The following is a 72,089-nucleotide window of genomic DNA, read 5'->3' on the forward strand; positions in this document are numbered from 1 at the left end:
ACAGAAGTGGAGCTTCAACTTGAGCATCTGCTTTGTGTATATCTGTAAGTGCTGCCTGTTGAGGTTTAATTACTGTGAAATGAGCATCGTGCCAGACCGAATCCTGTCATGCCATTTATCCAAGAGACCACCATTTCCTGCAAAATGTCTACTCAACTGGGATACTTTCTATTAGCTAATTAGTAAGTCCTACCTTGTCGAGTAAATGTATAGTGCATCTCCTACATTATAGCTACATAAGGCACACCAAGGAAATATCTTCAGTGACCTTGTGTTTGCCAATGTGGTTCTTCCCCTATTATGTTTTTCTTTGTTGCCCTGGGGAGGTGGTGGTCCCTGGGGCCTGGGGTGTGGGGGGTCTTCAGGATCCTCCCTATTAGATTTTGATGTTACTCTGGTGTTACTCTGGTGAGGTGGTGGTCCCTGGGACGCCGGGGGTGGTGCGTATGTTCCCCTAACATACTTTATTAGCATAGCCCGGGAGAGGTGGTGGTTCCTGGGGCATGGAGTGGCATGTGGTCCCCTGCATATTTTTTTAGCATATTGCCCTGGGGAAGTGGTGGTCCCTGGGGTTTCTCTAAGCCCTAGGAGGGGGGGTCCCCCTGTGTCCCCTTCCTATTTTGTCCGCAATGCCCCCCAGACATGGCCCACCCGTGACACAAATAAAAGTAAGTGCAGAAGACCGCGCTTGCTTTTTTTTTCTTCCTCAAATCACAGCAAAATTTGCAATTTTTGTCATGATTTTTGAAAAAAATACTTTTTAGCTCTGGAAGGGGTGGGGTCCTTGGGGGACCCCCTGGACCAGGGTTAGGGTAAAGGTACCCTGCCCACTTTTTTTCATTTTTTTTTTTTTAAAGACTGCTGAAGCTAAGTCTCAAAATGGCTGCCAAAACTTCCTGGTTGAAGTGGTGGTAGCCAATCAGATCACTGCATGAAATCGCCAGTATTCATGAATTCATCGTGACCCTAGATATACAAATTTGGATTTCATTTAATTTCTCCTAAGCTATCGAACGGATTTACACCAAATGAAAAAAGCTCGCCTGCGGACCAAAAGCTACCTTTCTGCCACATTTGATGAAATTCTGTCCAGCTATTTGGGCTGCAGGTGTGTCTAAAGAGTCTATGGGAATTAACATTGGAAATAATCTTTTCTTGGCCCCCGCCTTTTCTCAGCTCCCGCTTGCAGATCAACCCGAAACTTTCCATGCACAACAAATTTCTAGAGAGCACTTTTTGGGGGGAAAATTTCATGAAGATTCGTCAAACCATGCTAAAGATACAGGCAAGTCAAAAAACGCTTTTCTGTGAAAACTAGGTCCTAACTATAACTACCTACTGGCAACCGCTAGTAGTAGTGTGCATATGTGTAATATATGTATATATATATATATATATACATAAATATATATATTCATTCGTAACCACTCTTTATATACACATATATATATATATTCATTCATAACTACTCTTTATAACTTACCTTAACCCCCCAAAAAAACAATACCACACCTAAACCCTAAAATTACCCAAACCGCCCTTTACCTCTACCACTACACCCTAAAATTACCCATACCACCTCATAACCCTAAAATTAACCTTATCATCCTTTACCACTACCCACCGGTAAACCCTAAAATTACCATACCGCTACTCCTGAACCCTAAAATTATCCTTACCACCCTTTACTACTACCCACCCCAAACCCTAATATTACCCTTACCATCGCTAAATGCTAAAATTAACCTTGCCACCCTTTACCACTACCCACCGCTAAACAATAAAATTATCCTTGCCACCATTTACCAGTAGCCACCCCTAAACCCTAAAATTACCCTAATTGCCCATAAACCGTAAAATTACCCTTACCACCCTTTGCCACTACCCACCCCTAAATCCTAAAAATATGCTTACTGCCTCTAAACCCTAAATGTACCTTTACCGCCTTTTACCACTACCCATCCTAATCCCTAAAACCCTTACCACCTCAAACCCTAAAATATTTCTCTTACCACCCTTTACCACTACCCACCACGGAACCCTAAAAATACCCTTATACCCTAAATCCTAAATGTACCTTTTCAACCCTTTACCACAACCCACCTCAACTCCTAAAATTGACCTTACCACCACCCACCCCCAAGTCTTAAAATTACCATTACCACCCTTTACCACTAGCCACCCTCAAATTACCTTTATCGCCTCTAAACCCTAAAATTACCCTTACTACCCTTTACAATTACCCACTCCTAAGCCCTAAATTTACACTTGCCACCCTTTACGTCCTGCCATTGAAACTAAATAACCTTATTAAGGACACACAATTACATATGCTTTTTTATTATAGAAACATGGTTCTCCAATGATGCCTTGTCTATCTTAGGAATCCTAGTACTACTGTAATACAAAAGCTACCCTAATAAATGAAATAGGGACATGGCGCTAATCTACCACAAAGACCGTCAAATAAGCAGGATGCAGTGCACCTGGTTTATGGATCAGAGATAATTTTCTCATTATTGGTAATAGCAAACCTCCACAAGGCTGAACGCTTCCTGACCGTACCCCAAAACTACTGTTTCCATATTTTCACTTGCTAGAAGAGTTATCCATATGCATTCCGTAATCTCAGAGAATTTTGGTGCAAGTGAATTTTAATTGTTGGGATGTGCTCTAACATGCCGCTTCCAGTGTTAAGGCTCTTGACATTTTTAGTATTTCAGTCTCTCCCAGTTGGTGAAGATGCCCTCTCATAAAGCAGCTCATACTCTATACTTGATTTTAACGAACCCTGGTACAATTAATGTAATTAACAACTTAGAACTCCTCTAGAATGATCATTTCTTTATTACCATTTCAATTAATTGCATAAAAAAGAGCCAGCAGGCCCGACCATTCAAATCTCCCAAGGAGATTGGAGAAGAAGTACTCCTGCGATCTTTAAAAATCACTTTGGGACCACTCACTGCTACTGTTTTGCCCCTGTTCAGGTAAATGAAATGATGCAGCTCCTTCTAGAATGAAATAATTCTTTAGCTCTGGCCATAGGCCCCATTGCACTTACTGAAGCCCAATTGCTCAAATCTAAATTTGTATCATTCCCTTTCTTTACTTCAGCACTATTGATGGGGGGGGAGAAACTGAGACACCTGGCGAAAATAAGGTGCATGATCTGTAGTAGCCATAGTGCAATAATGCAGAAGAACCCCTAAACAGATGTAAATTTACGTTAATTTGATAAGAAAATCTAAAAGGTCAGTCTGCGCCCAAGAAATATGTATGCTAAAAATTTGTCAAGTCATTTTTAAAAGTATTGAAAAACTGTGTAATAACTCATCCTTAAATCACAGCTTTGTGTTACCCAAAAAATGGCAGCTTGGCTATCTGATTTCTTTCAGGACAAAGTTAAGAAGACCATGTAACACCTTGAACTCCACAGTTCTGCTAGCAACTCTTCCTTTTGCCTAGCCGCCGCACCTCCTAAACCAGCCTCCAGCATCTCTCATTTCTGAAATGTAATGTCTTGAGCTATTGGCCAATAGCAAACTGTCCAGCTCCCTCCTGCCCAGCGTGAATTTTAATAGATATGTGACATACCACACCTGCTTTCACTCAGATTATAAATTCTTTGCTTAGTTTGGGCGAGGTGCTTCCAGCCTTAAGAAAGCCATAATACAACTATTCTGAACACCACTGACCCATCTAATTTTTGCTCTCTCTTCCCCCTGCCAGTTTTAGCGAAATCCTTGAGAAGGTTGTAACTATATAGCATTCAAGCTTCAAGATCATCTATCCTATTTAAAAAACTATTCTCAATTAGGCTGAAAATTAAATTTTACTTTTATTTTAATACCTGGCGTTCCCACTTGTCTTGTAAAGACTGATTCTGACAAATTATCTGTATCTGTCTCCTTACTCCCTTGATAATATTCAAAAAGGCTCTAATGACATAGCTATTTGCCTAACCATTTTTGAGACCCTGCCTTTCTTTTCAAGATACCTCCTCTCAGATTTTGCACTTGCAGCGCCAAGAGATTTCACATAGAGTGTAAGTTGTGCTTTATCTAAGTATTATCTGAATAAATACAAGCATTAGCAAAGACATGTTGTACACCAGTGTTGCTGCTGTTCAGCAAGGCTAAAGGTTAGTGGAGAGTTGCAGTCGTAGAATGGATTAGGGTGGAGCGGATTGGATTGTAGTGGAGTGGATTAAAGTGGTTTGGAGTGGATTACACTGTAGTGGATTGGAGTGTAGTGGATTCGAGTGCAGTGGATTAGAGTGGACTGGAGTGGATTTGATTGGAGCAGGTTGGAGTGGACTAGAATGGATTAGAGGAGTGGATTAGAATGAAGTTGATTGGATTGGAGTGGAGTGAACTGGAGTTGGTTAGAGTGAAAAGGATTGGAGTGAATTAGAGTGGCGTGGATTAGAATGGAGTGCATTGAGGTGGATTGGAGTGGATTAGAGTGAAGTATTAATTGGAAAAAAGATTGCTAGTTATTTCAAAAATGACTTTCCGAATGGACTGAAATATATTGTATATCGATTTTTCTAAAAAACATAGCTTGTTGGCCCTGACGAAGCAACATGAGAACTGTAAAAATTGTGACACATGCTGGTGCTTTCTTCCTCTGTAATCATTCAGTAAGAGGCCCTTTTTTCTTTATTTCGTGAATTTGGCCTTTACTGCTGTCTAATTGAAAAAGAATAATATCATGAATCTTTAGAAATAGAACTAGCCCTACCAGTGGCGTAACGAAACTGGAAGGGCCCCCCCGCACAGAACATGGAGGGGGCTCCCCTCCGGACTCACTGAGGCCAGGTGCTGTGCTGAGGGGGCCCCCGAAAGCCTAGCACCGGATGGGCTGCGGTGGCCTTTGTTATGCCCCTAAGCCCTATGTTGTTTCAAACATTGCATTTAATTATTTACTCTAAGAGAAAACTCTTGAAGAAGCTACCATCATCATAATCAGTACTTTACCTCTGGACCTCAAATATTGTCCATTTATGTTTTGAGCAAGTTAGTTCGATGGTTATTTCTGGAAGAAACTGTTGCAATAGCATGGCAAAAGAATAAGAAATAAAAAGTACAAATGCTACTGCCTACGTGAGGCAGCCATATCCTTGCAAGAAAACATTCAATTAAACCAAAAAAAGCTGTTATAATACATGAAATTCTGTACTTGTGATGCATCAAGTCACCAATTGTAAAGAAGAAACCTCAGAACTCGACTATTATAAAGTTATTGTAGATGAGTTCTAACGTCACAATGCGTGCTGCCAGGTGAAAGGCAGGTCAGGTCGCGGTGCATAATTGAAGTAGCTGTTTAAAGCAACAAATGGAACATTGCTTCTCTTTCTTTCGCTCTATTTCAATACCTTACAATGAGCAGCAGAGAGAATGTTTATTTTTTGCACTCCCTAGATAGGGAAAAGCTTGCATCTCTCTGCATGTTTCTACACGTTCTGGGATACGGCAGATATTTTTTTTATAAACAGGCTCATATTGAACTGTTCCAATTTTTTTTTCACAAAATACCTAACATGTTTTTGATGCGTTTCATTTTGAACTAGGGGTTTTATTTGTTTCCTTCGTGTTTATAAATGTGCTCGCTCTTTCATATGAAAGAGCTACACACTAAGGTGTTAACTGGTTTGTAGGAAAGGTGTTATATGGGATAAAGTACCCCTTTGCGTACATGATAAGGATGTTGCCAGTTACCTCAGAGTTCCATAACCTTATAAAAGAACTAAGCCTTCAGCCTTGTTCCACTGTATAGTTATGGAACTCCCTGGTGACTTCCAATATCCTTATAATGTACAGCAGGGGGGTACTTTATACCTTATTTCACAATAACAAAATGTTCCCATTTAGACATCACTGTGTAACGTGTCTGCCTTAGAGCTGCAGCTTTGCAATACTTTTCCAAAAATGTCACTGCGTGATATCTCTGTCTTGAAAATATATCTTCTTGATATTTTAATGCTGCAAGCTTAATAGTTTTCCCATAAATGGCTAAGGTCTGGTATTTCTGCAGAGGAATGTCATTGTTTCACATGCCTTGACAGTGACGTCGCTTAAGCCCTACAAAACACGGTGTAATATTTGTCCTTCGAAAATGTCATACTTTGATATTTTTATTCTGTCATTTATGGCTATTTATGCCCTGAAAAGTCACTGGATGGAATTGTTGCACGTCACATCTTGATATTTCCGCACTGCAAAGGTCATAGTTTGACCTTTTTGCTTTGTAGACTTCACAGCTTTGAAATTTCAGCATTACAAGCGTCACAGCTTAATCTTTATACATTGCAAACATCATAGCATGATAGTTCTGCAGTGTAGAGGGCATAGCGTGAGATTTATGTATTGCAAAGGTAATGGCTTGATATGTCTGCATTGCAAAAGCCATAGCTTGCTATCTCTGCAGTGCAGATGGCACATTTGATATTTATGCCTTTTAGGGGCCATAGTGTGATATTTCTGCATTGAAAAGGTCACAGTTTCACATTTCTGCATTACAAACGTCAGTGGGTGCTATCTCTTCATTGCAAAGTTCATAGCTATTTCTGCATTGCCACTCCATATACTGGTATTTTTGCATTGCAAATGCCATAGCTTGATATTCCTGCACTGCAAACGACGCCCATTGCTATTTATGTATTACAAACCTAGAAATTTGACATTGCTCCATTGCAAATGTCATAGATCAGTGGTTTTTAACCTTTTAACTTCTGTGGACCCAGTGGACCCTTCACTTAATCATTACTGGAACCCAGGGACCCCACTGAATCATTATTTAAATGCAGGCACCCCTCAATGAATCATCACTAGAAGCCGGGGATTCCAGCCTAAGCATTTTCAATGATTTGAACCACAAAACAGTACACAAAAATACAGAAAGACGCATTCATCAAACGAATACACAAATGCTGAAATATTTTCTTTAATTCACAAACGAATGTAACAAAAATCTAAATTGTAATTTTAATGGGAAGGATGTAGCAGTTCTAAATTCAATTTAGGCCTCCCGTCCTCCAAACTACATTTTGTTTGATGCCTTTGTACTGCTGTCATAAATCAATCTGAGGATACTAACTTACGTTTTAGCCTTCAATATCACTACTCAAGAGTTGGCTCTTTCCTACATAACCACCATACTCAAACAGCAATGGACTGCATATCCCGGTGTATGTAAGCATGTTATAATTTGATTGTGTATATATATCTAGATATGCTTATTTCTTTGTACAAATACGTATAATAACTATTTTATCTTATAATATATACATCCTCTTTAGGCCTGTTTAGCAAATGTATATTTTACTTCAATTAAATGTATATATGTATGTATAGTTGTGGTAGGTGTATGTATATATATTATGGATATGCGTATTTTTTTATATATATATTCTAGACTTGACGTGTTCATAGGTCATTGTATAGTTTCTATAGAATTTGCTTGGTTAGATGCATATGAGTCTCTGTTTTCCTTTTATTGGTCACAATAGGTAAATATTATCTTAACTACTTATCTACAAGCATTTCCCTATTGAAATATTGGAAGATAAATTACTGTACACAAATAAATTAACTTCAAATACTGTAACTCTTGAAAGCCTGTGTTTATACAATACAACTTTAAATCTCAATATAAAGTATTCCTTACACATTTATTCCTTTGATTATGTAATCATGTATCTATAAATTTACTACTCTAATCTTACTGTACAGGAGACAAAAAATGTTACTCTCTCGAACGCTTTACTCTGCCTGACCATCACCTTATACCTCTATCAATCTATTCTGTACCTCCACTCTCGGACTCATCCCAAACCCATTCTACTACTGTGATCTCCAAAATAATCCTTCCCAAACTCTTCCTTCCTCTACCCCTCCTGGCTCACCCCAAACCTCAGTTTGCGACTATGATCTCCCAAACAACCCTACTAAATTCTCCTTCGTTTATCTCTCCTTTACTCATCTCAAACCTCATCTTACTACTATGATCTCCCATTTAACACTTCTAGACTCTTTCTCTCCATTATTCTATTCAATCAACAGCCTCACCTGTCCTCTGCTCAAATTAACTCAGAACTTCCCTATACTAATACTGTACTCATATTTCCCTATACTAATCCACCACTAATCCTTTTGGGTTCTGGAGTAGCGTGCTGTCGCCAAAAAGCACTTCAACCCATCGTCAGGGGGTAGTAAGAGCTATATAAATACAATTACAATCACATTCCTCAACATTTACAGAGTGCTTTAAAATTTTCAATTTTGCTTCTTTATTTATATACACGTATTAAGGCATTAATATTATTTAATTTCTTAGGCATTTGTGAACGTTCTGAGTAGGCTTGTGGCCCCCAGGAGTCAACGATCCACAGGTCAAGAACCTCTGTCATAGATTATTATTTCTGCATCAACATTGATATTTCGGCTTTGCATAGTTGATGAATTGACATTCCTGCATTGAGAAAAAAAATAACAGTTTGAAGCATTGTCAAGTTCATATATTGATATTTCTGCATTACAAAAGACATACACTTGATATTCCTGCATTGCGAACACCGCATTTTGATACTTATGCTTTACAAACAGCTAAGCTTGACATTTCTCCATTGCAAAGTTCATAGAGTAATATTTCTAGATTGTAAATGTCAACACTGATAATTCTAAATTGTAAAGTTCATAGATTCAAATGTCTGCATTGAAAACTTCACAGTTTGACAGTTCTGCATTGTCAAGTTCATATAATATTTCTGCATTGTACAGAAGCCAATAGCTTGAAATGCCTGCATTACAAAGACCACCGTTTTGCAGTTACGCATTGTAGGGTCTACGGTTTGATGTTTCTGTAGTGCAAATGTCAAAGCATAATATTTCTGCTTTGCTAAGTTCCTAGATTGATATTCCTACATTCTAGAGATCACAGCCTGATAAATCTCTACATTACATAACAGTTCGATATTTCTGCACTGCTATACGTATCTCAGCTTTGTAAAGGCAGCGGCTTCTTTTTTCCTGCATTACAAACGTCATAGCTTAGCATATGTTTGTATTGCGAAAGCCACAGCATGCTATTTCTGACGTATTGCCAAATTCAAAGCTTAATAGTTATCTACTGGCAATAAAACTTATCCCAATGTGTTGCCGTTTGATCGTTCTGCCATAAATGCCTAACTGTGATGTTTCAGCCTTGACGAATCACCACTTGACATTTCTGCACAGAAAATATCACTCTGTGGTATTTCTGCACAGAAAATGTCTCAGCTTGATTCTTTGGAAATGTTGCTGCCTGGTATATTTGGATTTAAAAAGTAGCTGCCCTATATTTAGGTTCTGAAAACATCACAGCTTGATGTGCCGTCTCTCAAACTGTTACTGGGTAAGTGTGAAGTGCAATGGTGGATAATGAAGCTATTTGATAGTTCTTCCCTGACCATGTTAGAACCTGAGACTTCTGAGAAAAAGTAGTGTTACTATATTCGGTTACTGCTCTGAAAATTAAACAACTAAACAGTTTGATATTTCTACACTGAAAATGGATCATTGTGTTGTTTATGCACTCAGAGTGTCACTGTTTGATATTTCTGCTTTGAATATCTCTGATTGATAGTGTGCGCTGCCCGACGGTGTTAGGGAATAGTAACACTGCCTAATATCTCTGCCCTGAAAATGTCAACTACCGCTGTTTCTTTCCTCAACATGTCACTTGGGGGATATTTCTGCCCTTTGAAGTTCACCAACGAAAGGGCTGTAACCTGTGAGGGGAGGTTGGAGTAAGACACTCAGAAGGTTGTATGGTTCTAGGAGGAGGCTGGAGTAATACCCTCAGAGGATTAGTTGGTGTTAAGATGAGGCTGGAGTAAGACCCTGAGCTATGTAGAGGTATGAGTAGTTTGGAGCAAGACACTCATGGGGATAGGATGGAGGCTGGATTAAGACCTTCAGAACTTTCAGTGGTGTGAAGAGGCTGGATTAAAACCCACAGATGGTTGAGCGAAGGCATGATAAGGTTGGAATAAGATCCTCAGGGGTTTGAGGGAGGCAGCAGAGGATGGAATTGAAGCCAGAGCGTTGTGTGGTAAAATAAGATCTGTGGGGGAGGGGAATAGCAGGAGCAGATTAGAGTCAGCCTCTCAGGAGGATGAGGGTAAGCCGCTCGTGGGGCTGAGTAGAGACTGGAGGAGGTTGGAGTAAGGCCCTCAGAGGGTTGGCCGGTGGCATGAGGAGGCTGGAGTAAGTGGGTTGGATGCAGGTATTATAAGGTTGGCATAAGATGGATTGGTTGGTGGCAGTAAGTAAGGGTGCTGGAGGAAATTCCACAAAGGTTTGGATATTCCTGGGTTATATGAAATTAAAGACAAAGATAGGCAAGCCTATAGAGGTTCAGTGGTGGGAGATTGTGAAGAGTGCTGATTTTAATGTTTGACAGATCCAGCTTCCAAACCGTGGTCAGGAAATCCAACAGTAGGTACACCTTATGGATGGAGTTTTTAGAATTGGAGCCTAGCCCGCTTTGTAGGGCCCAGGTCATAAAGATGGATGAGGAGTTGTTGCTCAGGATCAAAGTAGACAGGTTCTGTAGTCCTTTCAAGGTGCAGGAGTTCAGATTCTCCAGACAGTTGGTGGAAAGGTTAAAAAACGTGAAGTTCCCCAACCCAAGGAAGGTACTTTACTCCACCTGTTCAATATGATTCACTGACAAGCTCAGCCAGGCCAGGCTTCTCAGTTGGCCAGCTCATCTCGCAGTAGTGCTCTGTTCTTGTTCTTTGTCATTTCCAGAGATAGAATATCATTGGTCACGGCCCTTACAGCGTCAGGCAGCTGGTGTATGGCTGTGTTCTGGTTGCAGATGGTGGTCTCCTGTGGAAAGTGTCAGTAGCAGTTCTTGCAGTTATAGGCTTGTGTTACTGCGGACATCAGGAGTAGTAGGGCGAGATTCGTCACCCCAGGATCCAAGGATGTAGTCCTATGGAGATTAAAATAAATGGCACACAGTGCCATGTGTGGGTTGCCCTGGATGATAAACCTTAGAAGAATACAGCAGTAGATTCCTAAACTCAGAAATGCAGTGGTGACGACTAAGGAAGAGGTGGTAGACTCTGGAACATAATGTCCATATATTCCTAAAGTCTAGAAAAGAATGGCTATAGACTCCTAGCCTCTAATACTGAATGGTGGTAGACACAAGCCTTTGTGACGCAGTGACACCAGAACGCAGACCTTGGAAGATAACTTCCAGCAAAATTCTTGCGGCCTTGGACTTTCCACACACTTACCAATGTGCTGGCGACTAAGTGGAATTGTGACCATGAACTCAGTTCATTGCTCAATTCTTCTGTTTCCTCAGGAGACTGATGGCCTGCTAATGTTCTCCGTACCAGGGGGTAAAGGAAAGCAAGAGTAACTGTGCCGGCAGGACTGGTTATGCTAGGTTGTGTGAGGAGAATTGCAAAAGTCTGCAGGGTAAGTTGAGTTGGCCTAATTGGACTCCAGCACTAAATTTAGCAAGGCTGAAACCAAAGAGCATAAGCCCCACCAAATACTAGATAGGCTACAAGGTAATTTGAAGAAGGATGGAATTGAAGGGTACTAGAGCAGGGAAATGACTTTCATAATGGAATCAGATTCCCCAGGGGACAAAGAAGAGCTTTGCCAGGGGAATGAAGAGGGATAGTGAGTGGATAGAAGGCCTAACAGAGTGGTATCCAGCATCACGTGGAAAGGATTTAATCACTGGCCAATCAACACATTAGTCATCCAGGCGTGAACCCCGGGTGCTAACCATTATCAAACAGCAGATCTAAACTAGATCTTCTCACCAGAGCAAAGAGCACCAAGCAGCTCTCATGCTCCGTGTCCATAGTGCGACCATTGGGTTGAAAAACCACAAGTTCTGGATGAAGCCTGTGCAGCAGCAGGCACTGCTCTGAAATGGATCCAGTCACTCTTACATAAGAGAAGGAAATAAATGCAATCATATCCTCCAAGCGCATGTGGAAACAGGCCTGGATTTAGAAAAGACATGGGAAACAGAAAATCCGGATCCAGTTTTTTATACTGCATCCCGGGTTCAAAAGCTTGTAAGCACTGGTAATTGGGTTAGAGATACTCTTCAGAATAAGTATCTCTGGGCCAGGTATCTCCATCCCCGTTTGGCACTTGCCTCAAAATGGTGATTTAAGTCTGACTGCAGATGTACATACATGGTGCTCTTATCAAGGCTGCAGAGGGAAAAAGCACAACCTCCTGTGGTTCAGTTACAGGTAGTGGGTCCTGCATAATACAGATGAGCCGACCTGTGCTTTCTCTTGCCTCTTTTTCTCGCTCTCATTTGTGCCCTCATTTTCTTTCTATCCTGTTATCTATTTTTTTTCTTTCTGTTCACTACTTCTTACTCTCATTGTGTCTCCATGCCCTTTTCTCTCTCCATTATGCATCTCCTCCTTTCCCTCCTGTCCTCCCTCAAACTCTTTCATTGTGTCTCCCTCCCCCTCTATCACAATTGCGGATGCTACAGAGCGGCCATTTGCCCTGAAGTGGGGGACGGGCCAGGGATACCCACTGTCACCCCTCTTGTTTGCCTTATCATTTGAGGCCCGAGCCCTCTGGACGGACCCACGCCTAATGGAGTTCCAATGGTCTGACACTTGCGAGGACTGGGTGTCACTATATGCAGATGACCTATTGATCTACCTTGGGAATTCACATCTCTCTGGACTGAAAGTCATGGACACCCTGGACTCTGAGTCAATTGGAGGGGACATCAAAACTGTACGTCACTTGATCTTCAGAGCACGCAGACTGGGGATAGGATGGCAGGGCTGATGGTCATGAACACAAGTTTTCGATACTTAGGATCCAAATTAGGGCTACGAGGGCTCGGACAAAAGCAGATAACCTCACATCCCTACAGACAGGCACAAGACCTTACGAGGTGGCCCGTGCCACCCCTCTCCCTTATGTGCCGCGTAGCGCTAGTCCAAATGACTCTTTAAACTACTATATTTGATGAAAAATGTTTACTGCCTCAAAGTAACCATTACTCTCTTTCAAGTGGCCCTTAACTCATTCATATGGGGGAGGACCTCAACGGATAGCATTTAGTATGTGCTGCAAGTCCATCTCAAATGGCAGACTCACAATAGTTGACGTGCTTTCCTATTACAGGGCTTCATACCTCCTTTTAGAGAATTCTTGGATTTACGGTATGAGATATTACCTAGCCTACCACATTGCTCATCGAAATATGGGCACCCAATCCCCGCCTGCACTACATACATAGGACCGCCTGCTTCTGCAGGACCACCCGCTGACAAAAGGAACTATAAAGGTTTAGGAGGCAGGGAAAAAAGACATGTGGTGGGAGAGGAGACTGACATGGGAAATGCCCCTGTGGCAATGCACACTCCTACTTGAGTATACGTTCTTAAAGGGGTTTTGAGAGTGAGACACCCTAGGCATTACCAATTTGGGATATGTTATGCAAGGAACAGATATCAAACCTTAGACACATCTCCAAGATACATTTGGTTTTGGAAGCACACAATTCTATCAGTATTTGCAAGTCTGGCACACACTTAGGCCGTACCTTGTTACACTCCTTGAACTACCAGAATTCAACCTGTTGGAGGCGAAGTTGACAAATGGACCCCTTTACCCTAGGAATCGAATATCCATACTCTAAATCGTATGTACTACACACAAACCTGACTCCTTCCTGCCACTGCGAGAACACTGGAAAAATTACTCGGGCACTTTGGATGACACGGAATGTGCAATAGCCCTGATGGGACCAAGGGAGGTGGAACTTACGGCATGCTTTCGCCTCATACAATTCATATACCTGACACCTCAGCGCTTGTGGTGTATCCCTAGGACCCCTGACCCACATTGCCTCTCCTGTAGCAAGGCCACAGGAGACTTTCTCCATATGGTGTGGGACTGCACAGTTGTTCAACCCTTCTGCGATGCAGTGTGGGGACACGCTGGAAGCCATTTTGGGTGCCCTCTTACTCTCACGCCTAAAATAGCTCTTCTTCAACTGGTGGACAAGGGCTACATGCATGCAGAGACGACATTGTTGAAACTGGCTCAAGTGATCGCAGAAAGGGATATTGCACATCTGTGGCAACAGGCGAGTCAGACTTTGAGCATATGAAGGGCAGAAATAAACTTACGTTGTGTAAAGAGAAACTGGTATATGACTCCTGTGGGCTCGCAGCCCCATACTGAGGGATGGGTGGAAACAGTTGCTGTGTAGGGCGTGACGTTTTTCCGAGGTAACTGTCAATCAAATGTAAAATGGCTGTAATTTATGATACTAGTGATGGTGTTGCTTTAACAACACAAGCATTGGCAAAACCAATAGGTAGCACTGATGCACCAATGGTTTGAGACGCACTGTACATCAGCGTGGCTGCTGTTCAGCATGGCTAAAAGTTAGTAGCGTAGATGGCAGTGGCATGGAGTGTTGTAGAGTGAAGTGGTGAAGAGAGGAGCATAGTTTTGTAGATTGGAGTGACAGAGTCATGTATTAGAATGCGTAGAGTGGCATACACTGGAGTGGCATAGAGTACAATGGCTTGGTGTAGAGTGTTGCAGAGTATAGTGGTGTAGAGTGCAGCGTAGTAAAATACAGTGGCATAGATTAGAGATAGATTAGAGGGGTGCATAGTAGAGTAGAGTGGCAAAGAGTGGAGTAGAGTGGCATAGAGTTGAGTGATGCAGAGGGCAGTAGCACAGAGTAGAGTGGCATAGAGTGCAGTGGTGTAGAGTGCGAGTACAGTCGAATGGTGGAGTGCAGTGGTGTAGAGTTGCATAGAGTAGCATAGGGTGGTGCATTAGCGTAAAGTGGACTTGTGCAGAGCAGAGTGGTGTAGAGAGTGCAGTGTTGCAGAGTAGAGTGTCAGAGTGCAGTTATGTAAAGTGAAATAGTGACGTAGGGTACAGTGATGCAGAGTAGAGTGCAGTGGCATGGAGTGGAGTAGTGCAGATTGGAGTAGAGTGGCACTGAGTGCAGTGACAGAGTAGATTGTTTCAGAGAAGAGTAAAGTGGGGTAGAGTCGAGTGGTGCAGGGTAGAGTGCAGTTGCATATAGTGGCATGGAGTGTAATGGCAGAAAACAGTGTTGAGTTTAGTGGCATAGAGTGCATTGGTGCAGAGAAGACTAGAGTGCCGTATAGTGGATTGGCATAGAGTAAGGAGGCATAAAGTTGAGTGTTACAGAGTAAAATGCATTGGTGTAGAGTGTACTGGCATAGATTGCAGTGTTGCACAGTGGCATAGAGTGGAGCTGTGCAGAGTAGATTGGTGTGGCATAGACTAGAGTAGTGTAGAGTGCAGTGACGAAGAGTGAAGCGGTGTACAGTAGAGTGGCGAAGATTGCATTGGCTTGCAGTAGAGTGGTACATGGTAATATAGATTGGTCTTGAGTGCAGTGGCATGGAGTGGTGTAAAGTGGCATGGTGCAGAGTAGAGTGCAGTTGTGTGGAGTGGTGCAGAGTAGAGTGGAGTATTTATGATGTGGTAGTGCACTGCCATTACAGACAACACATTTTCAGATGAAATGACGATTACATTTGCACAGACACAGTTTTAGTAATACGATTATACAGTGCACAGATGAAAATATGTGGAAATTGCATCTCTTACTGTAATGATTTGTTTTAATCATATTAAAGTATTTGTTTCCAACACACTTCAGAAATAAAAAATTGCTTTGTTTGTGCTTTCCCTTATTCTGATATATCCTGAAATACTTACAAAGTCCATTTAAATGTTGAGGTGTGCTAGAAAAAAAACTCTTTCCTACCCACAGTGCATAGCAAGATTGTCTCATAAATCCTCTCACTTTAAAGTCAGAGAAAGAAAAGTAAACAAGCGCCCTCGGAAGACAGCACCTGACATATGACCTCAATCTTTGAATGCACACCAAATGTGATGAGATAAGAAAAAGATTTACAGGCCTGTTTTCAGAAAGGGAGCACTCGGAAGGATACTGTAAGTAAGGTTTGAGCAAGAGAAGGTTCAAACAGAAGCTGGACAGCCTTAAACAAATAAAGGCAGCAGTTGGAAAGCAAGAAAATGTGATTTACAAACCACAAAGCCAATGGCATGCAAACAGCAGAATGCATTCCCAGGTCAGCTTTCTGAATGTCCCCAGGATGTCTTTAGCAAACGACTAAAAGAAGCCTACAACCTAAAAACTCAATAAAAAAAGATTACCTAAAAAAAAAGAACATGTAGTGGTGAAATGGTACATTCTCATAGGGTGGGTGAAACCTACTAATCAACAGGCACAGAAATGTCTTGGTAGGAACGCTTTCACCTGATTTCTGGTTTACACATTAACATTCATTTGTACAAATGTGATCATATATACATTGTACACTATGTGTCATATAGAAAACATTTATTGTTTTCCCTTATTTCTTCATTTTCCATGGTGACAACAGCTTAGCACAGAAAGGTTATACAGCCAACATGTGTTTTGGCCTTTCTCAGCGTGCAGGCCTGAGGCTTCCTCAAGACTGTATCTTATTGGGGTTCCCATGGTCAGAAATTATTGAACTGTGTTTCCCTGTTACATCCATCTGCCATATTACATCTGAAATTAGTTGTGACTGCTTTTGAGGAGGAGGGGATACAGGCTTCCCTTAGTTAGCTTAGATTGAAATTTGAGAGTGATCAATGAAAGTCCTAGTGCTGTATGTGGAAGAGGAAGCTTCCAACATTGGCTTGTCTCATGATCTTACCACTTATATAGAGTTGTGTCTGTTTTAGGGTCGAGTCCACCGGAACATATGCTAATGCATTTGTCTCACTTATGAGAAAAAGGGCTTGGAGCCCACCCATTGCTTACCCTTTGTGTACTTCAGCGTCACTTTTCTTTGCAGCGTCCCTAATGGCTAGTCCAACCAAAAGGTCACTTCCAATGTTTGCTTTGAAGCACGGACCAAGCACACATTGGTACAGCGTAATCAGTGCCCATCTGATACTTCCGAAGTGACTGAGTTACTATTTCTTACCCCGCCCTCTCACCGCTGCCTGCTGTTCCCTCTATATTGTTTTTTTTCTGTTTACATTAGCTCACTCTCTGCAACTCCACAAGAGGGTGCGGGGATTGCTAATATACTGATATCATATGGCTTGCACTTCTCTTCCACACGTCTCTTATGACAAACAAACATGTATAAATTATTCTTCTGACCATGAAATAATGTGTTAGCTTGCTTGTTTCTGAGAAATTTCCTGTACGATGGTTGTGCAACTCACTCCGTTTAGCTGGGCAGTGTGTGTGCTTATAATGCAAACACGATGGACATGAAAACAGTGCCTGTCATCACAGCGCAAGTGAGGATGGCTTCTGACAGGGAGGCCAATCACCTCAAGTAAATAATTCCCTTCCTCGCACAGACAGGATGAGAGATAAGAGGCTGTGTTTGTATCTGTGGCATAAAGCAATATCTACATGTGATTGTATGTTTACTGTTTTGAAATAGTGTGAAGTGTACTTTTTTTATTTACATATAGTGCTAATTTTAGGAGAAGAGCTGCCGGTTTCCAAGCACTACGTTTGAAGTGCCGCGGTCGGACTGCCAGCACCGTCACTTTTCAGTACTGTCTGAAACAGTACTGGCGGTCCTAATCCGCCAGGCCACCGCTGCAAGCAGTGCGGCCCTGAGGATTACAACTCCCTTCTCTGCCAGTGAGCTGGCAGAGACGGGGTGCAGGGTGCCCCAGGATGGCCCCTGTACTGCCCATGCACTTGGCATAGACAGTGCTGTGGTCCCCTTGGCCAGCCCCGTCGCAATGTTCACTGTCTGCTGCACCAATGCAGTACAGCATTGCTGCTGGCTCTATTATGGATCGGAGACAATGCTGTAGGCCGGTTCTGGCTGACCCAGCAGGAAAATCATAATGGGCCCAGCGGGAACGCTGCTGCACTGGCGGTAACTTACCCATCTGGACTTCTGCGGATGGGATTTCCATCCGCCAAAGTCGTAATTAGCCCCTATGTGTTTATGAGTTTTATACTTATACCTATTCTCAGGGGCACCTTTGAGGTGAAAGTTGAGGACAATATGTAAGAAAGCAGGTGATATTTTGATACCAAATATGCGTAAACTGTACCAATATTACTTTTCTCCACTAAAAGATATCATATAATTAGCCGAGTCTTATATTGAGAAGTTAGTATTTTAGAACTATTTGTCAACATCTTTTGGGGTCATGGGTATCCTGCTCTGATGAAAGCAGAGTCACTGACAGTTCGCTTTTTACACCAGGACTAGGGTATTCTCTTAATAAACTGAAGTGCCGTGCTAGCATGGATCCATTCTTCTCTCTTTGTGCAGTTGGTGGGGTCCTCTCCAACAAACAATGGACACAATGCCTGAAGAAAATCGATTCACTTCCCTCTTTTGAGTAATGCCTCTGAATAAACCTTTTGCTACCCAGACCATGTCACTTCACCACCATCCTTTGCAGGCATCAACAAATCATCAAAGTGTTACCAGACCTGTAGGTCTAGTGACATAAATAATCTACTCGACCTAGCTGTAATGGCTTGACCCATAAGATGGTTTAAATTGTGTGATGCTAGGCAAATATATTATTCCTGCAATTTTCCTTTTTCTTCACAATCACAAATGGAAGCACCTCAAAATATGTGAGTTCTTTTTGTCTGTTGTACAAAAAACTATTTTGTTTGATTCAATAGACTAAACTTTTGCTTCATGTATGATAAGAGCCTAGCCAACATATAAGGTACACTTGACCCCTGACTTGCCTGTTAGTTTACTCTTAGTTTACTAGTAGCATTGTCATTAGGGTGGGGGTGGGAATATTTCCCAGTTCACGTTTAAAAACACTCACTTTTAATAAATATATTACTAAAGCATGATGTGGTGGTGCACTGACATTACAGATATCATACCTTTCATTGAAATGGCTGCAAATGTTCCCACTGATGTAATTTTACTGATAAACCTTTATAGCGTATAAAGATATGTGGAAAGCGGATTTCACCAGTATTTATAATTTGCACATGTCAGAGTAAAGTGTTCAGATTTGTTTTGATCCTATTAAAATGTATTTCAATCACACTACAGCAGGGTTTTGTGGTCCACCACCGCAAAACACATATTCTGGAATTTGTATATGTGCAGATTCATGTTTCTGTCGACATTTTGTGTACAAAAGCTAAGGTATACCCCTAACCCACTCTATGAGATTTCAATCCTATCTACCTTACGTTCTAAAAACAGTCAAAGGCTGAACTTTTTAATAGTGTGTTTGACAAATCTGTGGAGTAGACCATAGTGCATGTGTAAAGCTGTTGCATGAACACTTAATACAATCTGTGCCCTCCATCTTCTTTTTCCTTACCTCGCTGCTTACCTTTCCACCGCTCTACCATGTTTCCTTACACAGAAATTGGACCGTTCGGCAATATGATTTTCTTAAATGACCCAGTCTTATCATCAAACCTCTGTGAATATGAACCAGAGTTCTGGCTGTATGCTTCCGAAGTCCTTTGTGCATTATAAAATCGAGGTCTAATACATCGACAAGTACATACATCTACTCACAATACTGACTGCCAATGAATTGTCAAGGTAAGCACTATATGGAAGTGCAGATTTACTATTCGAAACTCCATAACTAATTACTTTGACAATATGTGGTAGGCAATGTTATGCAGCTCAATAAGTCTTCAGTATTGAGGTAAAACATCCAGCCCCCAAAACAAACATTGCATATCCACGATCTACCCACAATCTCCTCAACGCATTTGCGTTTTGTGTCACCAAGCGTTCTGAAGTGACAGGTAGGTGGCGTTAAAAGAAAACAGCTAAACAAACTGTTCATATGTATCAATAATAATATTAATTAGCAATTTCACATGTGCCACATACTCCCCAAGGGCTGCTTCTAGGTGCCAAGAGATGGAAGGTAAGTGGGATCAGAGAGGGAGAGAGCATGGGGAGCAGGTACTAGAGTTGTTATAGTGTTTTTTGCAGTTCCATGCTCAGATGTAAGTGGAGAAGTCTTGCCAGAAGAATGCTGCCTTTAGTTCTTCTTTCTCTATCCCTTAGAGGAAGAATCTGAGAGTCACAAAGATTGGGTTTGAGATGGTTCCAGGCCTCTGAGCCTAGAACATAGTTGTGACATCATAATGCCTCGCGGCAGAATCAGCAGGGAAGGGTAAACCAGACACAGAGCTTAATTTCAGCTACAGTTTTAACTGTATGAAAACTAAAATTGGCTTTTCATTCGTAGTGCTTGTTTTCTCTAAAACACACAGTGATAAGCACAAAGGAGATATTTATGGCAGCTTGTTTATTTCTTTCACACTAAACGTCAGGAAAAAATATAGGCCCACATTTCAACTTTGGCGGTATGTGCCGCCTACCGCTGCAGCGACTGCTGCCAAAAGATCAACGCCGCGGCTAACATCCATCCGCCATAATATGACCACAGCAGGATTTCCATCACAAGAAGGGTGGAAATCCGGCTTTGGCCATGCTGGCGGACAGTGTTAAGGGGGCGCTGCTACCACCAGCAGCTCCACGCCAGTAGACCGCCGCCAGCCTTATTATGAAAAATAATACAGCCTGGCGGTGTTCTGCTGGGGGGCGCTGCTGGCGGTAGCAACGCCCCGTCCTATCCCCTGCCGGAAGACCCCCTGTCTTCAGGTAAGTCGGGTTTCCGACAGGGGAGGGGAGTGGGGGTGCTGTGTGTGTGGGGGGGGTGTATGCATGACTGTGTGAGTGTGTGCGTGCATGACTATGTGAGTGTGTGCGTGCATGCGCATGAGTGTAGAGTGTTGCATGCATGTGTGAGAATGCGTGAATGAATGGAAAAGTGAATGCGTGTCTGCGTGTACGTTTGGATGTGTGTACGGATGTGTGCGTGAATGAATGAATGGATGCATACTTGTATGAATGCGTGTTTACCTCTGTGAGTGAGTGTGTGAATGCATGGTGTGTGCCTGTGTGTGTGTGTGTATGGGGGGTTGGATTGGAATGGGGGGAGGTGTGGATGGAGGAGGCGTTGGGGTTGTATGGGGAGTGTTGGGGGGTGGGGGTTGTATGGTAACTGTTGGGGGGTGGGCCTCCTACCAGTGACTGGGAAGGAATTCCTTGTCACTTGTAGGGCCTACCGCCATGTTTTTCGTGGTGTTACGAACGCCACGAAAACCATGGAGGTAGGCAGGGTCATAATGTAGCCGGTGGTACAGTAGCGCCCGCTGGGTTGGAGATTGTTATCTCCAGCCCGACAGCTGCTACCACCATGGCGATTGGTGTGGTACAATTGGCAGGTTGGCTTCAGCCAACCCGCCAATGTCATAATGTGGCAGTATGTACCGCCAGCCTGTTGGCAGCACCACCGCCACATTTCCACAACCGCCGGGGTCATAATGACTCCCATAGTCTGCGCCTTTTTCCACACTTTCTGACTCTCATTGCTTTTTTACAGTGTCTTACATTTAACTGATTTTAATATGTTTTTGCAGCAAATTAGTGATGTTTTGATGTACTGAATTTCACACTGGAGTCCACTTTGAGTCTTCATGTCTGCATCCATACTATCTCTTTCATATGACTGAGCAAGACATTAAGGAGTTAAGTGATTTGCAAAAAGGGTGATAGTTTTTCATAAATTATAAGGAATAAAGCAACCCCTGTCCTCCATTTTAAGGAAATTGCAAGTCACCTTGGAGTGCCATGACCTTAGAAAGGCCTCGTTCCTCTGTACAGTTGCAGAACTCCTTGGTAACTTGTAATACCTTTATAATGTACAGCATGGACACTCTATTCCAAATATAGGTGGTCATTACAACCCTGGCGGACGGTGTTAAAGAGGCGGTAAGACCGCCAACAGGCCGGCGGTAAAATAATTGGAATTACGACCGTGACGGAAACCGCCAACAAAGACAGCCACTTTAACACTCCGACCGCCACGGCGGTACAAACAAACAGTGCGGCGCTCACCGCCAACAGACAGGCGGAGGACAATGTACCGCCCACAGTATCACAACCTACCAATCCGCCACCTTTTCCGGGGCGGATTCACCGCGGACAAAAACACAGCGGAAACAGGACTTCGAAGGGAAAACGCTCACCTCTACACACCCCACGAGGAATCCGGACGCCATGGAACCAGAACTGCAGATCCTGCCAGCCCTTATCTTCTTGCTCCTCTACCAGGAGCCCGAACGCCGGCAGCAAAGACCACGGTGAGTACTGCACCTACGACACAGGGGAGGTGGGAGGGAAAAAACAGGGACACACACATGCAACACCCCCACCCCCACCCTCACCCACCACAACACACACACTAATACAGCATGATACATTACAGTTACACCCCCCCAACCCCCCGGAAGAATGCAAACACCAAAGAAAATGAGTGTAACCATTGTAATATATAAAAATCCAGTACGCAAAAATATACATATATACACTATAAACAAAATATACACCAAGAATAGTAGTCCAGGTAGTGCTCCATTGAAGTCCGTGGAACACTGGGCCCACACGTTATCGGCGAGGCCCACTCAAGATCCCCGACCATGACGGAGAGAACACTGCAGGGGCATCAGATGGCAATAAAACAGGCACCTCAGGGGGAGGGAAAGGGGGGGCACCTCAGCCAGTTGAGTGCACAACACCAAATCCACGAGGGGGCCACATGCCCACTGTTCCATCCTGGGGAGTGCAAAGCCACAGTCTCTCAAGTCTCTACAGTGGGTGGGTTGCCCACTGTTCCATCCTGGGGAGTGCAAAGCCACAGTCTCTCAAGTCTCTACAGTGGAGGGTTGCCCACTGTTCCATCCTGGGGAGTGCAAAGCCACAGTCTCTCAAGTCTCTACAGTGGGTGGGTTGCCCACTGTTCCATCTTGGGGAGTTCAAAGCCACAGTCTCTGAAGTGGATAACAGTCTCCACTGGTTCTGGAGGGGTCTTTGTGCCCAGAGTGCTTCATCCTGCCAAGGACTGAGGTTTTGGATGTCTTTCTCTACTGGTTCTGGAGGGGGCTTTGTGCCCAGAGTGCTTCATCCTGCCAAGGACTGAGGTAGTGGATGTCTTTCTCCACTGGTTCTGAAGGGGGCTTGGTACACAGAGTGCTTCATCCTGCCAAGGACTGAGGTAGTGGATGTCTTTCTCCACTGGTTCTGGAGGGGGCTTGGTGCCCAGAGTGCTTCATCCTGCCAAGGACTGAGGTAGTGGATGTCTTTCTCCACTGGTTCTGGAGGGGGCCTTGTGCCCAGAGTGCTTCATCCTGCTCGTGGTGGCCTCAGTAGCATCAGAGCTTTTAGAGCTCATGGGCCTGCGGTGCTTGTTGCGGCGGTGTCCTTTGCAGCGGTGCTTGTTGCAGCAGTGTCCTTGGCAGCGGTGCTTGTGGCGGCGATGCCCTGTTCAGCGGTGCTTGTGACGGTGGTGTCTTTGGCAGCGGTGCTTGTAGCGGTGGTGCCCTGTTCAGCGGTGCCCAGTTCAGCGGTGCTTGTGGCAGCGGCGGTGCCCTCAGTGGGGCTTGTGGCGGCAGTGCCCTGTTCAGCGGTGCTTGTGGCGGCGGTGACCTGTTCAGCGGTGCTTGTGGCGGCGATGCCCTGTTCAGCGGTGCTTGTGGCGGCGATGCCCTGTTCAGCGGTGCTTGTGGCGGCGATGCCCTGTTCAGTGGTGCTTGTGGCGGCGGTGCCCTGTTCAGCGGTGCTTGTGGCGGTGGGGTCCTTTGCAGTGACTCAGATGCTGGCGATCCTTCATGGCCCAGTGGGGCTGGTGCTGGCGGTCCTCTCTGGCCCAGCAAGGCTGGTGCTGGCGGTCCTCTCTGGCCCAGCGGGGCTGGTGGCGGTGGCCTCTTGGGCAGCAGGGCAGGTGCTGGCGGTGGCCTCTTAGGCAGTGGGGATGATGGCGGTGGCCTCCTGGGCAGCGGGGATGATGGCGGTGGCCTCCTGGGCAACGGGGATGATGGCGGTCTTCTCCGCCGTGCTGCTCTTCCCAGACCTGCTGACTTTCTTGTGGCCCTTCCCCACCTTGGAAGGTGTCGCAGCTGACTCCACACTCCCACCTGGACCCATGGGAGTGGCTTTGGTGGCTGGAGTCTTCCCCCTCTCCCGCCAGGCACTGGCCAACTTTTGATGCTTCACAAGTGGGGGACTGTCCGTGCTGTGGCTCCGTGCCACACTGGCTGCCCTGGTGGCCGGTGCACTCCAGATTCCGGTGACTACAGGCACCACTGGTCCTGGAGATGTTGTGGCTGAGGTGCTAGGTTGGGACCTGGAGAGTCGGGCCCTAGGAGACGGACAGGGTGGGGGAGGTGTGGGAAAGAGATCAAGGTTGGACAGGAAAAGTTTTTGGGAGACACTGGGACGGGTAGCTGGAGGGGGTTTAGGAGTGGAGGAAGAGGTTGTGGTTGTAGGAGGTGTTCGTTTAGTGACTTTGGGTGAAGGTGCATGCGCTGGAGGCTGTCGTGAGGTGGATGGCTGTTGGGTGGGTGTGTGCCTGAGTTTGTGTATCTTGGGAGGGGGCGTCACAGACACACTCGGAGAGGACACAGGGGATGTGTGAATGGTAGTGGGGGTGGTGACTGGACGTGAGCGGGGTGTGGTGGTGTGTGTGCTGGTGATGGAAGTAGTGGCTGTAGGTGTAGTGCATGCAGGTGTGAGTGGAGACGAGACTGGGAGGGAGGAGGGAGCGAGGAGGAGGGGGACACAGTGGAGGCATTGGATGTTGGTGTGTCTGCAGGTGTGTGATGCTTGCGTGAGTGCCTGTGGGATGTGTGGTGCTTATGTTTGCCTGAGCTTCCCTTGTGTGTTGACGTGTGTGCATGCTGGTCTGAAGGGGTGCTTGGAATAGGCTGAGGTAAAGGGGATTGGGTCTTGGTGGAGGAAGTTGGAGGGGGGAGGCTAGAGACAGGGACAATGGCTGCCATCAGTGCTGAGGCCAGAGTCTGAAAAGCTCGCTGAAGGGCCGCCTGACCAGAATGAATGCCCTCCAGGAATGCATTTGTTTGTTGCAACTGCCTTTCTACACCCTGGATGGCATTCAAAATGGTAGACTGCCCAACAGTGAGGGACCTGAGGAGGTCAATGGTCACTGAGGGCAGCAGGGGTGACTGGGGCAGGGCCTGAGGTGCCTGGGGCGAAGGTGATGCCCACCCTCCTGTGTGAGTGGGCACGGGGCAAAGGCTGAGGGGCTGCTGGGAGGGCGGTGTTGGTATGGGGGGTGGCGGCTGTACCTGTAGATGCGGGGGCCACAGATGTTGCCACCACCACAAGGGAGCTCCCATCAGAGGACGAGTCCGTGTCACTGGTGTCAGCTCCTGTCCCCGCCGTGGAGCTCCCCTCGCCCTCCGTCCTACTGGTGAACTCCGAGTCCGTAGTCTCACCCTCGAGGGTCATGTGGGATGCAGCTCCCTCCTGCTCCGGTGCCACTGCTCCTCCGCCTGATGATGCTAATGCACACAAGAACAGGGAGACCACAAAAAGGGGGGGGACGACAGAAGGAAAACATGTTGAGTGCATGCATTACCGCTACCATTGGTGGACACGACAGACACACAAGCCCCCTGCACTACGCCGCGCACTTGGCCTCCACCATTCAATCCCTGGGACATGGCCTACAAGGCTATGGACGACATCTGCACACATGGATGACACAGGAGCATGACCAGGTGTACTTGGCACTGTACACAGGTTGGGTGGGGTGCCACATGGCCTGCCTTACGGAGGGACCTTGCCTACTAAACTCGCCCTGGCCTAGCGAAACCCACAGCCCACCTCCCCCACCCAGACACCTCCACTGAGCGCAAAATCAGCAGGATGAGAGTGTACTCACTGCCTTGTGGCTGCTGTGCTACCCTCAAGCGCCCATCCAACTCCGGGTACGCCACCGCCAAGATCCTGAACATCAGGGGGGGTCATGGTGTGACGGGCACCCCTCCCACTTTGGGAGGCCATCCCGAGCTAGGCCTCCGCCATCTTCTTGCTCCAGTGGCGAATGTCCTCCCATCTCTTATGGCAGTGGGTGCTCCGTCTGTGGTAGACCCCCAGGGTCCGGACGTCCTTGGCGATGGCATGCCAAATATATTTTTTCTGATGGGCGCTGACCTACAGGATTTGTACAGGGGGAAAATAAAAGTTATTACCAAATGCACCGTCACAGTCATTGGCCCCCCCATCCCTACCCTTGCCATGTGGCACATGCACTCACCGTCGTTTCATGCACACCTCAATCTCCCCCCCGCCCCCATTTTTCATCCACCCCACTCCACACAGGTATAGGCCATACAACATGCTCCCGGTGTACTAACCTGTTTGTCTGGAGGACCGTAGAGTAGCTTGTACTGGGGGAGGACCCCATCCATGAGTTTCTCCAACTCCTCCGTGCTGATGGCAGGGGCCCTTTCCCCAGACACATGAGCCATTGTCTCTTCCAGACTGAGGTCACAGCAGCACTTGCAGTGTAGGTCCTCTCCTGTCGAAGATCAGGTATTGAGTGATTGAACAGATAGAAAATGGCGGTCACGTCCACTACAGTGCGTACCGTCACCGCCTACCGCGACGGTGTACAACGCCAGCGCAGTTACCTCACATCCCATTGTCCCACTTTACAGGTCAGGCAGCCGCCATTTCAGGGGCCCACATGGCTTAATTTTTAACTGCGTCACACATACCTAGGCCTAGCCTCAACACACATACAGGCCACTTTTTCGATTATGATTCGTGTTCTGTGTAAGCTGTGGGTACGTACCTCTGAGTTGGTTGACTCTGTGCTCGCTGTTGTCCTTCATAGGCACTGTCCGCTGGGACATGTGAGGAGATGGCGCCATCCTTCGGTGTACAGATCGCTGGTGGACCTGTCGACAATAGAGGAAAGACATGTGATCATCACCTACAGGCTGGACCGTGCCACAATCCAGGAACTGTGTGCCCAGCTGGAGCCAGACCTGATGTCAGCTATCCGCCATCCCACAGCAATCCCCCTCAAGTGCAGGTGCTGTCAGTACTCCATTTCCTTGCAAGTGGGTCATTTCAAACAATAGTGTCCATAGCATCAGGAATGTCCCGGCCTATGTTTTCCAACGTGTTGTCCAGAGTGTTGTCTGCCCTGCTGAAACACATGTGGAGCTACATCCTTTTCCCTCAGGTGGAGGATTTGCCTACAGTGAAAGGTGACTTCTATGCCCTGGGACATATCCCCAACATCATAGGTGCCATTGATGGGACACATGTGGCTTTGGTACCCCCCGCTGGAGTGAACAGGTGTACAGGAACCGGAAGAGTTATCATTCCATGAATGTGCGGATGGTGTGTTTGGCAGACCAGTACATCTCCCATGTTAATGCCAAGTTCCCTGGCTCAATGCATGACGCCTACATCCTGCGGAATAGCAGCATCCCTTATGTGATGGGTCAATTCCAGAGGCACCGTGTGTGGTTATTAGGTTAGCACCTGGAAGCAAGTCAGTCGGAATGGTTGTCTGGGGATATCCCTACAGGTTAGTGTGTGTCTAACAGTTGTCCCTCGGCATTTGCAGGTGACTCTGGTTACCCCAACCTGTCATGGCTACTGACCCCAGTGAGGAATCCCAGGACAAGGGCAGAGGAACGCTACAATGAGACCCATGGGCGAACTCGGCAGATTATAGAGCGGACCTTCGGGCTCCTGAAGGCCAGGTTCAGGTGCCTCCATATGACAGGTGGATCCCTATTCTACTCACCAAAGAAGGTGTGCCAGATCATCGTGGCCTGCTGTATGCTTCACAACTTAGCTTTGCGACGACAGATGCCTTTTTTGCAAGAGGATGGTCCAGATGGCGGTGTTGTTTCAGCTGTGGAACCTGTGGACAGTGAAGACGAGGAAGCAGAAGAAGAGGACATGGACAACAGGAACTCAGTGATCCTGCAATATTTCCAGTGAGACACAGGTAAGAATACAGACCTGCCTACTACATGTACTTTAACACTACTACCTCTCTACTGTCTTTCGTTTTCAGCCAGTGTATGGTCACTGAGTTGACACTTTCCCTTACGATTTCACAGATGTGGGTCCCACAGTGTGACATCTGCTTTGTTTCTTCATGGACTAGAGCTGTGTGACATAGGTATGTTGACATTACAATTGAAAGAGCATTTTGTCACTGTAATTGCTAATACACTATTTTGAAATCACAGACAGACTCCAGATTGTTTTGTGCTTCAAGGGTGTTTATTTAAGTGCTCAATATTGGAGGGGGTTGTAAAATGGTGAGAGGTGATGGTGGTGGAATGTCCATGGCAGAGTCCAGTTTATTAGTCTCACAGGTGCATTGCCCAAATGGGCATAGGAAGTGGAGCTGGGGATGACAGGGTGACAAAGTGGGACAGAAAGATGACATTCAGGGTGGTCTCATTTCTTGGCGGGGGTCTTGGCATCGTTCTCTGTCTTTGTCCTGGATCTCAGGGACCGTTTGGGGGTGGTTCTCCCTCTGCAGGGGTGGGGTGCTGGTGTGGTGGTCCTGTGGCGGTGCCTCCTGTCCACTAGCGCCGGCGGAGGTGGTGGGCAGTTCATCGTCCAGGCTAGTGTCAGGGGCCCCTTGTTGTGCCACAGTGTCCCTCCTGGTGTTGAGTGCTTCCTTCAGCACCCCTACGATGGTGCCCAGGGTGGAATTGATGGTTCTGAGTTCCTCCCTGAAGCCCAAATACTGTTCCTCTTGCAGGCGCTGGGTCTCCTGAAACTTGGCCAGTACCATTGCCATCGTCTCCTGGGAGTGGTGGTAGGCTCCCATGATGGAGGAGAGGGCCTTGTGGAGAGTGGGTTCCCTTGGCCTGTCCTCCCCCTGTCGCACAGCAGTTCCCCTGTGTTCCTGGGCCTCCGTCCCCTGGACCGTGTGCCCACTACCACTGCCCCCAGGTCACTGTTGTTGTTGGGGTGGTGGGTTAGCCTGTGTTCCCTGTAGTGGTGGACACACTGCTGCTTGATGTGTCCTGGGGACAGAGGTATGGGCCCGCTGGGTGGGTGCTGTGTTGGTGTTTCCAGAGGGGGGGGGGTCTGTGGTGGCCTATGACTGTGTCAGGGGAACCGACTGTCCTGAGGTCCCCGATGGGCCGGGCTGGTCATCTAGATCCAGTTGGACAGAGCTGCTGTCATCACTGTGGGCCTCTTCTGTTGGTGGTGTGGACATGTGTGGACCCTCCTGTCCAGTGATGTTGGGTAGGGGTCCTGAAGGGGTATAAAAGGATGTTTATTATATCTGTGTGTGCCATGGTGTGCAATAGGTGGGTGACCGAGTATCCCAGTGCTTGCATTCCTGTGTGGGACCTTGTGTGATGGTGGTTTAGGGGGGTGTATGGGTATGTGCAGTGGCCATGCTTTGGTGATGGGTGTCCATGCTTTGTTGTTGCATGCAGGGCTTGGTGTTGGGATGGGAGGGTTGTGATAGTGGGACATTTGTGAGGTGTTGGAGTGATGGGGGTGAGGGTGGGGGTATGTGATGGCATGCAGGTAAGGTGGGGGATGTAATAGTTAAGATTTGACTTACCAGAGTCCATTCCTCCATCTACTCCTGCGAGGCCCTCAGGATGCAGAATCGCCAAGACTTGCTCCTCCCATGTTGTTAGTTGTGAGGGAGGAGGTGGGGGTCCGCCGCCAGTCCTCTGAACCGCAAGGTGGTGTCTTGAGACCACAGAACGCACCTTCCCCCGTAGGTCGTTCCACCTCTTCCTGACGTCATCACGATTTCTTGGGTGCAGTCCCACTGCGTTGACCTTGTCCACTATTCTTCGCCATAGCTCCATCTTCCTACCTGTGATCCGAATAGCTGTGGCTCTACCCGGACGATTTACTCCACCATGACCCTGAGCTCTTCCTCAGAGAACCTGGGGTGTCTTTGCCGTGCCATGGGGTGGTGTGGGTGATGTGTGGGGTGTTGTGTATAGTGATAAGTGGGGTGATATTTAGTGGTGTGTTGTGTGAGGTGCATGGAAGTTCTGTGGGTGATGGTATTGTGTGCCTGTGGATGCTTGGTAGTTGTTTGTGGTGTCTCTCTCTGGCCTTCTCTCTGTAATTGTGGTCGTAGGGGTTTGTGGGTGATGTGGGTGTGTGTTTTATATTGTATTGGGTGTGTGGGAGTGGTGTGTGTATGTGTATCAGGTGTGTGTATTTGGAATTGTCCAATGTGGCTGTGTTTTGTAAGAGTGTGTGTATTTTGAGCGCGACGGTGTGTACCGCCAATGGAATACCGCGGTTGAAAGACCGCCGCCTGGATTCGTGTGTCGTGATAGTGTGGGAGTATTTCTGTTGGCGTGACAGTGGAGGATTTGTTTTCACCAGTTTATCACTGACCTTTGGTGTGGCGGACTTGTGTGGGTGTTTGAAGTTTGGCGGATTCTGTGCTGTGGGTCATAATAGCTGTGGCGGAATTCCGCGGCCGTGGCGGTGTGTTGGCGGTCTTCTGCACGGCGTTAAGCGGCTTTTACCGCCAATGTTGTAATGACCGCCATAATGTTTTCTTACATGCATACATGCCTTCTCTGCTGATAATTTGCTGCACAATATTAATGCGAAGTGTATCCTCCTGCCCTACTCGAACGGAACTTTAATATTCTGTTCAAACAACCATGGGGGTAGTCAACGCCGTCATGGTAGGATGGGGTACCTGCTGTACCTGGAAATGCCTTTTCATACACAGGTCATCTCTTCAGGCCAAATACTGTTCTTTCCATACAGGATAAGAACATTTCCAGATATCGATACCAGATGGGGCTGAATCCATGGAGACAGCACTGTGCATCAAACTCCTCACACCCGGACCTGATAACATAACTAGGGAGATTAACGACAAGCGTCTGTTTTGCAGAAACCAATACAAAAAACCTAGTCTAGAATTGAAAAGGTAGTTCATCATATCTACCAGTTGTATCCAGAGAGCTAGTGTAGGAGGGAGAAGTGGCTAATGTAGTAACCCAGAGAATAGATCATTGCCAGATCACTGGGTCAAGTTACCAGTCCTTTATACAAACCTTAGTCTGTCTAAAAACCTGCATCCCAACTGAGGAATAATAAGATCCACGAGAAGAGTATTGGGCCCACAGGTAATCGAGCTGCTCAGACAGGGCGTATGTCCTCACAAACCAGCAGCATAAATTAATCAACAAAAGAAGAAAGACTTAAGGCCCAGCCTCATTTAGGAATGAATACGTTAGCAGGGTCAATAAATGTCCAGAAAGGTAAGTGCTGTGCTCCCAATGGTGATTGTAGTTTACAGATCCACCTAACTCAGTGGCGTCAAAAAGGACCCTGCAGCCCCTGCAGTGCCGAGGGGGGGACCCTCAGCACAGTACCCTGACCTGAGTGCCCCTGAGTGAGTTTGGAGGGAGGAGCCTGCATGTACTTTGCAGGAGGCCCTCTCAAGTTTCATTAGGCCACTGAACTAACTTGATGCATGCGCATTAGTAGCATCAGCAGGCTGGTCTTAGTTTCCCTGCAGCCCACTCCTCCAGTCCCTAGCCTGCACATAGCCCTGCGCTATCCCTGTTACTGCATACCTGGCCTGTAGAGGCAAGGCCTGTTCTGGTCAGGCACTCTTATTCAGGCCTGCTTCACAGGTGCATGAAGAGTTCATAAATGGCCTACTCAATTAATGCACTTTTGTCAAGGCATCAAAAACATATTTTGTCAATAGTGCATGACAGCTGGAAGAATTTATACATGTTAATACAATATGTGTTTATGGAACCCCCAACTCTTTTCTTGACATTAATCATAGTGTATCAGTAGTCATAAATTATCAGTTTAGTTTACAATTGAATGTCTCAGAGATATCAATATGTGAACTGGAACAGAAAAAGAATACAACTCAGTGTGCCAAAACAAACACAACTGAAATACAACAGGAATATTACAAACCACATACATCACAAAATCTGTCCAGGACATACCAAAATGTGAACAACAACTTGCCTTGATTAAATCCTCCTGAGGATTTTCTTATAATCCATTTTAATTAGAATCTCTTTAAATGTCTGGTCCCTATGTTAATTTTACTCTATGTATTCCACCAAACTTGTCTAGTTCAATATTTTTCTGCATTACCATCCTGAACGTCTGCAGGAATGCTCTGATTACTTACCGGTAATCCTCATTACTCCGATTAGCTCATGAACAACGTGTTGAATATACTTTCAAAAACATAATAAACTGGACTGGGGATGGGCAAGCCATCCCTCCAGTTTGAGGTGGCTTGGAAATTCCTCGGGTCCTGGAACTTATATTTGTACAAATTAATCAACTGAATTTGGTGTATCATTTCATAAAAGGTAAATGAGTAAATTGGGCAGAGTGCTAGTAGGAAAGGGCTTTGGGGAGGGAGTGGAGAAGGGAGAAGTGAGAAGATGTACCAGTTAAATATCAACGGGTGAAACAAAAAGGTTAGATAAGTGCTTCAATGCCTCATCAAATGTAGTAAGTGTTCTATAAATGCAATTGTAATCCAATACAATGTTTTTCCCACAGGCCTTAGATATGTCCATTTGTACACACAATTGAGCGATTGCTTGGAAAATGACAAGATATCATTCGATAGGTTGGAGAGAGGGTTTGTGTTTTGCTAGAAGACCCAGGGACGAACTGTCAGTCTCTGCAACCCTGACTGGAGATTTTGTGGAGACATTTCAGTCAGCATTAAAAATACTTTTCCCTTGGATGGGGAGACCTAGGTAGGAAAAGATTCCTCTCAACTAAGGCTTCCAGTTTTCAGTTTTGACTGATTTGGACAGATAAATACAGGCAGGAAACAATCTGTTTCCTGTCTGTATTTATTTTTAAAAGTGGAAAAATACAGAAAATTGTGCTTCTTTTGAGTGACACTCCTTGTTATCCTTCATGAATTCCAGACCAACTGCTAAGCACATAGGGCCAGATGTAGGAAGCAAAAAAATTGCGAGTCGCATTTTGCGAGTCAATGCGACTCGCAAAATGCGACTCGCAAAATGCGACTCGCAAATTGGTATGCCAGGAAAGAAACCGGTCTGATTTAGCGACTCGCATCCGGACTCGCAACGCTGTGTGCGAGTCCGCAGATTGCGAGGTCGCTGTTTGCGAGTGTGCAAAAAACGAACTCGCAATTAGCGAGTTGGTGTCGCAAATTGCGAGTTCCCTCAAAATTGCTTGCAGGTGCAGCAGAACACTCCAGAAAGCACACCAAAACACTCTGGAAACACTTCCTGGCACATGATGATGACATCACAGCCAGGAAGTTAACAAATACACCTGGGAGGAGGCTGGACCACACCCTTTTACAACTGCCAGTCTGCACACTGAGCTAGCTGCAGCAGCCATGGAGGGAACCCCCCGAAAAAGGAAAATTAAATTCTCAGAGAGGGAGCTTGAGGTGCTGACCGAAGAATGTTGTCAGCACCATGATGAGCTCTTTGGGAGAGCTGCCCTCACTGTTCCAGAGGCCACCAAAAGAAAAATCTGGCAGGAAATGCAGGAGAAAATCAATGCCCTGGGGGTGAGCCACAGGACAATTGAGGACATAAGGAAGAGGTGGTATGACCTCCGCTCCCGGACCAAGGAGAGGGTGGCAGAAAGGCTCCGGGAGATGAGAGGCACTGGAGGGGGACCATCATCTGTGCCACCACCCACACCCCTTGAAGACAGGATTGAGCAAACCTTTGAGCCGGAGGCAGTGTGTGGATTTGGGGACCTGGACACTTCAGAGCCCAGCACATCAACCGGTGAGTACCATGTGATAAGCCTGTACCCCTATCAATGTCATACCCCACCCACCATGTACACATGTGCATGCACAACCAAATTAGCTCCATTTCAGGGTAGAAAAAGCCAGAATGATGCATTATGGGAAATGTAGTCCAATAGGCAGTGCATAGGCAAATGTTTATTAGGAATTGTGCAACAGATACTAGACACTGACAGTGTGTTCCCCATGTCCCACAGGTCTCCAGCAAGACACCCCCTACACCCCAAGCACCCAGGCCCAGGAGGACACCCCAGGACCCTCCAGCACCCCCACATGCACAGTCAGCAGCATTCCTGCAGTTGTAACGCCTGCTGCAACAGCAATGCCAGGAGCTGCCCCAGCAACAGCCAGGGAGGATACAGGTGCGAGGACAGGGCAGCCACCACTGCGCAGGCGTCGCAGGGCAAGAGCGTCTGATATCCGGATTCATCCTCCAACCAGCAGTGAGGCACATCTGCTGCGGGGTCAGCGCCTGCAAAACACAACATTGGGCAGGATCAGTGGGGTGCTGCACCGCATTGAAAGACAAAACCAGGCAAGCATGCGGCACCTCAACAGGCGGATGGACCTGATGTGCCAGAACACTGGGGACATTGCCTCTGCCATCAGGGAACTGGCGGCCGGACTGCTGGGTCAGGCAGAGGCTGGGCGGCGCAGGGATAGGCAGATTATGTTAAGACTGGACAGGATGGCCACATCAATCGGCAGGCTAGCCATCAACACAACAGGCCTGTCGAGGAGGACAGTTGGCCTGCAAATTGAGATGGGCCATTTTGCTGGGGATGTTGCCAGGGGCCTGGGACGTCTCACACATATCATTGAACTAATGGAGACACGTGAGATGTCGAGGGCCACCGGGGAAACACCCCAAGATAGTGAAGAGGGCTCCACAGTGAGCAGTGTATCTGCCACTGACAGTAGGGTGCTAAGGAGTGGGAGGCAGAGCACCATAGATGCGGCTGGGACCAGCCAGGCTGGCAGGAGGGGCAGGAGAAGTTAGCCAACAGCCCGGACAAACAAATGTGGCACATAGCTTTAATGTGCCACATGAGTGGTTGGCATTTCCCTGCCCATGGACAATTGAATCATGTATATAGTTCATCCATTACATTATTAAAACAGTTATTTCTCTTCCAGTTAACAAAAGGAGTGTCTGGTTAATGGGTGAGTATGGTGGGAGTTTACACGTACCGTCCAAAATATTGCGTTGCAATGTGTTCCCGTCTCAGTCTGCCTTGATTAGCTAGACTCCTATCCCCATGATGGCGGTGTGGTTGTTCTTGCTCTTCCTCATCAGGATCTGGGTCTGCAGGGGTGAGAGGTAGCCCACGTCTGGTGGCTATGTTGTGGAGGATGGCGCATGCGACCACAATTTTGAAGGCGGTAATGGGGGTGTATTGGAGGGCGCCTCCGCTGCGGTGGAGGCATCGGAATCTTGCCTTCAGGAGTCCGAAGGTGCGCTCGATCAGGTTCCTGGTCCTCTTATGCGCACTGTTGTATTGCCTCTCTGATTCATTGCTGGGTGTTAAAAATGGAGTCATGATCCATGGCCTTAGAGCATATGCACTGTCACCTGTTGGGCACAAAAGTACACTGTTAGTAAGTCCAGATAGTCGTGCACAGTGACCTGTGTGTATGTCTGCAAGGTGTATGCAGCTCTACCTAGGAGGTATCCGTCTCCAAACTCCCCACGTTCCAGGCGTTGATGGATCCCACTATGTCTAAAAATGTATGAGTCATGGGTACTGCCTGGAAACTTAGCTACGATGTCCGTGATGACGTAATGGGCATCACAAACAACCTGTATGTTGAGTGAGTGGGTACACTTTCTGTTGCGAAAAATATGTTCCAGATTAGCGGGGGGCATATTTGAATGTGTGTCCCATCTACACATCCAATGACCTGGGGGAAGTGGGCAATGCGGTAATAGTCCAGCTTCGTGCTGTTAATTTCTGCCTCATTCCTTGGTAAGTATATGAACTGAGACCTGTGCGCTACTAAGGCATCTAGGAATGCCCTGAGGAACCTTGACACTGCACTTTGGGATACCCCACCTGCCACGGCAATGACCCCCTGATAGCTCCCTGATGCCAAGAGGTGCAGTGCGCATAGTACTTGCACATGCGTAGGGATGGCGCAGCCACGCAGGGTCTTGTGTTTTAGCTGTCGTTTTAGTAAATCTATTAATTCTAGAATGGCAGCGCTGCTAAGGCGGTATTTATCATAGATCTCCTCTTCAGTTTGCTGGAAAAGGGTCTGCCTTGTTCTATATATCTTCTCCTGTCTGTGGCCCCGCCTCCTCCTCTGCTGGGCTGCGTAGACTCTCCTCCTCACTGCTATCAGGTATATGTCCGCCATCTTGAGTGACCCAGATGCCTTCTGGGTCTCCTTTTATACTTTGGTAATGGTTACCACCTGCTCTGAGTTAGTGGTAAATGCGACTTGCAAACTGGGTTTTTTGCGACTAGTCGCAATTTGCGAGTTGCAATTGCATAAGCTTTGCGAGTCGCAAATTGCGACACGCACATTGCGGGTCGCAAAAGGGGGTCGCAACGGGTGCGACTCGCAAACGGGGCACATCGCTTTTTGCGAGTCGGAAATGGGCTTTTTGCATCCCATTTCCGATTTTGCACTGTCGCAAATTGCGATTCTGCCCGTTTGCGAGTCGCAAACCTTTGCTACATCTGGCCCATAATCACCATGGGGATTTAAAAACAGGATGCCATTCCCTTAAATGCAGGCAAATGTTTACATATATAGGTATATAATGCTAATATTTACCTGTCAGTGTAGTGTTTTGTTATATTTGGCTGTTTAATTTGCTAAAACGCGACATGCATCAAAGTACGAGTGCATGTGTTTCAGTTTAATAAATGGGGAAATACACAATTTTACAATTCTATTTAGTCTCAGAACATACCATAAATATGGATAAATACCAATAAAACAGCCAAAAAATAAATATGGCTAAATTCAGAAGGAAATGATAAAAAAGATAAATACCATAAAACCGGGAGTCCTACTCACAACCCAAGTTTCAATGCAAACGAGGGAAGGGAGGGATCGCAAATCACTTGGCATAAAACTTTGGATTTGAGGATGTAAATGGGGATGGAGAAGGCCAAAGAGCCAGTGCTGGCAAGGCCAGGTTGGTGCTATGAAGAGGATCAATCATGTATTTACTTATTCACTTGTTTATTTGTTTGTTTATTGTTTCTGTCACCACAGACTCTCTGCCTGCCTCGGTTTCAGAGCGCTGTGCAGCGCACTGAGATACAAAGTAAAAGAATAATTGACTGTGACACTTTTAAAGCTAATATTATTCAGTAATAAATATACTTAGGGTGGTACTGTTAGAGCAGGGCACACAATCCATAAAATGTTCATAGAAGCAGGGAATATGCCTCTTGAAATAACACTGACTGGGCAAAGGCACTCTCTTTTCACAAGGTTCCTTCCTCATTCCCTTTGTATTTCACCCTTCTTTCCTTTCTCCTTGTCTCTCTTTTCCTAGTCTCACTCTTTCAGCTCACCGAGGCGACCTCATTGCAGTTCAAAGAAATATACATATGAGCACCACAACCAGGGCCACTAGGATTGTGTGATTCTGCGGCAGCTGCTTGTTCTGCGTAAATATGGATTTGCCACATTTGCCATATAATCCATTATCTGCTGTATAATTTGCAGATATACCAAAAGGTTTTGTTTCTAGGTCGAACAGAGCAGAATTTATTTAAAAAAAATAACAATATATGTTCCTGCACTGTGGAAGGTCTTCCGCTAAGGTTGACTGGTCATCTTTCATTCACTTATTGCTTTTTTTGCTTGTTCAACTAGTAATAATAAGATGACATTTTTGCCCGGTGTTGCAATGTGTATAAATTACAAAATAATTAAGTACTACTATCAAATACAAAATGGGCTGATTGCGCCATATAGTTTGTCTTTTCTTGGTTCATAATTTAGTCAATCCTGCCTCATAATTACAGCGCCCCTGACCATAAAATCTTCAGGCAGCCATAACCACACCTAAAGTGCCTTTGCACTATAATTGAAAGTTAACATTGTATTCATCCTAAAGGATTACTGGGTTGTTTGTTTCTCTCTCTCGCACACGAATAGCATCTTCTCATATTAGCAGGGCACTGACGCACATTGTCAATGAGTGTGCTCTTTTCACACAGTTCTGGGATTTCCATCCAACTCCTGGGTGTGTACAGGCATGATTGTAAGAAGCTGGTACCGGGACCACCTCACGAATGTTCTTCGAACGCTGCATGTGTCAAGTTGGCTGCCTGGAGGGATTGGACGGCAGTCTCTCAGTGTGACCATCAGCCCCCCGCCTTCTGTGCCCAGCGCCTGGTAATTATACCAAGCTCCAGCTGATTGTGGAAAGTATTTACACAGCACCACCACCTGTCATTGTGACCTAGTATTTTGACCTAGTATTTTTCCCCTACACATCTTCACTCGATGCTCCTCAAGTTAGATCCCCCCTGCTTCCTGAATCGATTGTGCTAGATGCCTTCTGCCTCCTGTGTTCCTACTTTACGAACTTCCGCCCTACTTCTCCCCGTCCGGGGCGAGCCGACACGACCTGGGTGACAGTGGTTGCGGCCTTCCCTTGCACCCTACCAGAATACGGTTATCCATCGCCTACTGTGGCGGTATTTGAAATTACGGTCACGTGATACCTGCTGAAACTCCCCATCAGCCTTCTTAAACTGGTATGTGGTGTCAATGGCTGCCTAATGTATTCAGACCCGGAGAGCTCTCCATGCCTCTTCTGACCGACTCGTACTCATTCTCCCCCTCAAGTTTCCTTCCCATTTAGCAAGACCACTGGAATTATGCGGCAGAGGAGGACAAAATCGTGTGCCTGGGTTTACTAAATTATGCGACAAGAAAAGGCAAGTAATGTGGCTCATTTTCTGTTAGCACTACGTCATTATTTTGGCATTTTTACTCGTTAACCCTGTCTGGGTCCAAGGTTTCACCTTATAATTACCACTTTGACACCCAAATACATAAATAAGCAACAGAGAAGATACCAATGAACCTTTGCGAAAGGGCCTTTCTGTGTGGAACAACATGTTACATGTTATCAGTAAATTCTGATCCGTTTCAGTAAGAAACAATTTTTGTTGCTGATATCTTCAGATAATGCATCAGGGGCCAGATGTAGCAAATTTTAAATTTGCGAGGTGCAAAGTGCGAGTCCATGCGACTCGCACTTTGCAACTCGCAAATTGGTATGCAGTACGGTGTCTCAGACACCGACTGCAACTCGCTATGGGGTCGCAATGACCCACCTCATGAATATTCATGAGGTGGGTCGCAAATTGCGGCCCCATAGCGAGTATAGGCACTCGCAAACATGGAGGCCTGCTGTCGTCAGCAGACCTCCATGTTCGGGACTGCTGTTAAATAAAGCAGTTTTTATTTTATTTTTAAGTGCACTTAAAAAAAAAACGAAACCTTTAGTTTCGGTATTTTTTCAGGGCAGGGAGTGGTCCCTTGGACCACTCCCTGCCCTGAAAAAATGTTTGTGGGTCCAGTCACAAACTGGAAGGGGTTCCATGGGGACCCCTTCCAATTTGCGAGTGGGTTACCATCCACTTGAAGTGGATGGTAACTGCGATGCCATTTGCGACCGCGTACGCGGTCGCAAATGGTATTGCATACCACTCAGACTCGCAAATAGGAAGGGAACACCCCTTCCTATTTGCGAGTCGGAAATGCATATTGCGAGTCGGTACCGACTCGCAATATGCATTTCTGCATAGCAAAGAGGCATTTGCACCTGGCAAACGGCGATTTTCGCCGTTTGCGACGTGCAAATACTTTGCTACATCTGGCCCCAGATGCCTAATTATGTGGCAAATGTTACAAGACCATAATTATGCAGAAAAGGCTGCGGACACAAAACCACATAATTCCAGCGGCACTATCCATTCATAATTAGCCACCCGTCTTATTCCCGGACACACCTTCTACAGCCCGAAACCTTTTAATCACTGCATAACAAGACTCATTTAAACGTCCACAGCCCGCTTTGCAACTCAAATCGAACCTCCTTTTCATTAGTCATAATACTCTGAATGCAGATCTCTTCTCACCGCTGACCACTTAACCCACCTTAATTCACTCATTCAGTCATGCATTTACAAAAGAACCTGGCACTGACAGTCACATTTCCCAAGGCCTCTAATAGCATGTCCCTAACCCACAAGAAACTCTGCATCCGAGGAGTCTTGAATATCTAGTTTGACCTGCAAAAGCTCACTCAAATCTCATGTCGAAGCTAGAGGTTTAAATTCTTCCAAGTTGTTTACAGACCGAGATATCCTTGTCACAATATTATTCCAATCAGGCCACACAATAGTGAATGGAAACTTCGGCACCGCTCTGAAGCAATCACCACCTCATTACTTCAAAGTGAACTTGCTCACAAGATTTACAATTTTATAATATTAAAGCCCAACAAGGCCTTGTACAGAGAATGGATCAAGCCCCCCCCCCCACCTAAACACAAAGCCCTCTTGGATGGCGTTGCGGATCATCCTGTAATGAAACCCAAGACCCTGGAACATTTCCCTCAAAAGCAAGTCTCCCAACAACTACCATCCTCATAGTATGAAATACAAGACAGAGAGACTGTAGCATCTTTCAATCAACTATGCCCCACCTAGTTCAAGGAACTGCTCCTGGTTGGCCCTGGGTGAAAACTGGTTCACCCCAAAGTTTCAGGAAAATCCATTTCACCATTAAAGCCACGATTCTGACCAGAACCATCATGTACATCTTCCTGCCCGCAGGCATCCTCCCCAATGAAGCACGACCTCTCACGCCAAGCTGATTATGAAGAGGCAGAACCTTGATCTCACACACCCTGCCTGCTAAAAGCAACCTCTAAGGATGCTTCTGTGCAAACTGATCAAATAAACTGCCTTCTCCAGCTTATCAGAAGAAAGCACTCGACCATCCAGTCACCATTCTGGAGTTGGTGCTGGCAGCAGAAAAGTATACGCCCTCATCTCCACCTGAAGACCACAGTCAACAGGAATGAAGTTTCCTCCCTTCTATTCCTGGGCCCTTTTTTTCCTGTCGTACAGTTCACTGTCCACCACACCACCCTATTATTAAAACTAAAAGATCTCGGCATTCTAGGACCGTCCTAGGCTGGATTTACCATTTAACTTATAAACAGGCCGGGCATTGTCTCCCCCTTCGACGAGAGACCCCCATGAGAAGAGTCATGTATGTTCAGTCCACAGATAATGAAACTGTAATATGGCTTTGCAACTTAGTGGGTGTTGTGATGCATGTATTGGCTGTACAAACAACTTACTAGACATACCTATGTACTGTGATAACTTTGGTGACTTATCCAAATCACTCTTTAAAGGCACTTATGAATTGTTGGCTGTTTTTGAAGAAATGTAATAAAACATATATTCTGAAAAAGGCATCATCTCACGCCCCCTGTATTCTTGTCAACTCCTTTCTACACTACCTTCGGGGTACCGCAAGGTTCCATCTTTGCTCTACTACTCTTCAATGCTTACCTCTGCCCAATATCAGACCTCATCAAGTCCTTCAATCTAACCTGCTAAGAGACAGTACGTACATAATGCTTAAGCTGGACAACCTGACAGACCTAAACTCCTCTAGACTAGACCAATGCCTCTGCGCCAAGGACCAAAGGATGCTAACAAATTACCTGAAACTTAACTCATCCTCCGGAAAATGGTAGAATGAACCTGATGACTACCTGAAGCCTAGAACTTGGGCCTTTCCCAGCAACATCAACTAAAGTAAGAAAAGTGGGAGTGATCATGAACTTCGGTCTGTCACTTGCCTTTGAAGTGAACCAAATTACAAAATGTGCCATCTTCATTGTGCAAAGCTATCAATAAATGTTTCCACATTTGGTTTCTCTGAGGAAGTCCACACTTGCCCTGGTTTGATCTGATTTCATTTGAAAATGTATAGAGTGAAAACAATTGCCCAGAGTCGTCTACGTGATATGTGAACAAGGGTCAATGCAGCTAAAAACTAGATGTAAGACAGTTGTCAAGCCAAACAATTGTAGACATATTTAAGGTTTTTTAGAGTTTGTGAAAGGACAGAAAGGGCGTAGCAGATTTTATTTCAAGAGGAAGATTTCCGGTTCCGTGCTGTGCACCCCACAGAACTTCTCCCACCCTAAGAGGAACATTTGTGAGAAGTCACAACCAGGTTTTGTGCTGTACTTGAACGAAGCATTCTTTCAGGGTAGTACCAACAAAACCTTTCCCTAAGATACAGTGGCCCTGTCCCATATAGGGACTTAAAAGCGATGCAGAGGGCCTTGAAGACAAGGTAACCAATGTAGCATGCCAGTGGCTTGATAGGCCGAGTGAAATCTAGGAACCTTTATTAGCATCTGTGCTGCTGCATTTTGAAGAATCTGCAGCCTATGCAACAAAGTTTTCGAAAGATTTTGCTATAGACCTTTGCAATAGTCATCCGTGATAGTACCAGGGCTATGCCCACTGCTTTCAGCAGGTCTAAAGGAATAAACAATTGAAATTTTCTAATAGCTCTTATGATAAAAAAAGAAGATAAGATTACTTTGTTGACTTGCTCTTTGTAGGTGGATCTCTCATCTAGTATGACCCCAAGATTTTTTATTTTCTTAATTGGGGTAAGAAGGGGGCCACCGTCACCTGGGCACGAGGAAGGGGACCAGAAAGATGTATTATTACCAAAAAAGGATCACTTCCATTTTTTTAGAATTTAATTTCAGGCAGTTGTTGTCCAGTCAACAGCTCATACTGGGACCTTTACTTGAAAGGGTGACTACAATTTAGGTGTCATCAGCATATGAGACTAGCAACAGCCCGAAGGATTTCACCAAGAATGCCAAAGGTGTAACATAAAGGTTAAAAAGAGTGGGGCTCAAAGATGAGCCCGGTAGGGCCCCAAAAGGCAAAGAAAATGGATCTGAGGTGAAACCATTTAGGGAGACCGACTGATTGCGATCCGTAAGGAAGGACTGCGATAAGGAGAGAGCAGATCCTTCCAGCCCTAAGCACACTAAACGGTCAACCAGCTAAACGTGGTTGACCATATCAAATGCTGCTAAATCAAGAAAGATAACAGCGACGTTCACACACTTATCCACTGCTGCCTTAATGATACCCGTGGCCACTATTAATGCAGACTCTGTGCTATGTCCCTTGCGGAACCGAAATTGAGTATCTGTAGGAAGCCGGCCTGGTGTGTAGTGATCACCTATGGTGTTATCACCTTAGACTAGGTCCAGGTATCCCCTACTAGTGAGGTGGTGTAGACAGTGTCTAGGAAGCCAGGGCTCTCTACAGGTAGCTGTGGATGAGCAGCCAAGACTTATCTAGGATGCATAAAAAAGCTTATGCAATACCACTACAGTCACACAGCACTTACACACATGAAAGAACCGCACAGTGTTACAAAAATCAAGGTACTTTATTATAGTAACACAAATACTAAAATACTGAATAGGCAATACTCCAATAGGAGGTAAGTAAACACGCTATTATGTGCACATTAGAAGTCAGTGATTAGCATGGAAAGCAATAGCAAATAATAAAAACAATAGCAATTAGTGAAGTCCTTGGGGGAGACCAAACCATATACTAACGAAGTAGAATGTGAAAGGCAGTTCCCACCCAAAGAAGTGGAATCTGTAGAGGGGAGCTGGAGGAAGTAGGAACCCCAAAAGGTAAGTATCAGGGTGCCCCCCAGCGACCAGGAGAGAAGATGTAAGTACCTGTTTTTTCCCCCAAACACACAGGAGAACTTTGGAAAAGGATGTGCAAGACCCAGGCAAGACTGGAAGGAACAGAAGAGGACCTGCAAAAGAAGGGGACCAAGTGCAGTTCGAGTTGGAGTGTCTGGCTGTAGCAGGAGCCACTACCCACCCTTCTGTAGATGTAGGATCAGGTCGACGGTGGATGAAAAAAGTCAGCAGTGCATCACAGGAGCAGAAGATGAGTTCCAGAAGTGATGCAAGTGATGTCTCACATCTGCGGTCGCGAGGCAGTCAGTCAGTGGTGCTGGAAAACCACCAAAAGATCTTGGCAAATGCAAGAGTCAGAGAAGAAAGTTTTGCAATGCTGAAGCGGACAAGCAAGGCCCCGGGGACTTGACCCAAGGAGGGGAGTTTGAGGTGACCCTCAGAATCTGGGATAGCCACAAGAAGAGAAGGGAGCCCCCACAGGCAGCAGGCACGGGAGTCGCAGTGAGGCCCACTAAACACACCTGGAGGGGAGTCTCTTGTTGCTGGAGCAGCAGGCAGGAGACTGTGCTTTGCAGGGAAGAGTGCTGGAGGCTGGGGCTACACAGAGCCTGAAGATCCCTTGGAGAAGGAACAAACAAGCCTTGGTAGCTGCAAGAGTTGTGGCACACAGGGGCACATCCTTCAAGGAGAGGCAAGGGATTACCGTCTCCCAAGTTGGACAGATTGGTAGACAGGATCAAGGGGACTACTCCAGACCACAACCTGTGATGCAGAATCCACGCAATTGCAGAGGAGAGAGGATCCACGCAGGCGGTCATCTTTGCACTTGGTGCCTGCGGATGCAGGAGAGTGACACCTTCACTCTAAGGGAGATTCCTTCTTGTGCAGTCTGAAGACTTGTCACCCTCAGAGGATGCACAGCCAGGGAAATGTAGCAGGTGCTGGAAGGAGCCAGAGAAACAATGTTGCAGAGCTGAGTCATCGCTGGAGTTACAGATTGTCCGTTTCTGGAGTGTTCATTTGCAGTCCAGGTAGCCAGAAGATCAAGAAAACGATGTAGAGGAGCCCTGTTGGAATCTTGCTTGTTGAATCTGAAGACCCACCCAGGAGGGAGACCCTAAATAACCCAGGAAGGGAGATTGGTCACCTAGCAGAGTGACCACCTATAAGGATGGGGCTGTGACATCACCTGCCTGACCTGGCCACTCAGATGCTCCCAGGGGCCTCTGCCTGCCTTGGATTCAAGATGGCAGAATCAACTGGCCACCTGGAGGAGCTCTGGGCACCACCCCTGGGGTGGTGATGGACAGGGGAGTGGTCACTCCCCTTCCCATTGTCTAGTTTCATGCCAGAGCAGGGACCAGGGGTCCCTGGACGGGTGCAAACCAATTTATGCAAGGAGGGCACCAAATGTTCCCTTCAAAGCATACTGGTGGCTTGTGGAGGCTACCCCTCCCAAGCCATATAACACCTATTTCCAAATGGAGGAGGTGCTGCGTCCCTCTCCCAAAGGAAATCCTTTGTTCTAGGGCAGAAACCTGTCTGGGGGTGGCAGCAGCGCGGGCTGCCTGGAAAACCCCAGAAAACTGGTAGGGTCAATGGTGGGGGTCCTCCAAGGAGCCCCCAGAGTGCATGGAATCATGCAACCATTACTGGCAACAGTAGTAGGGTATGATTCCAATATGTTTGATACCAAACATGCCCAGGTTCGGGGTTACCATTAAGTACCTGGACACAGGCCCTTTGTCCAGTACACAGGTAAAATGGCTTCCACGCACTTATGAAGTCCAGGGAAATGGAACTGGAGTATGTAGGGGAACCTCTGCTCATGAAGACGTGCCCTCAAACAGAGGTACCTGCACCCTGCCCTCTGGGGTAGGAGGGCCTACCATAGGGATGACTTACAGTGACCTGTTGCAGTGACCTGTAGTGAAAGGGTGTAGGCACCTTTTCACGCAGGCTGCAATGGCAGGCCTGCAGACACATTTTGCATGGGCTCCCATGTGTGGCTCAATACATGCTGCAGCCCATTGGGAGCCCCTGGTGCTCCAATGCCATGGGTACCTAAGTACCATATACTAGGGACTTATATGGGGCACCAGTATGCCAATTGTGGGGAGTGCTAAGCCCTAACAAACCAAATTTAGAAGGAGAGAGGACAGTCACTGGGGTCCTGGTTTGCAGGATTCCAGTGAACACAGGCAAAGCACACTGACAGAAGGCAAAAAGTGGGGGAAACCATGCAAAAAAGAGGGTAATTTCCTACAATGTCATCCAGCAAATGATTAATATCCAGGTATTCCGGTTCATACATTTTTCAACCAGCTTAGCTGGAAAAGGTAGTCTGGAGATAGGTCAATAGTTATTAGGATCTAACGTGTTCAAGTTGGGTTTTTTCAGTAATGACAGAACTGAGACAGATTTCCACTGCATGGGAAAATAGTCTTCTTGAAACATAGCATTAACATTTCTTGTTAATTATGACGCTGCTAGGTCAGGTACTAACTGGGTGATCAAAAGGAAATGCATCTCCCGGTGAACCAGACTTTGTGCTTAAAATAGTTTGTTTGACCTGTTCCACAGATAGATCCTCACATGCAGAAAAGGAGGACCCAACATTAGTTTTACACTATTAACCCTACTTCTGGCAGCATTAGCTGAAGTCAGGGAAAATTTGTTGAAAATAAATTCAACTTTACTCCGAAAAGACTGAGCTGAAGTGTTACAAAAATACTGATTGAAGTTTGTTGTATTATTGGGAGGTGGAGATGTCAACTTAGTGCTGGAACACTGCGCTGTCTCTATTGACTTAATGAAATAGGCTGATTTCTCTGCTAATATACGTTTTTTATATTGGGAAAGCAGCACTTTATATTTTGCTTCTTCTAAAATGTCATAAGATCTTCTCCAGATACTTTCCTGCCTACAACAGCTCTGTTAGGCAGCCTGAAGGAAGTCGCCAAACAAGGGATCTGACGGAACTTGAGTTTAACAGTCACCAGTTCATCAATTGCCTTATATAACCATCTGAAGTAGCTCAAAGTCATTATTTCTACATTGCTGGTGTCTTCTTTAGGGTACTCGTTAAATATGACCGTAAGATCAGACTCTGATATCAAATGCCACACCCTGGCGACAAACAGTTTACAGTGGGCTTTGTAGGACAGGTCTTTACCCCGTGCTGTGATTTCCCAAAGAACAGTGCAATGGTTAGTCCATGTCATGGAAGAAGAACTGGAGTGGACAAATCCAAATTATTGTAAAATAAGCCATCTGTGGTATGTCCCGCTAGATGGGTGGCACCGACCACCCGTTGTTTGAGACCTAAGCTCTGGAGAGTGTCTACTAAGGCTTCCATTTCGGGGTCTGACCGATTCTCTAGATGAAAATTAAAGTCCCATAATACAGAGAAATCTGATTTAAGTTCTGAAGATTCCAATAAAGACCCTAAAGTCTGAATGAACGCTGTTCCAGGCCCAGGGGGGCGATAAAGCAAAAGTCCATTGAAGGATTGTTTTTTGGTTACCTCTAGATTGAACCAGAGGCCTTCAAAATCTGAGGAAGGCATATGTGTAAACAAAACCGATAACTGGGTGGATGGAATATAGCTAGTCCTCCACCCTTTTTATGTTCTGTGTCTAATCTAAGGGTAATATAGCCCACTGGGGTTGAAGCTGTCATCTCAGGGCCAGAAGCTTGATCAGCTCATGTTTCCGTTACAAAAGCTACATCGCGCTGATATGTATCCATAAAATCTGCAAATTTATTGTGATGGTCACCAAAGACCTGGCATTGATTAATACACATTTAAACTTTCGGTGAGAGGGATGGGACTGATTCGAGAACACCTGAGCCTTGGAGACGCTAGCAGGTACTTCTTCAGGGGTGTCTAAATGGCGCACTTTAGTGCCGCACTCGTGGCAGAAATCCCATAGTGAAGTGGGAGCCAATGGGCTCAGCTTGGGGCAGTTTGGCATTTTACCTACTGGATTAGATGCAAGCAGCTCCTAACAACTCACTGAAGCAGAGTCGCCCCCATCCACTCTTTGGCATACACAGATATGCGTCACATCATGACAGGATCACGCCAGGTGTCCACACAGCCCTAACCTCACTAATGCTGACCCCTTTCTAATGGTTGTTACATATTCCCTGCATATTTCCCCTTGCTCACTCCTCTGTTCTTCTCTACCTTTATAAAATATTTTGCAAAACCAAGTGTAACTATGTGGCGTCCAATACTCCTTCTGAAGAATGGAGGTACTTGTGTTTCACTGGACTTAGCTTAACCAATTCCAACAGGCCAGCATTTAACCTTGTCAGCAAAGCCTACACAAAGACCTGATCAAAAAGCCTACCCAGCTTACACTGCTTTAACTGTGAAGGGGCGTTGCCTGTCCCTGCCTCACTTCTTGTACACTGTGCTAAATGGCAATGACTTTCTAAGTTTCAGTATATAAAATTAGTAGGACAGCTTCACTTGAAATTTGTTCCAATTTAAATTTGGCACACTGAATGGGAAGCACACTTTGAATTTTTTTGTTCCCCCAAAAGGTTTCACCTAACTCTGAATTTTATTAATCAGTAGAATCAGGCCACCAGCCCCCCATGTGATATAAGCAGCCTCCTATATTTTACTCTTGGAGCTCTGCACACCCATGTAGAGGACTATGAAGACTGGAGACAGGACACTTGGCCATCTCCCTTCTAATGGTTACAACCATACCTTAAGATCATACCTTATGACTATACCTTAAAGACTGTGGAAGAAAATCTGTGTTACTGCTAAAGAACCCAGGAATGGACTAGCCTGTGATTAGTGGGCCTGTCCTGTTCAGTCAGAGCTTTTGTTCAGGGCTCAAAAAGTGCCATGACAAGGTTGAAACTGCCAAACGTACTAAGAACCAGAGCATGCAATGATTGCCCAGCCCAGCAAATGCATCTCTTTTTAGCGACACCCTGAAGCCAGCGCTACTACTATTTTAAGACACTGAGAGGCAGATTTAAGAAAAGTGGCGCTGCACCCCTTAGTGTCCTACTACCATGTTTGTGCTGTATTTAGAATATGGCGCACCATGGTGCAGGGTAGGTGGCAATAGCATCAGAATTTCGGACTCTATTGTTGTACTGTTCAGGGTTAGCACCCAAATTTTGGCGCCAGCCCTGAATAGTACGTAGGAGCCCATTATAAATAATGGTGTGCTCCCTTTTAATGCCTGCTCGGAGCAGGTGTTAAAAATGGCGAAAAAAAATACGCAAATAAATCTTTTAGATTTCTTGGCACCATTTTTTCTGCAAAAACGCCCCCCCCCAACGGGGGATCACCCCCCTTGCATATATTATGCTTGGCGCAGGTATAATGTGGTGTAAGGGGTTACAAAGTGGCACAATGCATGCATTGTACCACTTTGTAAATCTGGTGCAGTGTTTTTGGCCATCTAACGCCATAGTGTGAGGACAATGCCATTCTGAGAACCTTGCTGAGCCCCCTGCATTTGCCATACAAATGCATCTCTGTGTGGTGCTAAAGACTTTGTAAGAGCTGTGTGCTTGCACCCTGCATTTCCTGCAGAACTGTGCCACTATGTGGTGCAAAAAACCTTTGTGAGACCTGAGTGTCTGCACCTTGCATTTGCTGCACAACTGCTGTTCTGTGCGGTGCAAAAATCTTTGTAAGACCTGTGTGCCTGTACCCTGCATTTGTCGCACAACTGCTTCTCTGTGCGTTTGGGAGACCTGTGTGCCAGCACCATGCATTTGTCACACAAGTGCTTCTCTGTGTGGTGCTGGAGACTTTGTGAGACCTGTGTGCCTGCATCCTGCATTTGTCACACAAGGGCTTCTCTGTGTGGTGCTGGAGACTTTGTGAGACTTGGGTGCCTGCACCCTGCACCCAGTTGCCAAACAACTTCTTTTCCATGTGTGCCATTTACTTCATGAGGCCTATGTCTGTGTCCTGCATTTTTCATGAAGCTCCCTGCAGGCAATGTTGAGGTTCTGACGAAGCTGTAGTCCTGCATCTTGCATCAAAGCTCATGATTTCTTCTAGCGACATAAGGACCTTCGGCAGCCCTGTTCCCTGCACATGCCTTCTCCACTGCAGCATTTGCCCTTTCCCCCCTGAGAGTCACAATCCCAATTCCACTTCAAGAGTACTGCTTCTTCCACTGAGCATCCTGTGGTCCCAGATAGTGACTTCACTCGACCAGGATGGATGCTTCTTGGTTACTGTAGGAAAGAGCCACTGTTGGCATGCCCCCCCCCCCACCCCACACCTTTTGCCTAGTGTTGATGCCAACTTTGATTGAAAGTGTGCTAGGATCCTGCTAACCAGGCTCCAGCACCAGTGTTCTTTCCCTAAAACTGTACCTTTGTTTCCATATTTGGCACAGCGCTGGCACACAGTTAAGTCCCTTGCGAAAGGTACCCATGGTACCAAGGGCCCTGTGGCCAGGGACGGTCTCTAAGGGATGCAGTATGTAATATGCTGCCCTAGGGAACTCACTCAGCACATGCACACTGCCTTGCAGCTTGTGTGTGCTGGCGGGGAGAAAAAGACCAAGTCTGTGGCATAGGTGAGTCATCCCTCTAGCAGGCCTTACAGCCCTAAGGCAGGGTGCACTAAACCACAGGTGAGGGCATAGCTGCATGAGCAATATGCCCCTACAGTGTCTATGTCCATTCTTAGACATTGTAAGTGCATTGTAGCCGTATTGAGTATATGGTCTGGGAGTTTGCCATTACGAACTCCACAGCACCATAATGGCTTCACTGAATACTGGGAAGTTTGGTATCAAACTTCTCAACACAATAAATCCACACAGATGACAGTGTGGGATTTATTGAAAAAATGCAAACAGAGGGCATCTTAGAGATGCCCCCTGTATGTTAGCCCAGCTGCTAGTGTAGAACTGACCGGTCTGTGCCAGCCTGCCACTTTCAGGCAAGTTTCTGACCACATGGGGTGAGTGCCTTTGTGCACTCTGTGGTCAGAAACAAAGCCTGTCCTGGGTGGAGGTGCTTCACACCTCCCCCTGCAGGAACTGTAACACCTGGTGGTGAGCCTCAAAGGCTCATGTGCCCCAGGGCACTCCATCTAGTGGAGATGCCTGCCCCCCGTACAAAGCCCCACTTTTGGTGGCAATTCCGGTGGGAAAATTAGGGAAAACAGGGAGGAATGACCACCCAAGCCATGACCACCCCTAAGGTGTCCAGAGCTGAGGTCACCCCCTCCCTACAGAATCCTCCATCTTAGTTTGGAGGACAGGGACCAATAGGGATAACAATGTGCCCCTTCCCCAAAAGGAGTGAGCACAAGGAGGGTGTAGACAACCTCAGGGACAGTAGCCTTGACTACTGCCCTCTGACCCCTAACATGCCCATAAATCTAGGATTTAAGGGCCTCCCTGAACCCAGCTCACCAGATTCCTGGTGACCTGCAAGAAGAAGAAGGAATGTTATGCTGAAACCCCGAGCAGAGAAGAAGGAAGACGACAACTGCTTTGGCCCTAGCCCTACTGGCCTGTCTCCTGCTTCAAAGAACCTGCAAAAAGACCAGCAACACATCCAGCGGGCCCAGTGACCTCTGCCAACTCCAGAAGACTGCCCTGCACCTAAAAGGACCGAGAACACCCGAGGACAGCGGCTCTGTCTGAAGAAACCCACAACTGAGGACTTCCACCTCACTCCGGATGTGTGAGTCTTGACCCCTGTGCACCTGACGCCCACGACCCGTGTCCAGGTGGTCTACCCATCAAGAGAGGGTCGCTAGGTGATTGCTAGCAAGTGCCCTGCCTAGTTTGACCTTTCCACCCCTCCACGACGACACCTGCAGAGGGAATCCCGAGGACCTCCCAGACCACGAGCTCCAGACGAAGATATCCGACGCCTAAAGGACCCACTGCACCCGCAGCCCCCAGGCCTTGGAGAAACCGACCCCCAGTAGGCGGCCCTCCTCCCTGTCCGACCGGTGGTGTGCCCAAGACAACCCACTGGACCTCTTCTACAGCCTCTGGGTGACCCCCAAGGTTCTCGTCATAGACCAGCAGTGGAAACCCAATTTCCTGTTTGCACCCTGAAACCAGCCACCCCTGTGCCGCTGAGAGTGTGCGTTTGTTGCCTATTTGTGACCGCTCCAGTGCTCCTCTAACCCACCCTAGGGTGCCCTCCGAGTCACGGGTACTCACCTACTGGCAGACCAGATTCTGAGTACCCCCTGTCTCCATAGGAGCCCACGTTGAATTTGCTCAACTTTGACCTCTGCACATGGCCGGCCCCATGTTGCTGGTGGCGGGTGTTTGGAGTTAACATGAAACCCAAACGGTGGACTTCCTAAAATACAGAGACTGAAACTGTAAGTGTTGTACTTATCTGTAAACCAACTTAACATTTCTTCCCCCCAGGAACTGTTTGAAAATTGCAGTGTGTCCATTTTTAAAATAGCTCTTTGCCAATAATTCCAAAACTGTATTACTTACATATTTCAAACAAAGTACTGTTGATACCTGTGTGAAATAAAACACTTTTAAGGTACTTACCTGCAACTTGAATCTTTTGGTTCTAAAAATAAACTAAGAAAATATATTTTTGCAATATAAAAACCATTGGTCTGGAGTTAAGTCATTAAGTGTGTGCTTCTTCTATTGTCTGTGTGTTTACAACAAATGCTTTGCACTACCCTCTGATAAGCCTAACTGCTCGACCACACTACCGCAAAGAGAGCATTGGTATTATCTACTTTAGCCTCTGTTAAGCCTCTGGGGAACCCCGGGACTCTGTGCACACTATATCTCACTTTGGTATAGTATATACAGAGCCAGCTTCCTACAGTTACTGTGTATCAGAACAGCAACCAAAAGTAGATATTGAACAGTGCTGTAAGATCACTTTCAGAGCACGCTTTTGTGCATGGCTGTAACATGGGATTAGCCAGGGCTTCTGGAACTAAGCAATTCTGTGGCGACATAATTATGGATTTGCCGCATTTGCCACATAATAAGACATCATGTGGTGCATAATCTGTAGATTAAAAAAAAATGTTTGTAGCTCAGATGGATCAACATTTCACTGAAAAAAATTGTGACGTATTCCCGCGCAGTGGAGGGCCATTTGCAAAGGTTGATTTATTGCTTTGCTTGGTTGTTAAACTGGTACTAATGAGTTAAATCTTTGCCTCTACTATTTTACCATGTGTAAAAATAACAAAATAATGAAGTTATGCTATCACAAAATGTACAATATTAAGCAACATAATTTTTTTTTTCTTGTTGCATAATTTAGTCAACCCTGCCACATAAGTTGGTCCTCCTGTACTGCATAATTCCAGTGTCCCTGTTACAGAGCAATCAACACCCTGTTTCAGTACATTCATTAATGCCATAAGAATGTTTTAAAGATATTGAGCCCATTTTTTTATTGGTATTATTAATCTTATATTTGTTTCTAAACCAGTAACACAACTCAAACAATATATTTATTGTGTGTGGTACTTGTGCTGCTTGAAATAGACATTTTCACTACATCACTCTCCAAGAGCAAACCTTGACTGTTTGGTTTTGCTACACCTACTAAAGGTTAAGGTCTAAATATGAGGTACTAACAGGTCCACCGGAATTACATGATTGTGCTGCTTCAGCATTTTCTGGATATTTATAGATTTGCCACATAATCCATCATCTGCTACATAATCTTCAAATTTTAGCAAATAAATGTGTTTCTAGCTCAAACAACTCTAAAGTTACTAAAACACAGTGAAATATGTTGCTGCACAGAAGAAGACCCTTTGCAAAGGTTGACTGGTCACCTTTCTGTTGCTTATTGCTATATTTGTGTGTTAAACTGGTACTAATAAAGTACAAACAGGGTTAACAAGTGATAAATGACAAAATAATGAAGTAATACTATTACAAAATGTGCCCAGTTGCACCGCATAATTTGCCTATTGTTGCTGCATAATTTACTCAACCCTGCCACATAATTTGGTCCTTTCCTGCCACATAATTCCGGTGAACCTGGGTAGTAACAATTTCAGTTAGCTGCAGCAGCATCTGCTGTTTGCTTTTCCAAGTAAGTGGTACCATTAATTACAAGGATTGCCTATCCGCCCTTGAGCTGCTGAGGCCTAGAGAACTGGCCTGCTATATGTTGTAATCTCACCTAATTTGGCATTAGTTTACTATTAAAGTGTCAGCACTCTGAAAGACCGGTGACAGTAGGTAGGTCTAAGCAGGAGCGGCTTGCGGTGCCAGGCTGTAGAGAGCCTACTGCGCATATGTGTTTGGCTGGCCTGAGATGTGCACTCCCCCTCAGTGCTTGTCACAGCCCCATGGCCCGCCTTCTTACTAAAAAACAATATTAAATGTAGGTTATTGTAATTTTTTAGTAAAAGGTTTGCAGCTCCTGCTGCTGGCAGGGGGGAACGCTACTCCGCCCTAGCAGAGGAGCCGCGCCCAGGTCTAAGTATATACGTTTTTTCATATAGTGAATGGTACGAAGAGGGAGCCGCCGCTTTCGATTGCGTCTTCCACCTGTCTCCACATCGAATGTTAGCTCATGCTTGTATCTCTTTCCACGTTCTGTGACTCAAAATACCAGCACGAGCCCATTGCCATACACAAAAAATGTAACACAGTCTTGTACCAGTCTGCAGATCATACTATAGATATCAACCTGAGATGTATATTTGAAGGTAGTTTGTCTGTCTCCCTTTTCCATTCTTTGCTTTTTTGTTTCAAAATTTTAAAAAAGGTTGATTTATTATTAAAGAACTAGCAACCAGTGCATCTGGCCCAGTACATCTAAGTCACATGGTGGGAGGAGACCTGGATATTGCACCTCCGCGTCATTGTGGGTTTCCGGGAACTTGGCATCCTACTTGGCCACTGAGTTGCTGTAAGTACCAACTGTCTCTTTCAGTGTCAAAGAAAGTTACAAATAATGCTCCACACTGATCCATAACCTGGGATAGCCAACACCTGTCCGATATAATTGTATACAAAATAATAACCTCACCTACTACAACCTTGCCGGCCACGATCCAATATCACTCACCTGCAAACAATACTGGGTACAATCTCACCACTCAACTTTTAATAGGTCAAATGTATCCCAGAACCGTAAAAGCTTAAAGGAACACGAGATGCCTTACAAAACTAAAAAATGAAACGTTTTTGTTCTATTTTTTCAGAGCAAGCTCTGGAAAAATGTTTTTAATGCCATTTGAAATGGGTTCTAACTATGATTGTTTTGCGACTGCGTTCTCAGTCACAAAACAATACAACATTGCGCTGCGACTCGCAATTAGGAAGGGAACACCCCTTCCTAATTGCGACTCGCAATCCCGTTTTGCGATTCAGTAACCAGGTTACAGAATCGTAAAACGGGGTTTGGGCATCGCGATGTGCTTTTTTGCACATCGCAAACAGCAAAATTCTCTGTTTGCGATGTGCAAAAAGTTTAGTACATCTGGCCCTTAGTGTAGTATGGGAAAAGCTGCACATGAAAGAAACAGGTTCCAGTCCACACTAATCGGGCAGCACAGCCTGACTGTGGTGCACATATGTCATGGCCACTGGAATGATAGAATTCTGCAGCTGTGGCGTTTTCCGCATAATTATGAATTTGCTGCCTTTGCCCCATAATACATCATCTGCTGAATAGTCTGAGGACTTTAACAAAAAGGTTGTTTCTAGCTCAAATGGATTAAAAGTTACTAAAACCATGGTGACGTTTCATTGGGCACTGGAAAGCACATCACTAAGGTTGGCTGGTCATCTTTCAATTGCTTATTGCTCTGTTTGGGTGTTGAATTGATACTAATAAGGGGGAATCTTTTCCCGGATGGTACCCACGTGTAAAAATGTCAAAATAATATAGTAATGCAATCACAAAATGTGCCCTATTACGACACATAGTTTGCCTTTTCTTGCTGCATTAATTAAACAACTGTGATACATAATTTGGTCCTCTGATGCATAATTTCAGTGGCCCTGACGTATGTACTCATGCTTTGAAACAATCTGCACAAACCTTTATGAATGGCTTTGATAAGCAGTTTTCAGTTCCACTGCTGCGTCAAGTTCAAGGCACACTCCACACTAGTAGATGACATCACCACATCACCCTTCTTTCATTCATGCATCTCTGAACCAGAGGCCTGCAAATCACTATGGAGCATCAAAAACTAGTAGAAAAGTGCTACAGAAATGTTAAAATACAATACAAAACCACTAGGTGGCAGTACACCCATAGCTTGTTGATAGCCTGCCTGCACCAGTAGCTAGACTCTAATTCCAGCAGAAGATTGCTGGACCTAAAGAGTCTGCCCATTTCTTTTTCCCTTCCTGCTTCTGACTTCTTACATTTTCCCAGCTTTGCTTTTCCTGTGTTTCTGAATGAATGTCCTGTGGTTGCCTCTCCCATTAATGCTGGAAATGGTAGCATAGATTCAGCGCCACCGCATGGGGCGTATTAATGGTGTTTGTTGCACTTGTAATTTAGTTACTTCGGAACAGTAGCATTCGCAACCTTTCCGATCGGCCAGTAGCTTTGTGTAAAATCTCTTCGAGTGACATTATCCAGTTGTGCAATTACCATGAGCCACCTGTGTTTGTGCGATGTCACTTGTTATAATGTCTTCTGACTGGAGATCATTTTGGGACTCCCTTGTTTTCTAAGCCACACGTGTTTATGTGTTGCCACCCCGAGATGTTTTAAGGTAGTGCACAATTGCCCTGGGCTCACACCTTTCTAGGGTCCCCCTGGAAAAGTGATTGGACAGTCAAAATTGCTGCCATAATAACATTGCTAATAAATGCAGCTTTTTGTTTCACTTTCACATCCAAGCATGTTTAACAGAAACGGAGGGCCACATTTGCTAAGGATTGCTTGGAAAATTCATGCAAAGTGGCGCAGAGCAGCACAAACTCTATTGCAAGGGTATTTACATTCCAGCACAAAAGTTATTTTATGCTTAGGAGACGCCCTTTAACAAGCGCAAGTAATGATTTGATCTGCTTTGTGCACTTTGCGTGAAGGGAGCATTACTTGAGTAGTTTAACACAAGTACCCATAGTTTTTATTTTGATGAAAAGACTGTCCGGATTTAGCATAAAAAATAGTGCCTCCTCATAGTAGGTGCTAACAAGGAGAAATGCTTTAATTTCTGCAAAAGTTCCACCCATTGCCTGGGCAGTGCACAGTGCAGCACATATTCAGTGAGTGCCATGTTAAGAAGTTGTCTGACATGGGATTTTGTACTGGAAGGGTATGCTTCCAGTACAAATCCTGTTCTTTCACACCACGGTGTAAAGGTTGTGTGCTAGCAGAGGGGCAGTGAGCACCAGTTGGTCTTTTTTAATAATATGGCCCTGTGCTGCTTTCTGCCCATTACGCAACTCAACATAGCAACTTTGGATGCTGCCCTGAGTTGTGCAAATAATGGATCTATCCTTTTGTGTGCACGCCTGGTCTTCTTATACTTAACCCTCAAAAATCTCAGGCAGTTAGGGGCCTTTCTCAGTCTTTCTGTGTAATTTCTCTCTCTTTATTTCACCTCCCCTGATCTCCCTTAATCTTGCCTCTTAACCCTTCTATCTCCACTTTTATATGTACCAATGTTTTCTCTCGATCTCTGCTCTCTACCTCACCCCTGTCTACCTCATCTGAGTCTCAGTATACTCAAAATACCTCACTTGACTTCCTATTTCTTTCCCATGATCTTGTGCCGCTCTATCAATCTTTGTGCCTATATCTATCACTTTTGATCCCCTCTCTCTACCTTATCCATTTTTACCCTACCTCACTGCACCTTTTCCACGACTCCCCTGTATCACTCGCCATCATCTTTAATTCTCACACAACTTCATTTTTATCTTTTTCTCAGCTATCTCTCTCTCTCTCTTTGTCCCCCATCTTACCTCTCTCGCCCTTTCAACCCTTTCTCTACCTCACCATTCTGCCTCACTTCTCTGTAACATTCCTCGCTCTACATCACATTTCCCTCCATGTCTCATCACTCTATATTCCATTGCACTCTCTCTCACTACATACCTTCTCCATTTACCTCACTATTCACTACCTCAAAACTCCACCTCCTCTTTCTCTCAAACTCTATTCCCTTTCCTGCACCTAAATATCATATCTCTCTCTCAATAAAACACATATCTCTCTCTGGATAGCTTTCACAATGTCAATGAACCTCACCATAACTCCCTCATTTTCTATCTCACAACTCCCTATCTCTGGACAAGCCTCATCGCTCTTTCTCTATTTCATGTATGGTTCAAAGATTTCTCTTTTCACTCTACACCAAATTTCTCCTTCCAAACTCAACCTCCCTTGCCCACTACTCTCTTCACCTGCCCCGTTTTTGGGTTTCTTCTAGACAGTGCATGCACTGTCTCTCTGAGACACGTTGTGTACATACAGTGGGCTTACAGCCTGCCCATAGTTTACCATTTGTTAACTTCAGCGTTGCTCTCATTTCCTTTGTCCCTGTTTGTCATAGCGTGGTGGTGTCATGTCCTCTTCTTGTGTTTGGCCTTTTTATGGATCATGGACCAAATATATGTGTCCATCCACTTCTCCTATTTTTGGAGCTACATTTTTCACTGTGTTCAAGTACTCCATATGAGTGCTTGTGTTATCAGTCTGTCTCCCAAATCTATGTAGCTTCTATTCCCCCCCAATCATCCCCCGTCCACTTTGCTTCTTTTCCCTCCCATCACTCTAGTCTATACCTTATGCCACTATACTCTATGCCACTGCAGTCTATATCACTCTACTCTACGCCATTGCACTCTATGCCACTCTGCTCTACACCACTCAGCTGTGGCCCATCCTGATAGGTGAAGGGACCATGCCTCCTCACCCTTTGCCCAACAAGAAGAGTGTCTGTCAGGCTGAGCAAAGGTCAGACTGACAGAACGTGTTTATTTTTGGGTCATGTAGCCACAAGCTAGGCATGCGCTAAATATGCAGGCTCCTGCCTGAGCTGAACTTTGCCAGGCTGAAGAGCTCACAGCCCCTGTGGGCGTGACCTCTTTAGGCTGGTAAAGTACCTGGAGGCCCTCCTTGTGATGAGGGGAGCATCACTGATTGCCTCGGACCTGTGACTTCAGTTTTAAGCCCTGAAGTGCCTAGATCTGAGTGTCAATCAGTGACACCTCATCACAGAGCTGGGTTGGCTCAGTCTCACTGTCTCCATCCCACTCTGTGACAAGGTAGAGACTGCACCCTCACCAATAAAAGGCAGCTGTCCCAACCCTCCTGGGACCTCTGAAGCAGTGTTGTGCAGGTAAGATGTTTTTTTTTTATGTTTGGGGAGTGCTTTATGTATCTGTGAATATTTGGGAGTGAGTGGTTTGAATGGATGTGTGTGTGTTGTGTGTGTGAAGGCATGGGTGTGAATTAGTGTGTATATGTGCGTGTGTGTCCTGTCTGTCCCCCTCCCTGCTAAAATTACTGGCCGCTACTGATGCCACTGCACTGTATGCCACTCTACTCTACTCTATGATGCTGCACTCTATGCTACTCTGCTCTTCTGCATCACTCTACTCGATGCCACTGCACTCTGCACCACTGCACTCTAAACCACTGTAATCGTGTCTGCACCACTGTATTCTATGCCACTTCACTCTACACCATTGCACTCTACACCATTGCACTTTTCTCTGCACCACTCTAACCTACATCACTGCTCTCTACGGCACTCTACTCTGCACCACTCTACTCTGTCACTCCACTCTATGCCACTGCACTCTAAGCCATTGCATTCTACTCTGCACCACTCTATTGTAATTGTATTTATATAGCGCTAACTACCTCTGATGCTTTTTGGTGAGTAGCACCCTACCCAAAAGGATTAGTGGTGGATTAGTATAGGGAAGCAATATTAATTTGAGCGATGGACATGTGAGTCTATTAGTTGGATTGGATAGAATAATAAACCGATAGAAGAGGGAAGAAAATACAAAATGTTAATTTGGAGATAATAGTAGTAAGATGAGGTTTGCAATGAGTAAAAGGAGAGATGGAGGAGGGAAGAGTCTGTAGAAGGGGATTAAGGAGATCATGGTAGTAACATGAGGTTTGGGATTAGTCAAAGGAGAGATACATGAGGGAGGAATTTAGTAGGGTTGTTTGGGAGCAGTAACTGAGGTTCGGGGTGAGCCAGGAGGGACAGAGAAGGGAAGGATCTAGGAAGGGTTATTTTGGAGATCATAGTAGTAGACTGAGATTTGGGATGAGTCAGAGTAGAGATAGAGGAACGTTTGAGAGAGGTATAGGGTGAGGCAGAGTAGTGAATTGGAGAGAGTGATTATTTTTCTCTTGTACTGTAGGAGTAAAGTAATAAATATATAGATACATGACTACATAGAAAGGGTATATATGTATAAGGAAGATAATATATTGAGATTTAAAGTTCTATTGTATATAAGCATAGAATTATATATATTCACTGAAAAAAACAAAGATTACGGGGACCTTATAGTTAAATTCTGAATTTACGTGTACAGACCAATAGAAATTCAGCAGTTATAGAGTTCTTTCAAGTAATTATAACCCACAACCAAAGGTGACTATAAATTGTTGCCCCACCATGCACAGTTTTTTCATCAAAAATGTGACTGCTAATGTTTCATTTTTACTTTTAAGAAGGTAATAGAAGTTGTCATGACTGCTGTAATATCTTGGGTAATTTGCAGTGTATAATGAGGGTGCAAGTTATAGCTACCTTAGGTCACGAGTTATAGTTACTTAAAAGAACTTGAACTGTGAATTTCAGAACCTAACTATAACGTCCCTGTAAAGTTTGGTTTTCTCAGTGAATTTCTAAGGTTTCCAAAATTCTATTTTCTAACTATAATGTCCCTGTAACCTTTGTTTTTCTTCAGAGAATATTAACAAAAAAAGAGGTTTTAGATTAGTGGGATCATGGTGCTCGATGGTGCGTATCCAACGTATCGAAGCAAGGAAAAAACTGTAAAGATGAGGTAAGAATAACTATTTACATTACCCTTCCCTCGCAGTCGCTTTCACCATTTTAAATCACTCAATCTTTCGTTTCGTGAATATGGGCCACGCTCTGTCACATATGTGTAAACATCACCAATAAGTGAAAAATTAAATGTGGCTGGTTTTAATCCAATACACAAATATTTTTAACAAAATTATTTGTTTTCAATATAGTGGTTTCAAGATAATGACTCCACAGGCAGACTGTATGGAAAGGACGTTTTGTTTATTCGTCATTAAAAACTGCAATGATTTCTTTTTAAAGTGGGGCCATTAAAAAGTTTGAACATTTGGCTAGCATAGTTCTGAAACTAAAGTCTTAACCATGCCTTTGTGATCAATAAAAATGAACATTGATTGAATCCTGCCACGTTAGGGAGGTGCAGAAGTGAAAAAACGAAAGCACTTTTCTTTTTAAATGATTATAATATTTCAGAAAGCATAGTTGTACAAATGTGATCAGACATAGAATGATAAACAATAATAGGATATTTTTATATATACAGTATATATTTAAACATTAGGGCTTGTCTGGAATTTGAAACCATAAGACCTACGTCTATTGTCGTTCTGTTTACATTATGAGTCATTTGTTCTCAAAAGTAATTTAATCAGTGTCAGCCAGAGACAAAACTGTCTCCCAACGACAGCACTATAGTTGGTGACAGAATGAGGGACTTCACTATTTGTGAGCTACATACTTGTTTATCAGTGACAGGTTTAGAAACAACACTGATTATCAGTGACAGGCTTTCGCAGCAAGGTGGGTTAAGTCACCTCTTCACAGTGACAGGTGCATAGCTGTCCTTGAGTGACATAGTGAGTGACTTCATAATCTGGAGTAAAGCAGTTGAAAAAAAACTGGAAAGTTCAGCTTCCTCATTTCAGCTGTAAACCTGCCCACCACTGGAAGTCTAAATTAATTTTAATCAGATTAACATGTTTCCATTTGTTGGGTATCTTTTACGATCTTCTTCAGAATACAATAAAATGAATAATTAAGAGGGGAAGGAGTCTGCACTTGCTTTTCTTTTATTTTTGTGCTGCAATTCATGGCCAAAAAAAAATGCCTATGCTTTTTTTCCCTAGCGGGGACCCCAGCACCAATGCTAAGGGGTCAGGGTGTCTCTACTTTTGTCACGTTTTTTTGAGGGACTTAGCTGAAGCCAAGTCCCAAGATGGCTGCCAACATTTTCTGGTTGAAGTGTTGGCAGCCAATCAGAGCTGTGCATTTCTATGCACAAGCTCGTCATTATTTGCAAGTCTGCACGGCTAGAGGTATACAAACTTGGATTTTCTTTAATATCTCAAAAACTACTGAACGGATTTACACCAAATAAGCAAAAGCACAATCTGTATACCAAAAGCTAGCTTTCTGCCAAACTTGGTGTAATTCCGTCTAACGGTTCTGGCACTAGTTGTGTTCAGACGTCCTATGGGAATTAACATGGGAAATGCAACTTTTTTGACCTGCCCCCTTTTTCTCAGCCCTGGCTTGGCATATCACCCTGAAACTTTTCATGCACAACAAGAATCACTAGGGCAGTTTTTGGAAGAATTTTCATGAAGATTTGTCGAATGGTGCCAAAGATATAGCAAGTCAAAAAAACCTTTTTCTATGGAAACATGGTCCTACTTATAACTATATATATGTGTATATATATATATATATATATCCCTAAGTAATATATGCATTTGTTAAGCTGACTGTGAGCATGTCTTCTGCGGATCCTCAGAAAAATCAACATAAGCTTCCAAGGAAAGTAGGTGGGGGGAGTAACAAGAGAAGGATTGAGCATGGTGTCTACAGCGGACACCATATTTTCTGGATGGAGAACTCCACAGACAGCAGTGCAGCAAAGATATCTACTGAAGAAAATAATGCATTATTTGCCCAGAGGCCTAGAAGGCTAGAACTATTCCACATTCACACAAGTCCCTTCGCTTATATAGATTTCAATTAACAACTATCACTGCCGTCATCAGGGACATGTAAAGCTTGCCAATCTACGGGTCAATAGTGAGTCTGACATTTTCAAGAAGTATAGTGGATGCAACATTTGTAACAACGTACTACAGTCTTATCCGCACTTCAGTGTTTTAAATGATTGGCCCAGTGATGTTGTCCAGGTATGAACATTGTTATTTTAAAAAGCACACACAAACAAAAAGGCAGTGGACTAGTTCACTATATCACAGGCCTCTTTAAATTTAACCAGACTGCTGAACTGTAAACACCGAACAAAACCTGACCACAAAGGGGTTATATATATATTGTGTGGTAAAATCACATTACACAAATTGCACTCTTCTTTTCCTCCAAAGGCATGTGCCAGAACCTTGCTCTACTACCTGTGTGCATAATCTCTGAACAATCCCAGCGATTTGGGACATGATCTGTAGGGAAGTCTGCCCAGTGTAGCAGAAGAAAACTAGTTGAGTAAGGGTTAGAAAATAAACTGATTTGCCCGAAGCAGCCGTTCATGCATTTACCTTGTTCTTGCCATTGACATTTTCAGATTCTTTTGAGACGATTCGTCATCTGATTTCATATTGTCCGATAAGGCAGCATTGTGCAGGTTGTCATCCTTGTCTTTATATTCAGATTTCATTTCTAATGGACCTAATAACCCTGGTTCTCCAGATAAGTCACTTCTGTATGCTACTGAAATCTTCACCACTCTACTTTGTGCCACTGTACTCTATGCCACTGTACTCTACTCTGTACCATTCTACACCACTGCACTGTGCTCTGCACCATGGCTCTCTGTACCACTGCACTTTGCACCACTCTACTCTTCACCACTCTACTCCACTGCACTCTATGCCACTCTGCTCTGCACCACTCTACTCTACGCCACAGCACTTCATGCCCCTGGACTTTATGCCACTGCACTTTACACCATTGCACTCTACTCTGTGCCACTGCACTCCATGCCAGTCTACTCTACATTGCACCAGTCTACTCTATGCCACTGCATTGTACTCTGCACCACTCTAGTCCACTCTACCCCACTGCACTCTTTGCTCTACTCTGCACCACTTTATGCCACTGCACTCTACACCACTGCACTCTACTCTGCATGAATGTGCTTTATGCCACTGCATTCTATGCCACTGCACTCTATGTCAATCCAGTCTACTCTACACCAGTCCACTCTAGTCTATGCCACTCTACTCTATGCCACTCTATGCAATGCCACTCCACTCCACACTGTACCACTCTACACTACTCTACCGCAATCCACTCAATGCTACTCTACTCTACGACACTATATGCCACTCTACTCTATGCCACTCTACTCTACCTCACTGTACTCTTTGCCACTCTACTTTTTGCAACTTTACTCCACTCCAAGCCACTAAACTCCACGCCACTCTTTGCCACTCTACTCCACTCTACTTCACTCCACTCTACACCATGCCTTTTCACTCTAGGCCACTCAACTTTATGCCACTCTACTCAGCTGTACTCTGTGTCAGTCCGTTCTACGCCACTGCACTCTACACCACTCTACTCTACACCACTGTATTCTATGCCAGTCCACTCCAGTCTGCTCTACAGCATTCCTCTCTACTCTACACCATTCTACTTTATACCACTCCACAACACTTCACTGTGCCCTACACCACTCTACGCCACCCCAGGCCACTCTACGCCATTCTAAGCTACTCTACTCCATTCCATTGTATGTCACTCCAAACCACATTAAGCCATGCCGCTTCACTCCATTCTACTTTACACCATTCCACACTGCGGTACAATATGGCTAAAAGACATTGGCGAAGCCAATAGCTCTCGAATAGGTGAAACCTATTGGCTTTGCCAATGCTTGTTCTATACGTCTTCTCATGTTGCTCTATCTCTAACTTCATCACTGTTTTTCCTTAGGTCTATCAGTCTGTATCTACCTTTAACTCTCTCTATTTCACCTCTTTCTATATTACCTTTCTCTCTATCATACCTCTCGGGATGCTGTACTCTTTCTACACTTCCTTCACCTTATCTTTATCTCTTTTTACCACACCTCCTCACTCTAAAGCCATACCTATTTATCTGCCTCTCTTTCTCTATCTAGATATTCTTCTTTCTACCTCTCCTTAACCTTCCATCGGGCTACCTCACCTTTTTTATTTACTTTACTTCTCTTCCTACCTCATATATCTTTCTACATCATCTCTATCTCTTTCTCCCTCTACTTCACTTCTCCCGCTATACTGTTCTCTTTATGCCCCTGTACATCTCTTGTATTCTTCCCCTTCCATTGCTTTTCCTAAGCAGGGTCACATGCAACTGTTGAGACAGAGAAGTGCATACATATAAAGAGGGGAAGAGGGACAAGGCATTAGAAGGGATATTAGGGGAAAGTTCTTTGATGTTTACCAATGGAATGGTGAAAATCCTCAGAGTACCAATCAATCAATCAATCAGGGGATTTGTAAAGCGCACTACTCACCCGTGAGGGTCTCAAGCCGTTGAGGAGGGGAGGGGGAGAAAGAGGGGTGAGAGGGGCTGCTACTGCTCGAACAGCCAGGTCTTGAGAACTTTCCTGAAGGTAAGGGGTTTTTTGGTCTGGCGCAGGTGGGTGGGAAGAGTGTTCCACATTTTGGCAGCGAGGCGTAAAAATGATCTACCGCTGGTTGTAGTTCTGCAGACGTGTGGGACAGTTGCGAAGGTGAGGTCAACGGAGCGGAGATGCCAGGTCGGGGTGTAGAAGAAGAGTCGTTTGTTGAGGTATTCTGGTCCTGTGTTGTGCAGTGCTTTGTGAGCATGGGTGAGGAGTTTGAAGGTGATTCTCTTGTTGACTGGGAGCCAGTTCAGGTTTTTCAGGTGGTCTGTGAAGTGGCAGTGGCAGGGAATGTCCAGAATGAGGCGTGCAGAGGCGTTCTGGATGCGTTGCAGCCTCTTCTGGAGTTTGGCCGTGGTTCCTGCGTAGAGGGCAATGCCGTAGTCCAGTTTGCTGCTTAAGAGGGCTTGGGTGACTGTTCTTCTGGTTTCGGTGGATATCCATTTGTAGATCTTTTGGAGCATGCAGAGGGTGTTGAAGCAAGAGGAGGAGATGGTGTTGACTTGCTGGGTCATGAATAGTGAGGGGTCCAAGATGAATCATAGGTTGCGTGCGTGGTCGGTGGGAGTCGGGCAGTTCCGAGAGTGGCAGGCCACCAGGAGTCATCCCATGTGGAGGGGGTGGAGCCGAAGATAAGGACTTCCGCCTTGTCCGAATTGAATTTGAGGCAGCTGCTCTTCATCCATTCGCCGATGGCCTTCATTCCTTCGTCGACGTAGGTCTTGGCGGAGTCCTTGGTGAGGGAGAGGATCAGCTGGGTGTCATATGAGATGATGTTGAGGTTGTGGGATCGGGCGATGTTAGTGAGCGGGCCATGTAGACGTTGAAGAGGGTCGGGCTGAGGGACGAACCCTGGGGTACGCAGCAGATGATTTCGGTGGCCTCCGAGCGGAATAGGGGGAGGCGGACTCTCTGGGTTCTGCAGGTGAGAAAGGAGGTGACCCAGTCCAGGACTCTGTCACGGATTCCAGCATTGCTAAGGCGTGAGCATAGGGTGTGGTGGCAGATGGTGTCGAACGTGGCCAAGAGGCCCAGGAGGGTGAGGGCCGCAGTATTGCTGCTATCCAGTATGGTTCTGATGTCGTTGCTCGTGGCTATGAGGGCGGTTTCGGTGCTGTGGTTGCTGCGGAATCCGGATTGGGAAGGGTCCAGGGTGCGGTTCTCCTCTAGGAAGTGGGTTAGTTGTCTGTTGACGGCCTTCTCGATTACTTTTTTCGGGAAGGGGAGCAGGGAGATAGGCCAGACGTTCTTGAGGTCCTTTGGGTCCGCCTTGGGGTTTTTGAGGATGGCGTTGATCTCGGCGTGTTTCCAGCTCTCCGGGAAGGTGGTGGACTTGAAGGAGCTGTTGATGATCTTCTGTAGTTGGGGTGCGATGACGGAGCTTGTTTTGTTGAGGATGTGGTGAGAGCAGGGGTCAGATGGAGAGCCGGAGTGGATGGTGTTCATGATTTCGATGGTGTCGTTGCTGATGGGGGTCCAGGAGAGCAGGAGGTTGGTCGGAGGTGGATCTGTGGTGTTGGTGGTTGCCGGGGCGGGGGTTCTGGGTGCTGAAGTTGTTGTGGATGTCTGCAATCTTGCGGTGGAAGTAGGAGGCTAGGGAGTCGCAGAGGTCTTGGGATGGCGGGATGTAATTGACGTTGGAGCTGGGTTTGGAGAGTTCCTTCACAATGTTGAAGAGCCCCTTGTGGCTGTGTGCGTTGTTGTGTATTCGGTCTTTGAAGGCGGTTCTTTTGGCTGCTCGGATAAGTTGGTGGTCTCTGCGGATGTCGTTTTTTAAGGCTGTGTGGTTGTCCAGAGTCTGATCTTGGTGCCACTTTCTTTCAAGTCGTTGGCAGCTTTGCTGAGATTCGTGGAGGTTGACGGTAAACCAGAAGGCCTTTCTGTCAGTGTATCTATTGGAGGGATTCTTGATTGCGGCAAGAGTATTGGCACAGGTGTTGACCCATTGGCTGAAGTTGCAGGCAGCCCTATCAGTGTCAGTGGTGTCGATGGGTAGGTTCTGGGAGAGGGTCGCGATAAGTTGGTCTTCAGTGACCTTGTTCCAATTGCATGGGGGTTCCGTTGTGGGTGGTGGTGTGTTGTGGGTTTTGTGAAGGAGAAGTGGATGCAGCGGTGGTCTGTCCAGAGGAGTTCGGTGGTGTGGCTGAAAGAGACGTGATTGCTGGTGGAAAAAATAGGGTCAAGTGTGTGTCCTGCGCAGTGGGTTGGTGTTGTGACGAGCTGTTTGAGGCCAAGGTTGGAGAGGTGGTCGAGCAGGGTGGTGGTGTTGTTGTTGTTGGTGTTCTCGAGGTTGAAGTTTAAGTCTCTGAGGAGTATGTAGTCAGTGGATGCGAGAGCGTGCGTGTTGATTATGTCGGTAATGAATTCGCTGAACTGCTGTCATGGGCCGGGGGGCCTGTAGACGAGGGTCCCTCGAAGGGTGGTGTTTGGGTCAGAGTGGATTTGGAAGTGCAGGAGTTTGGCGGGGCTGAGGGTGTTTTCGGTGTTGGTTGTGATCCTGAGGGTGTTCTTGTGGATGATGACGATGCCTCCTCCTGGTTTGTTGGAGCAGTCCCTGCGGGTGATCTTGTAGCCGTCCGTGATTGCTATGGCGATGTCAGGAGCTGAGGAGGGATTCATCCAGGTCTCGGTCAGGAAGGTGACGTCTGGGGAGGCTGAGTCAAGTAGATTCCATAGCTCTACTGCATGCTTGTGGACTGAGAGGGTGTTGAGGAGGATACATCTGAGATGTTTGCGTCCTGCCTTAATGGGTGTGTCGTTGGTGTGGAGGCTGGTGAAGGTACAGTTCAGGCAGGAGAAGGGTCTGCGGATGGTCTGCGGGGAGGCCTGAAGGCAGGCAGGAGAGCGGCCGGTGTTGAGGGCGTGGAGGGTGGCGGCATCGTAATGAAGACGTGCGTGGCAGCAGTGGGGTGGACGGGAGCCAGGGGTTCTGACACTGGGTGCGGTCATGCCGTGGATGGGCGCAGACGGGCTTGCCTTTGGCGCACGAGCGGCGCGCCCACTGAGCGCAGCCACCATTGAGTATGGAGGAGGGAGGCGGATCGGAGAGGGTTGAAAACGGCGTGAAAAAGGGGGCGGAGTCGAAAAGGGGCGGGCTGTGGGGGCAGCAGCGGCGGGGGAGAGTGACAAAGAGAGAGAGTGGAGTGAGAGAGAAACAAGGAAAAGGAGCACTCAGGGACAGTAGTGGAGCAGAGAGAAGAGCAAAGCAAAGTAAAAGAAGGAGAGAGGCAGAAGGTAGCCTCATAGGAAAGCAGAGCTCTCCCACTAGACACCAGGGATGAGGCGCAGGCAGAAGACTGCGGGTGTAGGAGTGCCTCGAACTCCTGACAGGGGTCAGGAGTTCAGAGAAGCCAGGGAAAGGGCTCTACTTAGACGGTGGAGCCACGGGGGGCAGAGCAATGCACTGACCAGGTCAGTAGTATCGCTCCAGAGTAGCGCTTTAACAAGTCCCTCTTAGCTTGTTTTTCTTACAATTCGAGTAACAAGCAGTTTAGACACTGAGGGGCTCATTTACAAGCCTTGTGGACCACCGGTGCATCACTTTTTGGGATGGACCAGCAGCTCATTTTACAGGCCCATATCTACAAGCCCACGTAAAGCCACTTTGCATGACTTTTCATGGTCTTGTAGATATGGTGTAAGGCAAAGCAATGCAAGTCGCAGCGTTGCCTTACACTGCATCAGATAGGTGTTTCATGTAGGTTGCAGTGGTTTTCCCTTCTAACACCCATGGGTTTTGGCGCATTCCTAGATTTACAAGACATTGTAAAACTGGGAATACATCAAAATCTTACATCTCCCCAGGAGAGGCGCAAAAAGGAGAAATCTCTATTTCTCCATGTTTTTTCCTATTTCTATGTGTGCTGCATTCTGCACCACACATAGAAAGATGAAATATCCTCCATGGATTGTGCAGGAAGGGGTCCCTTCCTGCACAGAATCAATACTGTCTGTGATGCAGGCATCCTTGCACCATAATGCAAGGCTGCCTGCGTCAGTGCTAGGCAGCCCATTGTGCACCACTGCAGTGGGAAAGGACAGAAATGTGTCATATCTTGTAGATACAGTGCATTTCTGCCCTTTCACCGTGATGCAGGGGAGTGCAGCAAGGTCACTTGTTGTGCTTTCCTGAGCCACAGGGCCTATAAATAAGCCCCTGAATTTCACATAAAATGTTGTTGTTGTTCCAAGTAAAAAGATCTGGCTCCAAGTAAAAAGATCTGGATCCAAACTCTGGCTTTCTCAATGCTTGTTCAAGCTTCCTTTTTGTACTATTTGGTTGGTAGCTTGAGCTTTTGGATGTTTTTCTGCGTCCTGTTTCTGAAGGTTTAGCATCTACTTTAATATTGCTTGGCATCACGGAGGCTTGAATGAGTCAAAATGGGGTTATAAATTCAAAGTTGCTACAAACACGGAGGCCCCAAAATATATCTTGTTTAGGACCCCACAATTCTTTAAGATGTCCCAGGTTCAACTTTCTCGGATATTATCTGAATAGTGCTCATTGCACGTTTCAATATCCCGTGAGCTACCTCTGTTTGTACAGTGCCACTCTCTGTGACATCATACGTTTAGATATTCTTACCAGCTTCCTTTCACCAAGGGCCAACAATGTTTGGATGACATCACTGTTTCTAATCATGTCCCTTTGAATCTTTTCTAGAACATCAGTGCTTGAGCAATAGATCAGATCACATGAAGTGACATACCCAAGGTCTGGGTTGGCCATTAAATTGTAATTGTAATTGTAATAGTATTTATATAGCGCTTACTACCCCTGACGAGGCGTCGAAAGTGCTTTTCGACGAGTAGCACGCTCCTCCGGAACCCAACAAGAATTAGTGATGGATTAGTATCGGGAAATATGAGGACAGTTTTAGTATTATTATGAGTTAATTTGAGCCGCGGATATGAGAGTTTGTTAGTTAGACTGACTGGAGTAATGGAGGGGTGGAGGAGGAAAGAAATCCAGAAGTGTTAATTGGGAGTATATCCCTCATTTACTCATCCCAAAGGCTTGGGATGAGTAAAGGGGAAGGAGGAGGGAAGAGTCTGTGGAAGGGTTAGGGAGATCATAGTAGCAGGTTGAGATAAATGAGGGTGAATTTAGTAGGGCTATTTGGGAGGTCATGGTAGTAGAGTGAGGTTTGGTGAGTTAGATGTGGAAGAGGAGGGAAGAGCTTAGACAGAGTTATTTAGGAGAAGAAAGTAGTAGAATGGATTTGGGATGAGTCAGAGTGGGAATGGAGGATAGATTGATAGAGACATGACATATGATGATGGGTAGATAAGTGTGATAAGATGAGAGCAGGGATTCATAGATATCTAGTATAACAACCCACCCAGGAGCCATGCAATGACCCACGAACATGCCAAGCACAGAACAACATACACACATACATACATTATATATATATATATATATATATATATATATATATATATATATATATATATATATACATATATATATATATACACACACACACATGAATACACACACATATGTACATACAATACATAATTAGAACCATACAATACATAATTAGAACCAAGGGTAAATACACTTAGTCAAACAGGTTTAAAAGAGTGTGTGTGTATTTTATTGTTATGACATAGTAGTGAATCCATATTTTCTAAAGAACTATACATAACTAGAAATATACACATAACCAGAAAAAATATTTATCAACATAGGCATATGCAGTCCATAGTTGTTTGAATATGGTGGTTATGAAGGAAAGAGCCAACTCTTGAGTAGTTTTCTGAAGACAAGAAAGTTATCTGTGGCTCTTATAGTTGGGGGTAATGAATTCCATAGTTTGGCTGCTTGAATGGAGAAGGGTGTACCACCTATAGTCTTTTTCTTGTATGGTGGTGTTCTAAGGCGGGGTGCCAATCTTGAGAGGAGGTTTCTTTGTTGGATGTATTTGGTTATTTTGTTTCTGATAAAAAGCGGTCCTGTTCCATGTATAGCTTTGTGGGTGATACAAAGCAGCTTGAAAGTGCATATTCTGGCAACGGGTAACCAGTGTAGTGCTCTCAAGGCAGGGGAGATGTTGGCTTGCGGCTTTACATGTAATAGTAGCCTGGCTGCAGAGTTCTGAATACGTTGTAGTTTTTTCATAATAGGTAGAGATGATCCATGGTAGAGGCCATTGGCATAATCCAGTTTGGATAGTACAAGCGAGATAGTAGCTTGCACCTTGTGTGGAAATCCGAGGTGGGGGAAGATGCGTCGTAGAGTCTTCAAGGTGATGAAGCTTGTTTGTGCTAATTTGTCCACTTGGGCATTCATAGTTAACATGGAATCCATGGTGATTCCAAGGTTTTTAACTTCCTTGGATAACTGAGAAGGTGGTCCGAGATCGTCAGGCCAGACGCACAGAGGGTTATAACTTTTCCAGTCACCACATATGAGTATTTCTGTTTTGGAGGTATTTAGTTTGAGATGTGTATTCCTTAGATGATACCCTAATTGTTTTTACGCACATTGACAGATTAAGGCCTCTAAAATATCTCCAATGTCAACCCCAGCCCAGACCTTCTGTGACTGCATTCTTGACCACATAGGTCAAGTGACTATTGGCAAGAGAAAAATAAGAACACTCCTGCGAGAGATCTAGAGTGGCAAACAGCTCTATTTTCTGTGGGTTTGTCCTGCTTTTGAGTGGTCTGTCTTGTTGCCCAGAATGAAGGGCTGTGGGATTCAAGTATCCCAATTTTTCCCACATAAGATAAGCAATAGAGGAGGATTTGAGTTGCTAATCAGGACACCAGGTGCGGCCTGACAGGGATTCCAACTCTCACTCTTTTATCTGTAAAGGAGGCTCCTGTCAGAGGCTAGGAAGGAGGAGCTGTAGCACAGGAAGGCTCCTGCACAATGCAGCTTCAGGAGCATGATCAGCTGTAGATATGAAACTACAGAATGTGGCCACCTGCCTTTGAACAGCCCTAAGCATGTGACTGAAACCC

This window comes from Pleurodeles waltl, chromosome 4_2 (genome assembly GCF_031143425.1).
Source record: "Pleurodeles waltl isolate 20211129_DDA chromosome 4_2, aPleWal1.hap1.20221129, whole genome shotgun sequence".
Taxonomy (NCBI): Eukaryota; Metazoa; Chordata; class Amphibia; order Caudata; family Salamandridae; genus Pleurodeles; species Pleurodeles waltl.